The sequence below is a fragment of the Ixodes scapularis genome, unplaced genomic scaffold (assembly GCF_016920785.2).
Source record: "Ixodes scapularis isolate PalLabHiFi unplaced genomic scaffold, ASM1692078v2 PGA_scaffold2__306_contigs__length_199485367, whole genome shotgun sequence".
Lineage (NCBI taxonomy): Eukaryota > Metazoa > Arthropoda > Arachnida > Ixodida > Ixodidae > Ixodes > Ixodes scapularis.
In genome coordinates, this window is record NW_024609857.1 from 108045113 (window position 1) to 108117201 (window position 72089).

Sequence of the window (72089 nt, forward strand, 5' to 3'; positions counted from 1 at the left end):
AGACGTTAATAAAGTATCTTCTCCAAAGCTTTAGAGAAAACAGGCAGTATAGAAATAGGCCTATAGTTACCTAACTCGTTTTTGTCACCTTTTTTATATATAACAGTTACTTTTGCAATTTGCATTCTTTTGGGAAACACTCGTTTCCAAAGATAGATTAAAAATATAACTTAACACTGATGCAATTAAGTCAACTACATACTTGCGGTGTTTGTGGAGACTAACATAGAGGACGAAAACAGGACGACACGTTTCTCCAACTGGCAGCATACATTTATTTTGACGCCCGTCACCGAACGCGACAGTCACCGCGCGGAGTTGGAAGGGTTGAGGAGGACAGAGAAGGAAGGGAGGGTGGGGGTGGAGAGAGGATGGAGATGGAGGGAAAGAGAAACATGTTTTTAGCCGGCAGCGCACGCCGAAGTCAAAAAAAGGGGGGGGGGGGGGTAATAAGGGAAGTGACCTTGAGGAGGGAAGGGCGACCCTACTTGACTGGGCGAATTTGTAAGCCGTCGGCATCACAGCTCCCGCTGTTTTTTACGTATATGTTCCGCTTCCGTACAAGAGTATCGCCAATGCTCAAAATTTGTTTACTCCATGCATGAGGGAGAAGCGACAATCACTCTCGTAGGGCAGGCAGAGCGCCTCACGACATTAGATGGTGGCGCTGCGCGTGCAGCGTAGTGCTTCTCATAAATCCCCCCGATGCGCGCGTGATCGCTGCTTCGGCAATAAGTACGTCATCTTTCTGTATCCGGCATCTTTAAAACAGCGCTTTTGTTATAAAAAAGGCACTATATTTTAGATGTATATGCGGCACATAGTGTCGTATTGTCAAAGGAAAATTGCATAATTTTAACTTTTTCGATACTTAGAAAAATTCTGACCGCATTGCAAAAAAACTAGCACAAATAGTTTCGCACTATTTTTTTATAAAGAAACTTAGCAAAGCGTGAAATATCATGTACAAGAAGTTTCAACTTACAAACCTAAATCTAAGACATGTTAAACAAAATTGCTAAAACTGCATAATTATACTCGATGACACTTTTGTCATTATATTTTAGTAAAATACAAGCGAATGAAGAATCGATTTTACTAACTCTAATAAAATAGCTGTCGTGCTTCACAGATATCAATACCTAGGTCGTAAGTAGTTGTATTTTTATCTCTTGGGGTCTTCAAATTTTTGACTACGCGCAAATTTTCAGAAGCGTTTTCCACCTCCTCTCACAAGCACACTTCTTTGGCAAAAACATTATAATGCCTTGCAAACGTAAGGTTCGTCCTGTTGTCTGGATTGTCGTTCTACCTAAAAATACGCAATTTAAAACAAAAGATGATTATGACAGCCCTGTGACCGCCCTTATCTGAACACACCCAGCAACGAATAAAAATTATTTTGGGAGTGAATAAATTTAAGTTTTCCACATTAGACGTCAAAATACTTACACACATCCAACGAAAGGTCCTTACTATTGTAGTCTTTTGTCACTTGCATATGTCTATTTATCGTTCGGATATTTTAGATAATAAAATTTCAAATTAAGTTACTTTCTTAATAAAGATGATCATTGGAGTTACAACCGTAGTTAGTTTGCCAAGTTGTGTATGGTGCTGAATGGGAAAATAATTTACGAATAAATTATAAAATTCGACAACTTCTTTCTTGGAATTTGTATTTGGAATGACCAGAACCAAACATCATAAAATATCTGGAGTGCAATCATAGCTTAAATACCTTGAAATACGGTTATAAGAAATGAACAACTAGTTCTTATCTAAGCTCCGCCGCGGTTAAACATGTTACTTTTTGTGTATTTACTTCTGTAAATAAACCATAAATTAAACTATTTGAACAGTAATAGAAGAGTTTAATATTACAAACAAATTTATGTTGATGTCTTGCAAAACAAATGCAACACATATTCTTACTATTGATAACACGCCGAGAGCTTAGCGCCTGATTTCTACATCTTACCTCTACGTGCATCGAAATGCTGAGATATCTGTGTGATCTAGATTATAAGCAATCTTTAAAAAAATCACACCGGTTTGTGACTGGAACCAGTAACGGTTGACTAACATAACACAAAGCTGCTCTAAAATTTTGCTCACTTGACCAGCTAAAGGTAAGTTTAACTCCACAATCCCTAGATTCGGCAACGTAACATGATATTACCAACTGGAATGTAGAATAAGTATGTGTAACACGCGCAGTCCTCGGTGCATATCCTATTCGTAAAGTGTCATAACAAATAACTTGCAGTTTTGTACACGGTACTAAAAAATTAATCGATTACAATTACTATTACTCTTGGCTAAAAGTATTCGATTAGATTATTTGATTACTCGACAGCAAAAGTAATTGCATATTACTTTAAGAAGTAACCGTTAATTTTCCGATTACTTTATTGTGTGAAGACTTAAATATTTATAGTTCATAACAATGAACTACTTCCAACCTACATTTCACATTTTCAGAAGTACTGAAAAAGAAAAGACGGGTTCCCTCTTCGTGGTCGTTGCACCTTCTTGGAATCTCTGGTTCCAAATAAAAGGTATTTTGTTTTCTTGCTTTATATATTTTCTTGTACTGGACACCGAAATGCTCTTATTCTCTTTCGCAAACACACGCCCTTTCCGAGATATTATTCACATGTGGATGAACTGGCATGTTATACAAAAGAGCAGCAGCTCCAGGATTTGTAACGGATCATGCGTAGTACCCATTAGCGGAAGAGATCGCCTCGACCATTTCTCAACTCGAAACCTTGCTTGTCACAAAGACCACGTAGGGAAAATACGGGATCTTGACGTGTATTTGAACTGGCTTTGTTATATTTTGCATCCGCTTTAGATATTCCTGGGTTCTGGTTTTCCTACGGGCTGCTATTAGGTACCGTAAGCAGGATTGTTTTTTGTTTGTTTTTTTGTTTTTTTTTTATTTTCGGTGTGTGTGTGCGTGAAGGGGATAGTTTGGACGAATGACTTACAAAGCTACATTCTGCTCCCTCAAACTTCGCCCTGAATGGCCTTTGTCATGCACTGGGGCTTTCCTGGGGCTTCCCACTCCCAGTCCCAGCACAAAAAAAACGGACATCTTACAGAAATTGTAAATACAAAGGGGTTGACCTCGTTTCGTACAGCTCCACGTAAATCTTTATTTTTTCCGTTAAAAAAAATATGCAAATTTTATTTTTGTCATTTCAGAAAAAAAAATATTTGTGGGGGGGGGCGTGGAAAATTAGTAACGGTTAGAAGTAATTTTATTCCTTCAAAAAGTAATCAAATTACTCTTCTGATTACTGCCTAATAAAAGTAATCAACTGACTTCAAAATTACTCCAAAAAGTAATGGATTACAAGTAATTTGATTACTTGTAATGCGTACGGTACAAGTCTGCAAATAAGAACATGTAAAAGCACGATTTAAGCAGGCCACCTGTAAGAAGTCTGCGCCTGTTAATCAGTTTTATCCATCAATAGTATATTGGAAGCAGTCTCCCACCTAGAAACACACAATAGTCTAATTGGTAGTGAAGCTCACTGAGAAAACATTGTGTTTTATTCTGCCTGCCTTAACATAGGTATTCGTATTTGGCCACGTCATGGATGTTCACTCCACTTACGGTGAAATGTTATACTTGCAAATTACCAGCACTATATCATTAGAGCAAACGCACAGCACTTGTCCTCTTTCGTCAGGTATTGGTAATTTACCATGATTCTAAAAATGTACTCATATTCATATTTTGTGCATCATTACTAGAGGGTGTGGAACGGGTCACCTCTAAATATTTCCAAGCACGACCTTTTGTTGTGGCACATTCGATTTTCAAGACGGGGTGGGTAAACCATGGTATTTAACTGAATATGAAGAAACGTATTATAATTCTTTATTTTCTCATTCAAAAATATCCATCCTTCCAGCTCTCATTGTTTTTAAAATTTAAAATGTGCAAACATAGTTTTTGCAATAAGGTAAAGTTAACAAGAAAACGGCAGTTTAAAAACAAAATTCCAAAAGCACCTCAAAGTGTTCAGCAACTCGCTAAAATGTAACAATATTTTAAAAGGGATTTCTTCGAAATCTTATTTGTTGCAGTGTACAGAAGGTTGCAACACGGCATCGCCACCATTCTTTCGGAAACCTTAGAATATATATATATGTATATATATATATTTTTTTTTTTGGGGGGGGGGAGGAGGGAGGGAAACGGAGAGACACGAGCTTTTAAAAGACCCTTAGACCCTGCCGCATTAACTACATGGTTTATATGTTCGGCAGCGTGTTATAAATTATAATTTAGCGCTTTTGATTTTATTTAACACGATACATTATTTCAATCGCTACTAATGTCTTAAGCTTCGTCACTTACCAGAAAAGTCAGAAGTTGGAGCAGGGTGTTGGACATACGTACGCTCATCAGCGAGCGAAGTATAGCAGCAATATAAAAAGCTCGAGGAACGACGAAGAAACCTTTTAGTGGCCTATTGATCTCACACAACATTCTTAGTTTACTGGAGTCCCCACTCAAGGTATTCATCGGTTCAACGATTCAATCATTCGACGATGGTCGTTAAAGCGCAACATATACATTTGTCCAAGAACAAATGTGTTGCCAAAGGCCGTTGGCAACACTGCCTTCGCAAGGGTTGCTCTAGAAATGAGGCAGTATCCTGTTATACAGACGTAAAATATGCAGTTTATATTCATCTGCAAATAAACTCATGTTGCAGAAACATTCCCGGATACAAAGGGGTTGTCTTTTTTTGTCACCCGACATAATGTATAAAGGTAAAATTCCTCAACGAAAAAACGTATTTCTAATTTCTCATAAAAATATAGTTATTATAGGAAAGACGACGTCTTCAAGCGTATAAACGACGTTCGAAAGTCGCAATATTGATTAAGGTTCTCAGTTTAGTTCAAAAGTATTGATAAAACATTGACAACTGTTGCTTATGTTTCAGGCCCTTGGTGAATGCACAGCAACATTTTCATTGAATTCATTTCTCCGCAAAATGACGATGGGACATTACATGAGGAGAATCTGGGGAAATATAATACAACACTAAAATACAAAAAAAACGCAAAATAAATACTGATGAGAATTGCCTGCAGTGAAAACCTAGTAGGACAGTGGTGTTTACCAGAAGTTTAAGCTGAATAACTGGAGAAAAGTGGATAGGTCTGAAATAAATAATATTTTGTAGGTTTTTAAAATATGGTAATAGTCTGAGAAAAATGAGGCGTTAAAGACGGGTGTTTTGTTGTTATACGTTTGATGGAACGACCGTGATTGTGGCGAGATGATATCCTGTTAGGAGGCACAAGGAGGCTGTCATGTGGACGTGTTTTCTTTTTTTCTTTTTTGATGTAACAGGCAGATTTGAGAGGTTAGTTTGCGATCAGATAGTAATTGCCACTGTAGGGTATCGTTAAGTTTGGTTACACTGACGTGGTAGGAATATTTTGTAATAATTCAAACTGCACGGTTTTGAATTGCTAAAAGTAATGGGCGACAGAGGCTTGTGAAGGATGTCTTATGGATGAGACATATTTTAATTCAGGAAGACGGAGGTTATATAGGCCAGTTTCTTTTTAGTTGAGAAGGCGCTGATTTGTGCTTGCGTTTTAATTATCAAAGGGTGCGTCATAATTCAGTTGTAACGATGTCAATGTGGTGAATCCATGAAAGCGAGAAAACCACGTGAACGCCAATGTACTTATACGATGATATGGTGTCAATCACAACGCAGCTTAGAAAGAATGAATCAATAATAATATTTTTTTCGAATGAATAATATACGTTATTTTGTCGTGGCTAAGAGTCGAAAGTCATTCACCGCACCACGTGCTAATTCGTGCCAGGTCATTATGTGTGTCCGCAAGGTAATCGACGCAGCCGTTGGCAAACCGCCTGATTTTTTAACTGAAATGTCATATGTCATTACTGTTATTCAAGCGATTAAATAAATGCTTAAAAACGAACAAATAAAACATAAGAGACGTACACGGACGGCCACGCTCTTTCAAAACGTCATTGCAATTTTAAAGAGTATGGTCGTCCGCGGACATCTTTTATGTTTTCATTCTTTCGCTTCTAAGCATTCATTTTAACAACGCGCTAGAATTACCTAGTAGAAAAATAAATAAAAACGACGATAAATAATAATATCAGCAGTTCTTGAAGCTCTATTGTTTTGCTCCTCATACAATATTCAAATAATTACCGGGAGTAGACGTGCCAATGTAAAATGACCTTCAGTCTTTGGTTACAAGCATGATGTGCCAATATTCATATGCGAATAGCAACCCAGAAAATCTAACTGAAGAACGTGACAATGTGGAACACTTTGTTATAGAAAAATACGAACAGAAAGTGACTATTTCGCACAAGGGGCACTAAATACGTCTCAGCTTCAAAAGACAAGCACACGAATGATATTCCTAACTAAGGAGTAGACGTAGAATAATAATAATACCCCTAGAGAGTTTCACAGCTCAACTAATCTGCCGGAATGAAATACATAAACATGATTCGAGAGTCGTTAGATCTAACTCTTTTCATAATGCATCAGTAACTTTACGAGTGGCGGATATCTTTAAGCTTTTGCTAGAGATTGAGCCACCAGCTGCACCTTTGGCAGTGGAACAAACACAGCACTTATTTAAAGATTTATTTTTTTCGTGCTTTTCAGCACGAAAAAGTCAAAATTGAGTTTGTGTTTTCGACAGCTGTTCTAGTAAAATAATTAAGTGTGGTGAAAAACACACTTTAGCGTCTACAAATATTTGTTGAAATATTCAAAATTATATTTTGTGCATGTGTGATAGTACAATAGAGCTGTGTCTAAATTCGAAATGATGTTTATAAAAAATGTGTAGTGAGCGCTTGAGCCTTTGTAGTTTTTGTAGCTGTTAAATCAAGGTGTTTAGCAGCTAGAAATTTCGAATCTTCAACGCCATTAAAAGTTTATATTCAATTATTTTTAATGCTCGCTTAGATTTGCAGTACGTCTTTTTATGGCTAGTACACTAATTAATAAATTTAATTACGCTGGTATCTAACTCAGAATGTGGATCGGATGCAATATAAAACAGAAAAATATTTCAACAGTGCGCATGCATTTTCATAAAGAAAATAAAGACTATAATGCTCAATTAAACTCTTGTGGGAATAAAGTTACTTGATGCTTTATTAAATTTAGTTAATACGTAGGAATTATGTCCCACATTGGTTTATTTGCCTTTAAGACCTGAGTACTGCGCATAATACTAGGGATTCTGACCTAGAACATTTATTCTAGTAGGTTGGTCGAAGAAAATATTTTCAAAGGTTTTCTAGTTTTGTCTTATGTAGACTAAATTCAAATTGTTCTTTTTGTTTTGCGGTTTAAGAAATAACGATAAATCTTGACTCTGATTTGTTTCAGTGTTTTGGTGGGATGAATGGGCAGCTTTGCTTGCGAAACAATATTTGCCTCCTCGCCATTCGCGCTTTTAACGCTATCATATTTAGCGACCGAGTTGATATTGACAAATTGATCGAACGCCTTGACTAATCTACTACAATCTAGCAAATTCATGTGCGTTTATGAATGACATTCCGGCTACCTCACCATTTCCAAGGAACGCCATAGACGTTATATTCAAATCCACAAAAAAAATATTCTTTTTATTTATTTCCTTTTCGAATTACACTAAGTCGTGCTTCAACCACTTCTACTGTAATTCAAGCGCAGCCGGGTAACTGTCCGTATTGAAGAGGTTTGCTTCGGAAAAAAGCGTGTTGGTCCAAGTGATGGATGAAGGAAGAATAAACATTTAACACTGGGACCACACAACAACATCTTTAATCTTCCATGATAGATGTGGTTGTGTTCTCCCAGTATTATTTGTTTATTCTTTCTTCATCCATGACTTCAAGAGGTTTATTCCCAGTTATAAATCGTTTTTGAGGGTCTTGGTCTTTCTATTCATGTTCGGGGTTAATGTTGTTCGCTTGTATAGTGTCACATGTTCCACAAAGCATATACCTTTTCTCTTTGTAACTGTAGAGGATTAGCCCGAATTCGCCAGGTTTGCCGTAGCTTTTTCGTTCGTTGAGGAGGCATCCCTTTGTTCTGTTCTGGCTTTTCCTTTGTGCGTCCTGGTGTATTGTGTTCTAGCAAAGTGCAAGCTGTGCTTTTGGTTGCCTTGGGCTTTTGCGTATATAAGGATGTGGTACTGATTAAATATTTTAGCCGCGTTTCAGATGTCTCTTTTTCTCTGTTTCTGTCCCTTCTACGTTTAACATTTGTTTTCATACCTTAGTCTCGGCCTAAGTAGCAACATGCTATAATGACTGTGTGAGCAGGCCGGGATTACGCCAGGACACACTGGCTGGAATCACATCAAAACATTGAACCTGGTCACGTCAGACCAAGCCTGGATACACAAGAATATCAGAACTGCGCCTGAATTTCCGCTTTGGTGCATACGCCAGAAACACCAGTCCCGGTCACGCCAGCATACACCAACACACCTGGCCAAGGTCTAAATTTCAGCTCTGCTGTACACACAAAGAACACCAGGCCCTGTCACATCTGTACACAGCAGAACACCAGGACCCGCGTCGAAATGTTTGCCTTGAAGTAAACATAAATAAAACACCAGTCCCGGTGAGAGACAGAGCTGATGCGATGCTAATACCAGATTGTCTCCATCCAAAGCTCGCAAATTGTTTCATGAACAGGTATTGTCTCTCAATCAAATCAGTGTCGCAATCTCTACGGTTGCAAAGTTCACAGGAAAGCGGGGCCGCTATTGTGAAAACACTTTTTAGTGAACACAAAAAGGATTTCAAAAGTTCGAGCAGTAGTTTTTTAGATTTTGTTAAGAAACATCGTCTTCAATTTACCCTCATGTCAACATATTAGAAACCTTAAGGATCTGTTTTCAATTATTAGTTTTATTTGTAAAGTGTTCTGAGTCGCCAAAAAGTTTGAGAAATTCAACCCTTACCAAAATTTCACATAGGATGTTTTCTTTTTCCTGTTAATGATGGCGCGTCTTGTGTTTGTAAAACAATTCCTAACGGGCTTGATCGGCATCATTAGTACAATCGCCAGATCGAAGTTTAATATACACCACAAGTTCTAAACCAAAGATATATTAATTGTTTTTTTTAGAAGCGTCTAGATGGATGCAGGTGTTTATTGGAATAAATTAAGGCAGTGTCACGTGGGTATGCGCTTGTTGTATATTTTGAAGAGTACCAATCCTACTTAGTCCGGCATATTGAAGTTATGTGAAGTAAGGACGCGTTGGCTGCCTTTTAAAAGTTTTAGGAGATGCGGTTCAATCCTCTTCAAGATATATAGGTTTCTGTATCCTGGATGTGGATGATCTATTTGCATGCCCGAGGCACACTCTGAGTTATTATAATAATATTGATGGACGGCACATAAAATAAAACAGTGACCGTTGTATTGAAATAATAAAATATGCTTTATTGTGCAAACCCCCCGCACATGGTTACATTTAATTTCTTGGAAAACTCGCTTTTCAAAAAAAATATTTTTTTTTTCATTTCAAGAACGACTACAAAAACCACCACCTATCCAATGCAAGTTGGCACATCATTTGCAGCTGTCGTCATACATGATGTATTTCTCTCCTGCACCGCAAAGAAGGTCGAAAACAAAATCACAACAGACGGATTGATGACCAAGTTCGCTCTTAGGAACAAGAAGGGAACAAGCAGCATCTGCAAGGAAAGTATTGATTCAGAAAATCCCGATTAATTTAATAAATAATTTAGTGCAACAACAAACTGTGAATAATAAAGCGACTTATAAAAGCTATTGAAAAATGAAAACTGAGCCAAAATTTATCCACTTTTTTTTGTTCCTCTCTGCGACCATGTGGTGACCAAGAGAGGCTGCAATACACAACAGACTCCTAAAATTGGCACTGCCTGCAAAAATACTAAAAGAGAAGCAAAGGATTTGACCGTATAGCGTGTTTAAAAATATTGTGAAACGAGTTAACTGACAAAAGAAGTATAGATTAATTTATAGTCTTTTTTCTCCCGTAAATCTAAACTATGCGTTAGAAAACTACAAAGGACTTCATATGAGTACGCGTTCTCCTTGAAACAAACTGTAAATCTTACCGTCTACATAGACGTTTCGGAGAAGAACACATTTCTTGCAGTCCAAGTAAGCGACGTATAACAGGACAGAGCTATTTCCTAAGCATAAAAAAACACCATTTTAAAAATACTTCAACAATCAGAAAAATATATCGTAGTACATGTAAATCTATTAAAAGTGTTCACACTCGTACAGAAACTCATAGATACAAGGAACATTCTGTTCAGCAAACATCATTTCCAAATGCTTAGGCCGAAAAATAATTTTTTCGTAAAAATTTCTAAGGATCATTATCTCCGTCGAAACGATACGTTGTGTTCAGCATCCGACGAGGATGTTAGGTAAATTAAGAGCGATATCTCTTAATTTTCTAACGCGCCTTTCAATTCATTTTTAAATTAAAATTGGAAATAAAGATAAACGCAAAAGTGTGCTGCCCAAAATGCATACTGATATCAGCATGCGTTCTGATCTTAAAATTAAATTTACGTCCAATATGTTCCCATGAGGTTTAGGGTTATTTGAGCATACACAAGGTAATCACATGTTAGTTGACACCGAAATACAGAGTAACCCGGAATTTTCGCTTACCTTCAACAGGTCGGATATACAGAACGTTTTTGGCTGTATATCCCTCGGTTGAGTCAAGAGTCACCAGTGTTTTTCTGGACAAAGACAAGGCGCAGAAGAAAAAAACATTATTTTATCTGCACCAGATAAAAATTAAGAAAACTCTGTCGTAGTTCTAACGCAACCGTTATCAGTCAGTCAGATCTGACAATTAAAGTTAATATAAATTTGCAAACTTTAGCAAATATGCATCTTGAGAGCGAAGTTCACAAGAAGGCCACTACAATGTATTATGTTAAAATTAACCACCTCAAATCTTTCACGCGTTGGAGTCATTCCGCTAATTTACGTATATATAAAAGCAAAGCGACAAAAATATCGTGCGAACGCAACACAACTACACACTTTTAGTTTTATTTAGGGATATCATTTAGAATTCTTTGCTAAGCAATATGTCTGCTTTACTAAAATTAATTTTTGGCGACCCTCACTAATTGAGCATTTTAAATAATTGGATTATTTGCCAAACGTGTTTCTCCTAAAACGTGTTATCAACCGATTACAAATTGGTTCTGTTTGTGTAAGCATTATAACTTTAATTAGCTTAGAAAGAAACTTACATTTATTGCCTAATTTCAGTGTTGATTTGATGTACTTTGCACTCTTGATATTGGATAGGACGATTAGAGTTAAACATTGAAAGGCGAGATGCCATATCAGTATAGTTCGAAATTCGAAGCTTCCAAAGCATTCAACGTATTTTTATGTATGAAAACTATATTACTATTCGATATTTTCAACTATTAGTATTGGTAAAACAGGGCACGGAACACGGAGCGCTGCTTTACCATGTCGAATGACCAACCAGCTTAAATTACTACTTTAATATGACTATTGGTAATATTATTCCAGCAAAAACGGAAGCATTAAATGTGGAATTGAATCGACTAGGGCATAGTTATTAGAAGTTAAACAGGTCGAGTTGTACAAGAATAGAGCATACAATTTTCCAAGTATATACCTTTAGCTGCATCGAGCAAGTAATTTTTGGTAGTTGAATCAGTATAGAACAGTGGTAAAATTTTACATTGTCGATATAGAAATAGGTGATGAATACTAAGGAAAAGAGTGATTTTCTTAAAAGTTTAATTTAGATATCTCACATCGGTTATTTTTAGTTTACTCTATAATGAGACACACACACGGCCTCCACGCTTTGCGTAGCAATGCCTCGAGTGCATTAAAAAGGCTATGGAGCATTCACAACAAAAAAACAGCTCGCATAAACTGACATAGCAGAGACTGCTCTATTTTACTGAGAATGCATGGCAGTGATTTAACAATACCAAAAACATTCTGGAAAGCCGTACTCGGTTATTTTATATCTTGAATATGTCATTATACAAGTACAGCACTGGAAGTTATCCTAGTCCAAAAGCGCATCCCCAACCCACTCGTATCTGCGCACAATCATTTGCTTGCGCACAGCCTCTTGCTTCCACGGGCCAACCTTGAGACATGGTTCATGTCGAAATTTACGATGCATGAAAGTTCCTCAGATCCCCTGTATTTATTTTAAGAACTCGTACTTACACAGTTTCATTTCCAATTTTAAATACAGTTGGGAATGCACCGTTTACTTCTGGACGGGTTTCAAAATCGCTCACGCACTTCTCCGTGCCCCCAAGAACTGGATCAAACTCGTAGTTTCGGTACACAACATACCAGGACTCGGCTAGTGGGAAGCACTAAATGAAATCAGGAAGCAAAAAGCAAACGTAAGTTTGTATATTAGTCCAATAAGTTGTAATAAGCATATAGCACCAGAGCTATTGCTTCGTTCAAAGAAAAAATCTAAATGCACGTGATGCATATAGTGAACAAATCGTCTCAAGGAGTTACGTTCACTACTAGCAGCACCTTTGAAACCATCGTAAATTTATTGACATGTCTTACAAGCGGTAGCGGCATTTTTATATTTTGAATTGCAATCTTTAATCATATCCCCAACAAATAAATAAGTGACCATATTATTATTTATACGAAAGAGAATATTGAGCTGAATCTAGGCCGAGTAACTTAACTTTCCACTGGAAAATATCGGCGTTTTAGTTCTGTATCGTGTAACAAACACGGGTGCCCTTCACCAACTATTGTGCGACAATATCGTTATCTAAAGCTTCGCTTAAGCGTTTATGCTCGCTGGTGCGAGTAGTCTAATGCTTGGCAACTGCGAAATCAAGGGCGCGTCCGTTGTGGCGCTTACACAGGCTCAAAAAAAGACACATAAATTATGTTCATAGATCTCTTAAGAAATTCAGGGCATGGCTTGTTATCTTCTGATATTTTGCGTCGTCGTTCGTTCTTCAACGTTCTTCTCAGCTAATGTCGGGTCCTCGTAATCTGCAGAGCAATATTAATATCATCGAGACGGGCAACGTCGTGCGTTTTTGATCTGTCAGTTCTACTATATAGGGAGCGCACGGAATGCGTATGGTTGGGGTGGGGGAGGGGGTGGGTACTTTGCCTATAGAAAGAAGACTCTCGTCACAAACAAATTACCTGATTTACTTTTAAGTTGTACTCAGGTGTATTCACAAGAGACATCCTAAAATTATGCCACATAATATGACATGTCTTGAATGCTCTATTCGAAATAGAGAGCACGTGATAGGTTGTCGGAGCTATTATTATTTTTCGTCAAATAAAATATTTTCTAATAAATTTCACCAATCTGGCGAATTTACTTTTTAAACAGTCTAAACAACGCTTTTACAATGAGCATTAACAAGCGTGTACAGCGTTAAGAAAACATTAATAGCTAATTCATGCAAACCTCTGATTCGTCCTGATACTTGCCAAGCGCTGGATTTCTTTCAGGGTACGTGACCGTCGCGTAACAGGAATGCAAGCCCACAAGAGTGAGTACCGCATAAAATACGACGAACATTATTGCAGCAGTTGAGAGAGTTCTACTTCGGTGATGTGTTGGGATGTTCGCTCTACCGGGCTTTATATACACGCTGTCAAATGCCATGAAGAATTTGTTTTTGTCCTAGAGTGTACACGTTTAACAAACTACAACAACGCAATGTTTCAAAGGAAGCAGGTGCATTACTTTCCTTTTGGAAAGTTATTTTATTGGCGCAGTGTTCATATAAAATATGAAAATGTGAGCTCATGAAGTATGCACACAGTTAAGCTGGGCCGGCCAGCGCCCAGTTCGACAATGCGACTTCAATTAAAATAATGTATGCGCTGCGTTCGTGTATTACCAATAATTATTATGCGTAATAAAAAAAAACACGAAGCAATAAAAAACTTGGGTCAAGTTTGTTATGAGGAAAATTTGTCACTATATTTTTAGTTTTTCATATTTCCACTTGGACGCATCGAAAACCCGATTTTGTAACGTAGAAAATGTTCCTGGGCTGGCACAGCCACCCTCGCGCAAGTGTAACAAAAACACTACGTCTCCTTTTTTCCCAGTCACGTCAAATCATCAAAATTTTGTCCATAATTTCTAAATCACCAAATTATCCAGAATTTCGTTGATTCTGCACACAAGCGTCTTGCATGCATTCTAGGCTTAAAGCTTATGGAAGCGGTGATTAAAACTTGCAGTTTTATGCTGTAAGAATGCACAATTCAAGCTGAAAGACTTCCTGAGAAACTACAAAGCCGCATTAAGTATCTTTTTAAATTCGTGAGGTTATCTTGGCTAAATTTTATATTTTCTGCGTCGAATATTTTATTGTTGCTTTCGTTTAAATTGTGAAGTCTTTTGGAAGTGGAAATTTCTGTTATAGTTGTTTATTCCCAAGAAGAGACGCAGGCAGGCCTAGGGAAGCGAAGACGATCAGAGGAAGGAGGCGAGGCTGGCGGTGTGGACGACGTCCAGGCGGCTCCGTGAGCTGACGGTGGATGGTCGTCCAGGTCAAGTAGGACTCCGGGCCACCCCAACGTATCAACGGCAGGAGGATCTCATGTTGCAAGTCCGCCCTCTTCCCCGGTCAAGTCTAGATGGCATGGGGAAAAACATTCACCTGTTCTTCCGGACCAAGTCAATTGGGACAGGAGAGAGGGATGTCACTGTAGTTCATTTACTATGATGAGAGGACTGAATAAAGGGGGCGATGTGGGTTAGTTGGTTCATACTGACAAAAAGGCAAACAGCGCACAGTGAATGGGGTCTAAAGGAAGTGCAAACAGGACAAGCGCTGACTCTCAACTGAACTTTACTCACATGAAAACAAAACAAAGAAAAGAGCAACCCTGCCCACGTCACATGATACATTCACTACGTGTCCAAAAAGCAAGCTCTTTACTACTTAAGCCCAGTGACGTTTGACTTACGCAGTTGGCGCCTGCTTTGATAATTGCATGCGGCTCTAAAATTTCTCGATTCACTCTGTCCCTTCCATTTCCAATGATACCAGTCTTACTGAAGATAGGTTTGCACCCACATCCATGGCAATGCAGTGGCTGATGCCCCCTACAGCTCCCACCACTGATCGCAACGACAAGTCATGCTCCCGCAGTCTGTGATTAGCACATCTGCCCGTCTGACCGACGTAGGTTTCTCCACATGTTAGTGGAATTGTGTACACAACTGCCACCTTGCAAACAACATACTGATTTTCATGCTTCGCCGAGCAAGCGTGTCCTTAGTCCTTCTTATCGCCAACTCTCGCGCATAGTTGCGTCAGCTTACACGGAGCGGAAAACATTAATGGCACATCGTACTTTTAATGAGCGTTGCGGATAATTTGCTAAAAAAACTGAAGGCGGAACCCCGTGCCCAGAGGGAAAGGCCAAATAAGAGACCGCTCGTAATACCGTATCTCCATAAAATTTCACTCAACTTGAAAAAAGTTGCCTTGAGGTACGATGTGCCATTGGTGTTTTCCGCTCTGTGTAAGCTGGCGCAGCTATGCGCGAAAGTTGGCGATAAGAAGGACAAAGGAAACGCTTGCTCGCTGGAGCATGAAAATCAATATGTTGTTTGCAAGGTGGGAGTTGTGTACACTATTCCACTAACATGTGGAAAAGCCTACGTCGGTCAGACGGGCAGATGTGTTAATCACAAACTGCGGGAGCAATACTTCCCGTTGCGATCAGGGGTGGGAGCTGTAGGGGGGCATCTGCCATTGCATTGCCATGAATGTGGGTGCAAACCTATCTTCAGTAAGACTGGTATCATTGGCAATGAAAGGGACAAAGTGAACAGAAAAATTTTAGAGGCGCATGCAATTATCGAAGCAGGTGCCAACTGCGTAAGCCAAACGTCACTGGGCTTAAGTGGTAAAGAGATTGTTTTTTTGGACACGTGGTGAATGTATCATGTAACGTGGGCGGGGTCGCTGTTTTTTTTTCATGTGATTAAAGTTCAGTTGAGAGTCAGCGCTTGTCCTGTTTGCACTTCCTATGGTCCCCGTTTACTGTGCGCTGTTTGTCTTTCCGTCATGAGAGGACTGCCCGGGGGTGATTGCCCATTCCTTGCGCCTGCGCCGGAGCAGCAATTCTTGGCGCGAAGACACACCAAAAAGAACGTTCTTACGTAACAGTTATATTTTGTCTTTTGTGTATTGTTACATTTGAACCATATATTTATTTGTTTATTTTAGCATTTTTTAACGGAGAAAAAAGTAGATTTGTAGCCTTTGAAACGTATCGAAATAAACTAACGAGGAAGCTAAGAACTGCTAAGCGCGACTATAACAACATACTTTTTGATCCATTGGAAATATTGAATCATGATATATTGTGGAAGAAATTGAGATCTTTAATAAATCATGAGCCACCCCAAAAGGTACCTCGTGAAGTAACCGTAAGCGGCGCTCAAGTGACAGACGTCACCATGGCAAACGCGTTTAATAATCTCTTTGTAAATGTTGGTACGTCAACGTGTGTGTCATCTTTCTGTATAAAAAGCCCTAGAGTTCATAAAATTCTCGCGGACGAAAACAATTATTTCCTTCCCCACTGATGAGGCGGAAGTTTCCTCAACTATCACAAATCTTAAATATACTAAAAGTATTGATGCCGATAACATGCAGATAAAACCAATAAAATACGTTAGTGATTAGATTCCACCGTACCTGGCACATATATATAACCTTGCGCTTGAAACCGGATTTTTTCCACTTAAAATGCAGGTCTATATCGCTAGTGTCCTACATACAGACGGTGATATGTTCGACATAAGCAACTGTAGGCCCATTTCAATACTTCCTGTCTTTCCAAACCACTTACGAAACATCTACATCAAAGACTCCTAACTCATCTTGATATCCGAGATTGTGATTCATATCTGAATCACAATTTGGATTTCGTAAGCATCAATCCACCGAAATAGCATTGCTCAGTCAAAAAAGAGCTGATTGTAAAAGCATTCGACGAAAAGAAGACAGCATTGGATGTTTTTCTCGATTACTCAAAAGCATTTGATTCCATTAGTCATGACATTTTACTTGCCAAATTCCCATTTTATGGAATAATAGGCATAGCGTTTGATATTTTGAAATCCTACTTATTTAATGAAAATCAGTACGTGTCTTTTCCAAATTTTTAATCAGATAGGTTAGCCATAGCTTCGGGACTTCCCCAGGGCAGCATATTAGGGCCCTTTTATTTATTTTGTACATCAACGACATCGTAAACGTGGCTCAAAACACTTATGTAAAACTGGTAATTTACGTGGACGATACCAGTATTTTGATTCCCATGACCATATCCGCACTTCCATTTCCGCACTGCAAAAAGTGTTAAAACAAATTACTGCCTGGACGCTCAACAACTAATTAAAGTTAAGCTGAAGTAAGACCAAGGCTATTCTGTTTAAACCTAGAAATAAAAGGGTACACGACCCATTTTGTCTTAAAATCGATAATGAACAAATTCAATTTCAAAACTGTATTAAAATACTGGTTGTGTTGTTTTCACAAGACATGAGCTGGAATGCTCATATAACTATATCCAAGCAAAGCTATCAAAGAGCGTTGGCCTTATAACAAAGTTTGAAACAATACTTCCTACTCGTGTTAAATTAATCATTTATAATTAGTTAGTTTGTTCCCATTTAAATTACCTTAACGTTATTTGGTGCACCACAACCAAAACAAACCCGACAAAGTTGAACCTTTTACAAAAAAGGGCTGTACGTGCAATATCTTCTGTTCCCTCTCTCCATCCCACTGCATCATTGTTTAAGGTCCTAACAGAAATAACAATTCATCAAATATATGCTTTCAAACTTTTAACAACGTGGAGCTGTTCAGCAAAACAACTGTCATTACTTTCACTTAGGTAACCTAAACCTTGCATTATCCTGCGCATCCTTAGGCAAAATCAGCCCTAGGTAAACCGTGTACCCAACACAAATTATCTTAATAATGAGTCGCTTCATTTCAATTTGTTTATCATACTAAGCGCTCTGTAAAAAAGAGTAAAAATTTAGAGGCACTCTCACATAAAGGGTAAGTAAATTTGATTTTTTCTTTATAACTGTTTGAATACTGGCGTTGTTTTATCCTGTGAGCTTTCTTTATGTATTTGCTGACCGCTCTCGTAGTTTTTTCTCGGGTATTTTTTTTGCCTAGAGTGTTTATTATACCTAACATTAATATAAAATGTGTCTACATTTATGGAATATTTAGTTTTCTTTTATTTCTAGTTTTTTTACCTTTTTTTCTGTCCCGAACTGCACGGGGGCTGGAACCTTCGTCAAGCAGCTACCCAGCAGCTTTTGTCCTAAGTCCCCTGTTGTCATGTAAGGAGATGTGACAACAAATAAAACTTGATCTGCTATTATTTGATTTGAGTTCCGGCTCTAGTTCGTTTCTCTCGTGTCTGAGCAAAACGAATTCTGGAGAGTGTTAGACTTGGGTGCAGATATCACTTTGACCAGAAGGAGCGTAATTCACACTAGAAACTAGGAAGCCTCGGGGCCCATTCTTCTCCGCGGTGCCTTTGGTCAGTCGGTGACTGGGGACCTGATGTAGGTGCCTTTGCATGCTGGCTGTGACCAGTACGACACGGTGACAAATGAGCTGGCAGAGGGAATTGACACGCTTATAACACCCGACGTCTATGAAGAATTCTTGAGGCTCAAAGGTGAGTTCAAGGGTGATTCCGGAGGTTTGGACCCGGATGCGCCGGAGGCGCGCTTGAAAAGGAAAATAGAGTTCGAAGAAGCTGATATAGAGGCTGATGTTCAGCTCGTGAACGCGCCGTCCGTCATAAACGAAGGTGCAGGCGTAAAAGAATTTCGCCAAGAGGACGAGACACACATCATGATTGTCCGCGGGGGGCTCCTATATCACCGCGACGGCTTTGATACCGACCTTGCCAGCAGGTGCTGCTGCCAACGTTCAGGCGTCACAAGGTACTCGAGCTGGCGCTCGTATCCACTTGGGAAGGGCTGTTTTCACAAAAGAAGAGTAAGCAAAGAATGAAAAAAAAAAATAAAGACGTTTACAAATTTCTGTAACGCAGAATTAGGGCGCAGCTCTTGAGGAGGAGGCGGGGAGGGTACGGAGGCGAGGGTATGCCCAACACAACCTATAGGAGAAGGCCAGCACACGCCTCCAATGACGTCACGGCAGCAGGCTGACGAGCGCCGCGCTATAGGGCTGAGCTGAAGACTTCGCGCGTTGCTCTTACATCGTAGAAAGGCGGGGTTCCGCACTATTTATTTTTTATGAGCTAACATAAGAGCTGTGAACGCCGAGTGATTTAACGAACAAATTTTCGAACGCAGGAAAATTATTATAACCTACAATTATTGTAGTGAAATACATGAATGTGATATCTTGAGACAGATGTGTTATCTTTTTAAACGATAAACTGGGTGATGTAATTATCTCTGAACGACATGGGAGTTGTATAAAAAAAAGAATCCCTATGAAATGGCAATAATCGAAGTAGTAGGACCAGATAAAATAAACTATAGTAACAATTGGATTAATGATGCAGAGGCATTCATTCTATTTTATTTTATTTACCTCAAAGGCCCCCAAAGGCGCATTATATCAGGGGAGATTCAAAAATAAAAGACAAAAAATTAGTTAAACATTAAAAATAGACACCAACAAGACAACTGTCGCACACAAAAAAGAAAAACGCTTATTACCATGTTATTGTTATGATGCAGGTTTACAAATCAAGGTTCAGTTACATAAATTGATGCACCTCTTTTTAATTGAAATGGGATGTCTCTCAGTTACAATATGGTCAGGTAGTTTGTACCAGTCAGTGTTGCAAAGTACTAAGGAAGAAAAGAGGAAAGTGTAAGTATGGCACTGAAATGATTCAATCTTGCACGAATTATCTAATATGGACGATATAAAATTGGCAGCCCAGCACTAAGTAATTGAAAATCGGAATCTGAGTAATATACATCTTGAAAACAACACAATCGGGCTATTTTTCGTCTTCTTTCTAGATTAGGAAGATTTATGCTAGCTATTAAGGCGGAGACACTAGTTTCGGATAAATGATCACTGAATATAAATCTGGCTGCTTTGTTCTGAAGGTTCGAGCCTCGAGATTAGGTAACTTAGGTGTGGATTCCAAATTATGCTTGCATATTGTAATGTTGGGAGGATGAATATTTTGTATGCGAGTAGTTTTGTCTTAATGGGAGCTGGATCCCTAGTGAAAAATCTCCTTTTTATGAGACATTTCTGTGTCAAATAAACACATATGAATCATATAAGAACACATAAGAGCCCTATAAGAACCATATAAGAACTATATGATGTATATAAGAACACAGAAGATACTCGTAAAAAGTTGCTTATATGGTTCTTATTTATATTATATAGTTATCATATATGTCTTCTAGGGTTATTATATATCTTATGATTCATGTGTTTATTGAACACAAGAAATTTCTCATACAAATGGCTTTTTCACAAACCAAGTGTTTTAGTGCGCTATTTGTTATTTCTCAATCCATGATGAATATGTAAAATACACGCCCAAAATACTTGTACGACAATGAGTGTTCTAGTGGTTGTGAAAGTAACGAGTACTGGGTTAGTGTTTTAGTGGAGGATTTAATTACGGACATTTCTTTGCATTTACATGTGTTAATGCTCATCTGCCATAGGGAACACCATGATGGTATTCTAACTAAATCATCTTAGACAATATTGTGATCACTATAGGTTATAATTTTCGGGTAAATAACTCAAGCATCAGCGAAGAGCCTAATTGTCGACTTAATTGATGATGGTAGGTCATTGACATATATTAGAAACAATAGATGCCCGAGTACACTACTCTTAAGGACACCTGATGCAACAGCAACGGGACCCAAATTGCCAGACAAGTACAAAAGTAATAACATTCTAAAATTGTGATCTGCTGGTTGGAAAAATGTATTGCACAGATTTTGACAAATTTTTCTTAGACCTGCGATAAACCTGTATATGTTCAGCAATTCAATGAACTCTGTCTGTTCAAATATGGTACTTGTTTTGCAGCAAGCAACCTATCTGGTTACTACATCAAAAAATCACCTGTGACCTATTTTTTGGCAATGTCATAATGTTAAAACTTTATACTTGCAAAAAATTACCGTAATACCCGGGCGCTGCCCTATACGCTGATGTACTCCGACGGTACCGAGTCTGTGAAGCGACACAGATAGGGCGGCTAAAAACAAGATTTGTACACAAACAAAATTGGGCATGGAAGCTTCATATTCAAAGTTGCTTGCATTTACATTACAGAAAAAAGACGTAAATAACAAATTGGTCATCTTTGAACACTGCGAAACGAGCCTCCTGGTATCCATAAGTTCTGAAAATATTCGTCTTGAAAAAACATTTATACACATGCATCTTAGATGCTGTAGATTTTGTGACACCGAGACACACAATATCTGTGCAGCATGTTGGCATTTACGCTACGCTGTAGCACCACAAGATAACCAAAATACTGCCACAAGGACACCGAATATCTGCACACACACACACAGATTGACCGTTTTCAGACAACAGTGGCCTTTGCATGAGGATGAAGCGCAAGCATGTTGCTGGCCGTACAGGGAATGATTTGTTTAGCCCTGACCCATTAGCTTTTTTTTGTAGCTGTTGCGCTGACACTTATGATATTGTTGTCATCTTGCAACAAAGGTTTCTCAGTTGAATGTTTTCACTGCAGTCTAACACATGCTTCAGCTCGAACTCACATTGGGTTCATCATCACAGGTGTCAGACATACTCTTGCTTGGTCTGAGCTCGCTTCCTGACATCCCTGATGGTTGGCAGCGAGTGTCTTTGATTGCAGAGTTTCAGCTTTACATTTCTTTTTTTTTAGCATTCTTAGCATTAATGCGAACATTCATCTTGCTGCAAACATGTCAAAAGAAAATGCTTGTGCATTTTCTTGTGCTACACGTGTTTTAAAATGAGCTGACTCGTATGTTAATATTCACAAACGTTGAAGTCGGAAGTCTTTTTTTTTGGCGAGTAGTTTCATTATGAGATATGTAACAAGTCGGAACTGGCTGGGCATCACCAATTGGTGAACAACATAGTTCTGTTCTACAGCATTTACACCAGGAAAACGCAAGCCCTTCTATAACGAGTTTCATTGTGAGAGCACAGTCTTCCGGTGCGAGAAACTGTAGCCAACTTGTTTCGTGCTGTCGATGCGGCCTTCAATTTTTGGCGCCGTAGGTTTTTCAAGGTGGTGTAGAGTGCAGCGCTGGCCACTTAGCCCAGGGCCGGGAGGCTGTGTCTAATTTTTTACAGCCCAGGGTCACATTGCAGGTATACCACGTTGCAGGTAGGGCGCCAAGTATCTGCTCGCTTAGGAAGATCATTGTAGTTTCCATCCTTGCTAGCTGTAGTGATCGTTGACAGCGTGCTCCTCAGCAGTATTTTGTTTTCATCTTCGTAAATGAGCCTTGTAGACACGTGATATTAGAAGCAAGCCAGTTGTCTATACATTCCGAAGCACTCTTCCAAGCTGTCAGTTTTAAGCTTGCCCCATGGAGGCCGTACAGTAGCCCCAGTTCATCAAAGCAGTATCCGGGATGTGTATTTGACCGCTTCTGCAGGAAATAAAACAAAAAAGGAGGAAATCATATTAATCCAAAGAAAGGTAATGTAATCGAAAATTGTTATAAAAATGCAAAAAAAAAGAGAAAAATAATGCTCTTCTTTAAAGTGCAGCTCAAGTGGTTCCGCATTTGAGAGAAAACACTTGCAGTGTTTCGATTTGGTATTTTGGATCACAAACATCAAAATCATTCTTGAATTTGATGTGCCGAATGCGCTATAATAATAATAATAATAATAAAAATGCTTATTGCACAAGCACATAAAACCAGGTACAGAAAATAATAAGAATGATAATATTTAATAATTCTAATATTATGCTCCATAGAGCTTCCTGGTGTGTGGTGGGGTTCTTTGGAGAGCCTGAAGTGGCTCCAGCTAAATTGTTAGAATATGTCTCTAGTGTATGGATAAGTAAACTGGTCAATGAACCATATTCCGGCTTGCGTGCACTCCAAACTACAGCTCAAAGACCCGCTAAAATATAGGTCTTACTAGCCAGTTGTAGCGGATCATTTCTGAGCTTCGATGAGGATACGCAGAAGCGACACAGTGTACTTGTTCTTGTTGTTGTTGTTTTTGTTTGATGTGCTGGTTGAAACCGTGAAAACCTATAACTTGCATGCCTTGCGAAGACATTCCGACCTTAACTCATAAATCAAGTCATTTTTATTTAGTTCTGCACCTACAAGTAGCGCCAGCATTTGAATATGTTGCTTCCACGTCACAACCAAACCACACCCAAGTATACATTCGGCGAAAAGAAAATACAAAGAACGAAACCACGATGATAAAAATTCAAAAGTTCTCCCCCTGCCATGCCGTCAAGGAGCAAGATCTTTCCATCGATTCGCTGTAGAATCCACGCTTCCGTAGTCATCCTTGCAGACACACAAATATGGACACTTTCACATTCAGTTTTCTGTCAAACCGCGAATAAACATTTGTACAGTATGAGAGCACCAACAATCATAAAGCAACATTCACACACGACGCTGACGAGGCCGCGGTTGCGTTGTTTTAGAGCGCAGTTCTTAGGGGCCCGTTTCCAGCCTGAGCGGCGTCGCCGTTGGCGTCGCCGTCGGCGTCGGCGTCGGCGTAACCGCGCCCCTCCCTCTCCTCCTCCTCCCCCTCCTCCTCCCCTCCTCCTCCTCTTCCTCCCCCTCCTTCTCCTCCTCCCCTCATTGTGTAGTATGGTCCGGGTGGGTCACGTGACCTCGGCGGGAGGGGGTCACATGACCCGTTTCCAGCCTGTGCGGCGTCGGCGTTGGCGTCGGCGTCGGCGTCGCCCCTCCTCCTCCTCCCCCTCCACTCCTCCTCCTCCCCCCTCCCCCCGCCAAGGTCACGTGACCCCGGGGGGTGACTCCCCTCCTCCCGCCGAAGTCACGTGACGGCCCGCCCAAGGTCATGTGATCCCGTCCCCTCGAGGTCACGTGACCCCCCGGACCTCTGCCCTCCTCCTCCTCCCCCTCCTCCTCCTCCCCCTCCTCCTCCTCCCCTCATTGTCTAGTATGGTTCGGGGGGGTCACGTGACCTCGGGGGGAGGGGGTCACCTGACTTCAGCGGGGGGTCACGTGGCCTCGGGAGGGTCGGCGTCGCCCCTCCTCCTCCTCCCCCTCCGCTCCTCCTCCTCCCCCCTCCCCCCGCCAAGGTCACGTGACCCCGGGGGGTGACTCCCCTCCCCCCGCCGAAGTCACGTGACGGCCCGCCCAAGGTCGTGATCCCGTCCCCTCGAGGTCACGTGACCCCCCGGACCTCTGCCCTCCTCCTCCTCCCCCTCCTCCTCCTCCCCCTCCTCCTCCTCCCCTCATTGTCTAGTATGGTTCGGGGGGGGGGTCACGTGACCTCGGGGGGAGGGGGTCACCTGACTTCAGCGGGGGGTCACGTGGCCTCGGGAGGGTCACGTGACTACCCCCTCCCCTCCCCCCCCCCCCCGAGATCACGTGGCCCCCGCGAGGGGAAGAGGAGAACGCAGGGGAGCAGGGAGGATGAGCAGGGCGGACAAATCCGAATTTTCATTTCTCAGAAAAATTATTTTAAAACACTCTTATCTCTTATCCCTCGGCCGGCTTCGGCTTTCCTGCTGCACGGTTGAAAAACCCTGCAGCAGAAAAATAATAGAACAAAGAGAAGCTAAAAGCTGCTAAAGTGCGTTCATTTCTTAAAAGTAGCGCACGGTGCGTCGATGCACAAGGCACGTGCAACGTGCAGACTTTGGAAAGATCATGGCGGCACAGTGCACATTCAAACTAGATTTCAGATGCCATGTTACACTGGCCATGTTCTTCCCAGAATTGGTGCACGGCACGTGTCTCGAGCATTTCCACAACAATCAATGCAGCCACTTTTGTCAGGATGGAGGGGCTTTAGCAGCTGCTGCTAAACGTGCTGCACGAGCAGAGGGTCAGCACCGCCGGCGCCGTGATCCAGCATGAGTGATATCACAAAGACGACGACGACGAGACGTAATCAGGCAGTTCTTTTTTCACAAAATGAGCGAGTCAGATGAAGCAGCTGCTGCTAAACGCACTGCCCGAGCAGAGGCTCAGCGCCGCCGGCGCCAAGATCCTGCAGTGCGTGCCGCCGAAGCTGAAGCTAAACGGCGCCGTCGACAAGACCCGGAAGTGCGCGACGCCGAGGCAGAGGCTCATCGCCGCCGCCGAGAGCAGCCAGAAGTGAGCGCTGCTGAAGCTCAATCTAAGCGCCGCCGTCGAGAGGACCCTGAAGTGCGCGACGCCGAAGCAGAAGCTCATCGCCGCCGTCGAGAGCAGCCAGAAGTAAGCGCTGCTGAAGCTGAATCTAAGCGCCACCGTCGAGACCACCCGGAGGTGCGCGACGCCGAGGCAGAGGCTCATCGCCGCCGCCGAGAGCAGCCAGAAGTGAGCGCTGCTGAAGCTCAATCTAAGCGCCGCCGTCGAGAGGACCCTGAAGTGCGCGACGCCGAAGCAGAAGCTCATCGCCGCCGTCGAGAGCAGCCAGGAGTGAGCGCCGCCGAAGCGGAAGCCAGAAGCCGCTATCGAGAGGACCCGGAAGTGCGCGACGCCGAAGCAGAAGCTCATCGCCGCCGTCGAGAGCAGCCAGGAGTGAGCGCCGCCGAAGCGGAAGCCAGAAGCCGCTATCGAGAGGACCCGGAAGTGCGCGACGCCGAAGCAGAAGCTCATCGCCGTCGCCGAGAGCACCCAGAAGTAAGCGCTGCTGAAGCTGAATCTAAGCGCCGCCGTCGAGAGGACCCGGAAGTGCGCGAAGCCGAGGCAGAGGCTCATCGCCGCCGCCGAGAGCAGCCAGGAGTGAGCGCCGCCGAAGCGGAAGCCAGAAGCCGCTATCGAGAGGACCCGGAAGTGCGCGACGCCGAGGCAGAGGCTCATCGCCGCCGCCGAGAGCAGCCAGAAGTGAGCGCTGCTGAAGCTCAATCTAAGCGCCGCCGTCGAGAGGACCCGGAAGTGCGCGACGCCGAGGCCGAGGCTCATCGCCGCCGCCGAGAGCAGCCAGGAGTGAGCGCCGCCGAAGCGGAAGCCAGAAGCCGCTATCGAGAGGACCCGGAAGTGCGCGACGCCGAAGCAGAGGCTCATCGCCGCCGCCGAGAGCAGCCAGGAGTGAGCGCCGCCTAAGCGGAAGCCAAGCAAAAGGCAAGGATCGCTAAGCCTGACGGTGCAACAAAAATTTTCCAACGGCTGTTTAGAGACAACCCGTTTGGGAGCGTATGTTCAGTCTGTGATCGGCTCTGGTTCCAAAACGACTTGCAACCGCTACCGGACAGATGTCACGAGACCCTAGAGCAATCATTTCCAAACTCGGACCTAACCCAATTCAAACTGTGCTCGACCTGCATACAATCAGTGCACAAGGGTCATATTCCTCATCTTTCCTCAAGTAACGGTTATGTATATCCCCCGAAGCCAGCCCACCTCCCACAATTGAACGCGGTGAGTGAGAGACTCATATCTCCACGAATTCCTTTCATGCAACTGCGACGGCTGATGCACGGTGCAGGTCAACACGGCATTAAGGGACCAGTAGTGAACGTCTGTGTTGATGTGGACGACATGGTGACAATGTTGCCTCGTGCCATCGAACAAGACCGAGCCCTCAATGTACATTTGAAGCGGCGCATGCTTGTGAAGACGACCTACCTGGCAGGGGCAGTAAAAAAATGTGATCTGCTGCCGTGGCTTAAGCTGCTGTGTGATAGCACGCTGTACAAGCATTATAATATAAAGTGCGATTTTGCCCGTTTGGGGGATATCGTAGAAGTGGACGAACACGACGAGATCGAGTTGCTCCCGCAATGCTCAGACCTCAACGATCCGATCCAAGTGGCTACAGCCATGACTCTGGCTCAGCACACTCTCGTATGGGACGAAGACAAGTTTCTAGCGATTGCGCCAGGTGAGGGAAAAAGGCCCGTGAGCATACTTTATGACGAACACTCAGAGGAGCTTTCGTTCCCACAGATCGATCTCGGTGAGCCGCGCCGAGTAGATGCCAGCGCAAAACCGACAGTCTTCACACACGCCATGAGTGAGATCCGCAGATCAGACCGTCGAGGGGCCACCCCGCAGCACGTGCTGTACATGGCCATGAAAGTGTTTAGGCACCGAGTAGCCGGTGACATGTGTGTGGCCTTCCGTAACATAAAGGCACTGGAAACACTAACGAAGCAACAGTTGCTCGACAAGGATTTTGTGCAGCAAGCGGTCGAGCACGACATGGCTTTCATGCATGGTATTCCCAACACCGTGCAGTACTGGACAAAACGCAAGAAAGACCTCTTTGCTATGATACGGCAGTTGGGTAAGCCGACCGCGTTCCTCACTCTTTCTGCCTCGGAAATGCACTGGCCCGACCTTTTGCAGTTGCTTCAACGCCTTCGGTTGAAGCCCGGCGAGATCGAAGTACCACTGGAGCAAATGAACAGCATTTATCGAGCACAGCTAGTAAATGACGATCCCGTGGTCTGTGCCATATATTTCGACCGATTGGTGCGTGTCATTCTCAACATTCTCCGCAACACCCGTGTATCGCCTTTTAGGCCGTACATAGTCGTCGACTACTTTAAGCGGATCGAATTTCAGCACCGCGGGTCGGCACACGCGCACATTCTCCTTTGGCTTCATAACGCGCCCAACGAGGAGCTCTCGATGCTCATGCCCCAGACTCTTGAAATAGCCAACGTTCTGCTTTCCATCGACAACGGATGCTTGAAGCGGGAGCGGACTCAGGTGCACCAACACACGCATACCTGCTACAAGCACAACACCACCAGATGCCGCTTTAACGCGCCTTTAATGCCCATCGATGAATGTATGGTCGTAGTGCCTTTCCCCACTGTGGACAATGAAGCGCAGAAGAAGAAAATCGAGAGCCTCCTAAACAAGTACGAGGCCATGCATCAGGCCCTGGAAACGACAAATTATGACTCCATGGAGCAGTTTTGGGAACATCACGGTGTCGCGGACAAGGCGGAGTACATTTCTGTTCTCCGAGCAGGCACTCCTCGTGCCACCATCATGCTACCCCGTACCGTGCATCAAAAGTGGGTGAATTACTTTAACCCATGGGTTGCATCAATTCTCGATTCTAACATGGATCTTCAGATCGTCCTCGACACGTACGCGTGTGCTGCCTACGTGGTGGAATATGTAAACAAGGCCAACCGAGGTATGTTGAACCTCAATCGAGCAGTGCAAGAAATTGTCAAGGAGAAGGGGGATATGGCCTATTCTCAGGCACTGAGACACCTAGGTGTGAAAATGTTGAATGCCATTGAACTGTCCGCACAGGAGGCCGCATGGTGTTTGCTCAACCAGGATATGTCGGAGGCGAGTCGCAAAGTTGTCTTCGTGAACTCTGCATGGCCCGAGGAAAGGACGCGCATTCGGAAGTCTAACGCTCAGATGGCGCAGGAAGGCTTAGTAGAATCAAGCACTGATGTATGGAAACGGACGATGATCGAGCGCTACGAAGACCGCATTCCCGAATTGGAACCTGTTACTCTAGCAGAGTTCGCTACCGAGTACAACATATATACCTACAAAAAGAGGAATCAGCGACGGATACTTCGCTACCGCGGTTACTCCGTAGACGATTCAGTCAACTTCAAGCGAGAACATGTCCTGCTTTTCTATCCATTCCGCAAAGAAGTTGACATCTTAGACCAAAACTGTTTCGAGCGTCTGTATGAGCAAAACATCGACGTCATTCTAGAGAACAAGGCACGGTACCACAGTGACGTAGACATTGAGCAAATTCGTGCCGTTTGTAATTCCATGCTCCAGTCAAATGACGGGGAACATTGTGCCACTTCTGACCTCCCAGATGTGAGACTGCACCCGATGGCCATGGAAAACGACGACTCCGATCTCCTAGACATCGGTATGGTCCAATCCAATGCCCCGTTTAAGCAGTGCCCCGCCGTGTGCACGCGCCAAGACGTCATGAGCAGAGATCAGTACCTGGACACAATGCGCAAAACGAATGAGGAGCAGTACGAGATCGTCCGAGAAGTCGTGCATAGACTCACTATACCGGACTCTCCGCCACTACAAATCTTCTTCACGGGAGTGGCTGGATGTGGGAAGACATTTGTACTGCGTCTCATCATGGACGTCTACAACAGATATTGCAACCCTGCTGGTTCAGATAATGTAAACGCCTATGTTGCCTGTGCTACAACTGGAAAAGCGGCGGTCGCGCTTGGTGGAATAACTGTACATGCAGCGTTCAGACTTACCATCAATAGGGATGGCGGACTCCGGGACAACGAGTTGAACACGTTCCGCTATGCGTTCAGGAACGTCAGGTGCGTGATTATCGATGAGGTTAGCATGATGTCCGCCGACATCCTTCAGAAAGTGGACTCGCGACTCCGCATCATCACTTGCAAATATCTAGAGCCTTTCGGCGGGTTAGACATCATCCTCTGCGGAGACCTGCGCCAGCTTCCCCCCGTTCGTGCCGCCGAGGTTTTCAAGCGCGTCAAGACGAACAGTGTGTTTAACACGGAAATCGCATGGCACCATTTGTCATACTTTGTCCTCACGAAGGTCGTAAGGCAAAGCGATCTCAGGTTTTCCACCATACTTACCAAAATTGGAGACGGTGCAGAATTGGATTCCTAAGAAATCGCATTGATCCAGAGTCGGTTCGTCACGCAACAACAAGCAGAAACGTGTTGTCCCGGTGGCATCCGCTTGTACTACTCCAACAAGGAATCGGACTACTACAATACGAACACGGCCATTGCAACCGAAGATAATTGTGTGGCATGTCCGGCACGGGACACAATCGTTGGATTCAGGTCTATGCAGGAGAAGACAGAGGCAATGCGCAAGGCCGAAACGCTGCCCAAGGCCGAACTCGGAAACCTGCCAGCTAATATAATGCTATGCATTGGAAAACCATATATGCTCACACTCAATGTCGATGTTTCCGATGGTCTGGTCAATGGCTCTGTTGGAATACTGCAGTACATACAATACGATACGCTCCGAGAGCCGGAACGCATCTGGCTGCATTTCGGTGAGCTTGTTTCCAAAATTGCGATTGGAACCGTGGCGGCCGCAAAATCCCGGCAGTTACGGGCACTCGACAGAAATATTCAGCAAAATTGGACACCTATCGAAAGACGCACAGTCACTTGCGTCATTGATAAGAAGTCAAGGATATCCCTGAGGAGATGCCAGCTACCCGTTGTGCAAGCAAGTGCTATCACCATTCACAAATCACAGGGAGGCACGTATGAAAACGTGGTGTACTCGTATGCCAAAAGTCATCCACAGAAATTGGTATACGTGGCACTGAGTCGTGCTACAGACATCAACGGGCTCTACCTCACCAATGTGGACAATGACTTTACGTTCTACCACGGCAAGCCCAATCCCGACAGGGTACTACTTGATGAGTTTCGTCGGCTGCAGTCACACAAACTCCAAACTGTCACTGCTAAGTGCTACGCAATGTTGGGGAACTTTGTGGCGCCAAGTTCGACAACGGCTTGGTAGTGGTGGCTCTGTATATCTCGCCTACAGCACTCACCAAAGATATCGTGCATTTTCTGCGACTTGCGTTAAGCACACGTGGGTCCACACCCATGTTAGTAGTGGGGGACTTTAATGCAGACTTAAAGAAGGATAAGAACTTCATACCACTTATGCAGGAAAACCTCCCATTTCTCTCCCTCGTAACAGCTCACACCGCTGTGACGACCTCTCGAAACACGTGCATAGACCTCGTCTTTCAAAATCAGCCTTTGGTCCATCACCTGGAACACATATCCTGCCACTTCTCAGATCACAAGGCTTCCTTCATAACAATCAAGGACTGGGATAAGAGTGCTATTTAAAGCACCAGTATAGGAGGAGCTTGCTCTATATTTGTATATATTGTGGGGATTTTGGACGCCGAACTTTGGCGACGATATGGACTGCACGCTAGGAAGAAAGGAGGAGGAGAAGAACGAAAGCTGGGAAATTGTTCCCTCCGACGGTCTTGCGTACATTGAGAGGTGTTAGGCGGGCCACTCGGAGGAGCATCTACCAGCTTCGTTATCAGTTGGAGCGTGCAAGTCGTACAAGACGAAGAGGAGGAGGAGGACGGTGAGGTTGAGGAGGAGGAGGAGAGGAGATGCCAGATACGTGTTGTGCAAGCAAGTGGTCTCATCAATCGTAAATCACATTGGAGCTTCCAGATCTGACAAGTATATTCCCTTTCTCCGTACAAGCGGTGAGCAAAAATACCACAATATATTACATAGTTCAGTGCGGTATATCGCAAAATTGAGATACCTCAAAAGAGGAGGAGGAGCACAGGAGGAGGAGAAGGGGACGACGAGAGAGTACGGATGAGGAGGAGGGGCATACCCTCCCCTCCGTTCCCTCTCGCCCCCGCCCCCCCCCCCCCCCTTGCTTGGAGCACATTTGGAACTTAGGGAATGTCATAGCTCGGGGCCTGTTCCTTCCTTTGCTACTGGAACTACACACTCTAAGTATCTAGAGCTTGAATATTTTTCATTCGAATTTAACATGGCCGACAGCATTGTTAAGACGTTCGACGAAAACATTGTAAACGTCATTAACACAGTTCAGACCGGCTTCCCTACATTTATTATAGGTGTGTTCCAAGCATGTGACGACTTTCATGACCCTGTTTCATCATCAAGTATTGAAGTTCATCTTGCGTCAGATCTAAACAAATCACAACACCATGTTTGGGGTAAGTCCCTTATCAAGTTTAAGATGGTGTGCCTGCCTGTAGCTTCTCTAAAGTGTCTTTTTTTACGCTTGTTTCACTTATTATAAGTGTTTTCTTTTTTATATTATACTCGGCCGAGCGCCCATCTTCCAGTGTCCATCACACTTTTAGTCTGGTGATCACGTCACCTTGAAACCCTTGTAAGCTCAGAAGTGAAAAGTTTTGCTGCTTACGCACAGCAGACAAAAAAAGGTAGGCAGCATTTTAACTTCTAACTGTCTAAGCGTGGATGTCAAGCATAAACCCTGGGAAGATTTGCCCACTGCTTAACTACATGCTTTTTTTTTTTTTCATGTCCTGGTTGGCTGCTACACTGGAGAGGCTGCTGAACATCATGCCACGGCGGCTGATCATGGCGGTTTAGTTAAATTAATAATGGGGTTTTCATCCAGGACGTAAATTGGAAACTCGCGGAGCAAACTTTAAGGTACATTGGTATAACAATTGCGTACGTTGGCTTTGTACGTTATTAGCGTAAACCTTGGCCGGATATGCAACGCAGTTTCCAATATACACCACGGTTTTTCCCCAATCAATAAAATTTCAACCCTCCAAATTATTTGTCCTGACTCTATATTTCAGAGCACAGCTCTTACGCGACCCTTTCCGGCTTGAGCGGCAAGGAGGAAAGCAGTACGAAGGTGGAGGACGGGGGGAGGAGAGAAGAGGAGGCGGAGGCGAGGGGAGGGGAGGAGCTTGAAGGACGAGGAGGTGATAAAGGAGAGGGAGGGGGAGCAGGAGGGGAGGAGGACTAGCAGGCACGATCACGAGGGAGGAGGAGGAATATACCCTCCACTCCTCCTCCTCAAGAGCTGCGCTCCAATTCGGCGTTACAGGAAGTTGTAAACGGCTTTCACTTTTTTCAAAATGTGCTTGATCTCACTCGAAAGTTGAACTTCCGACCCTCGGCGTCCAAAAACCTACTGTATAAACCGGAATATAGGTCGAATTTATTTTTGAAAATGGGCCTGAAAAAGTCGAAACTCGTCTTATATAACGGTCATTATCGGAAAAACAAAAATAACCTCGCAACACTGGGTGGCTGAAGCCGCCATCTTGTTTTTCTTTGTAATCGCCTCGCACTGGTCCACTTGTCAATTTTTTCTGCGAGTACGCGCGCTGGGCCGAGCAAGCAGCGCTCGTTCTTAGGATTCTAGAAGATTCGCGTTTATTCTTAATAGGGGAGTACCTTTTATCATTTTGCCCCAGTTTTTTGTTCTGGAAAGTGCCTGCTCATTTGCAACCTAAACGCTCGATTCTCAAACATTCTGAGCCGAATTTGGGCGATGCCGACGCACATTAGATAAGGAGCTGCCCGCGACCTTGTCGAGTCAGTCTCGCTTTCGCTTGCTGTCACGACGCCAAATCGGCACCTACTTTTCTGCGGTCTCGACGCTCCTTCTTTATTTTGTTTGGCACAAGTTCGCCGATGAAACCATTATTTTCAGTTTACGTTTTCCGCGCTCTTTTTCATCCGTGAAATTTCTGGTGAAGGTGTGGGGTACCGCAGCCCATAAAGCATACGCCTCCAAGGCTTCGCAGCGCAAGACCAGCCCCTGACTCAAAAAGACCGTCCGTGGATACTACCAACACCCGAGCAAGTCGCCGCGCCAATGATCAAGGAAAAGAGTCTGAGGGTTCTCATACGCGGCGTAAAGGAGAATATATTTTGAGGTCTTATACCCAACACACAGGCGACCGTCGAAAAATTAGTGACGTAGACCACGAATATCGAACGTGTTCCCAGGTTTGAGCCCCCACTACCACTACCAGCCACTACCCGGCGTCGCTGCATCCTCGTCGTCAAGCTGCTACCTGGGCTCCACCACGTCGAACATACGCGAGATCGTCTGGGTCGTTGTCCGAGAGGAGCTCCGAAAGCTGCTCCGTCTGCTAAGCTTCCGGTGTCACTTTCAATCGCCGAGATCATACGCGACAAGGTCCAGAGGGCCTTGCAGGCTGAAACTGCAGAGGTCGACGTGCCAACCCCTGAGGAAAAGACGCTGTTCTACGCCGTATTGACCCGGCGATCACCGCCGCCCGCCCGCCCGTATGTGGCACCTCCACGTAATGAGCATTCAGCGCCACGGTACTCCCGACGTCCCGAAGAACGGGTCCAGTAGGTGGGCCCAGAGGAACCTTCGCCAAGGAAGACGGACGTCTGGAGGACGGCCGATCTCCGACCGCGGTGTCATTACTGCTGGGAAGCCAGCCATGTGTACCGGCGATGCCCCTACCGGCAGCACGCGATTCGTGGGTTCGCACCGAACTCCCTCCACCAAAGTTGCAAAGACCAACCTCGGGACATTGACACCTGTTGGGACGTGCACTGCTCGAATCAAAATTCACGGTGAGACCTGTCCAGTTAAGTTTGTCGTCCTTCAGGACTGGGCGAGAGACGTCATCCTGGTCATGAACTTCCTGCGCGTATACGGTGCCGTGATCGACCTTGGAGCGAACAGGTTTACGCTTCGAAAGTTCGTCCTAGTTCCGAAGGTATCTAAAACAACGGCAGGAGCCGTCCGAGTCATTGCGGACCACGTGAACCTGCCGCCACGATCAAGTGTTCTTGTGCCCGTCGTGACCGTTTCAATCGCCCGTTGGGAGTTCTTCTGAAAGGCAACGTACAACTGCAGGATGAACGCACTGTGGCCCTCCTGACGAACTTTCGATAAGAGGCCCAGCACCTTACAAGAGGTACCGCTGTAAGACATGTCGAGGTGCTCCGGAACGCCGCCAAAATCACCGCCATCTCCGGTAAGCCTTCGCCATCTCAGCCGTAGAATACCCCGCCGCGGCAGCTGGATGTTAATGCCAAGCTACGTGCCAAGGAACGACGAAAGCTCAAAGACCTTTTCACCGAATTCAGCGACAGCTTTAACACGACGACGAATGTGCGGCAGACAACAGTTGCGAAACATCTCATTGTTACCAACGAGGATTCGATCGGTGTGCATCGGCGGCCGTACCGGCTCTCCCCAAAGGAAAGGGAGGTCATTTAACAACAAGTTTAGAAAAGGCTCAACGACAACATCATCCGGCTGTCAAGCAGCCCGTGGGCCTCTTCAGTCGTAATGGTGAAAAAGAAGGACGGAAAGCTTCGATTTCGCGTAGATTACCGGCGGCTGAACTCGGTGAAGAAGATATACGTGTATCCGCTCCCCCGCACTGACGACACATTGGACCGGCTGCGCCACTTCCGATACTTCTTGCCGGTGGACCTGATTGAGTGGCTATTGGCCGATCGAAGTCGATGAACGGGATCGACAGAAGGCTACCTTCGTCACGCCGGATGGGCTGTACGAGGTTTGGGTAATGCCCTTCGGACAGTGCACGTCGCCGGCAACGTTCAAGCGTGTCATGGACACCATACTGGCAGGCCTAAAATAGCAGAGCTGTCTCTGTTTTCCTCGAAGACATCGTGGTAATCTCGGCCAAATTCGACGAGCAGTTGCGACGCCTTCGGGCCGTTCTTCAAGCAATCAGGACCCCCGGACTCACCCTCAAGCCGAGGAGATGCCGGTTCGCCAACGGCGAACAGACGTTCCTAGGTCACGTTGTGACCAACGAAGGTATTCGTCCTAACCCTGAGAGGACTCGCGTCGTAGCGGCATCTACTGCGCCCACCGAGAAGGCCGTCCAAAGATTCCTGGGAATTTGCGGGTACTACCGGCTGCTCGTTCGGGATTTCGCCACGTTTTCTGCGCCGCTCACACACCTCACACGAAAGTCGCCGTGAACTTTGAATGGGGACAAGAACTGTGCTGTTATGGCCTTGGGTAGAAGACGAGGATGAAAAGAGAGAATAAATAGATGGCGTTAAAATAAGAGGGAACCGGGAGTACTCTGTTTTATTAAGGACCAGCGACACATGCTGTCAGAAATACAAGGACCCAGGATCGACCAGGAACGGTGAGCGATGGCTTCGTCGTCGATTGCAGCCACCAGCTCATTTCTCTGCCAACCGCCTGCGGAATTGAATTTCTCAAACCCCGATGACTGGCCCATTGGCAGCGCCAGTTCGAACGCTTTCGGTTCATCAGTGGCCTTGCCACAAAACCTGAGCCAGAGCAGTTCAACGCTCTAATATGCTTCATGGGCGACAAAGCAGACGACATTCTCCTCTCACTGAACTTATCGGAAGCCAAAGTGGCGGAGTATGCGGAAGTGCTTTCGGCCTTTGAGAGAGACTTCGTCCTCTGCAGAAACGTGATCTTTGAGAGAGCGAAATTTCACAAAAGACATCAGCGAGAAGACGAAGGCGTGGAAGAATATATAACAGATTTTCACAGCCTCGCCAAGACTTGCGACTTCGGAGCTCTGCACGAGGAGATGATTCGAGACCGAATTGGCGTTGGAATCCTCAACCATCAGCTGTCGAAGAAATTGCAACTGGATGCAGGACTGCCACTCGAGAAGGCTACCAACCTGGCTCGACAGTCCGAACCTGTCAAGAAACAGCAAGTTACTCTCCACAATTCCCCGAGTAAAAACATTGACAGAGTTTTCAAGGAGGAGGCAAGTCAACGAAAGGGGAAGACATGAAACAAAGCAGTGACTCTATCTCGGTCGGTTTTGTCATGAGTTTACCAGCTCAAGACAAAATCTGCCCGAAGTGCGGTTACACACACCACCAAAAAGACGCACGAAAAACAACATGTAACAAATGCAGAAAACTAGGGCTCTACTCACGAATTTGCAGGAGTTCTGGTGCCCTCAGGGAAGTTACAACGTCGGAAACAGCATTTCTTGGCTCCGTGGCGTCGTTAGATGGACTGCGATGGAAAGTCACGGTCGACATCCAAGACATTCCCGGAGCGTTCAAAGTCGACACCGGTGATAATGTCACCGTCATTCGTGACAGGATGTACAAAGACTTTTTTTAAGGATGTTCCCTAGGGAGCCCCAAACAAATCCTGAAAGGTCCCAATAAGAAGGTATTGGCCGTTCTTGGTATATGGAATGAGACTCTTCATTACGAAGAGAAAACCATCAAGACCGACATTTACGTCGTTGAAGAGCTAGAGCAGTCACTTCGATCTAAGGATGCAAGGGAACAACTGGGTATTATTCAGCGTCTTGATCAAGTTGGCGCCTCAGGGGGCAACACTGTGGACCCAAAACGAGAATACCCGCAGTTGTTTTCTCGGTTGGGCCACGTCAAGATTTCATACAGGATCAACCTGAGACCTGACGCTAAACCAGTGGCACTGAAGACACCTCGAACAGTGGTCATTCTACTTCTCGATAAGACCAAAATGAAGCTCGAGGAAATGGTCAAGAAGGGAATAATTAAGCCCGTAGAAGAGCCAAATAAATGGTGCTCTGGAATGATGACAGTGAGAACACCCAATGGAGACTTTCGAATATGCGTAGATCTGACTGAACTGAACAAATATGACGAAAGAGAAGTTCACTCACTTCCTATAGAAAAACACGTTTTGGACAGCTAGCTGGAGCACGCTATTTTCCGAAAATTCACGCCAAGTCTGGATTTTGGCAGTTTGAGCTTGCAAGAAGCCTCAAGCTTTAACAACCTTCGTCACACCCTTCGGAAGATTCAAGTTTATGAGACTGCCGTTTGGAATATCATCTGCTCCAGAATTAAAAAAAAAAAAAGATGTTGCAAATCCTCAGTGGTCTCGAAGGTGTGGTATGCAACATGGACGATGTGCAAATCTATGTCGACTCTCAACAAAAGCATGATGTCAGACTGCGGTGTGTCTTAGAACGTCCTCAGGATCAAGGAATCACCCTCAATCCGGGCAAGTGTGATTTCAGCGTCCAAAAAATAAAGTTCTTGGGTCACATCATCGACTATGAAGGAACACTCCCAGACAGTGCCAAAGTTAGGGCCGTTGTGGACTTGGAGCCTCCTTCATCTGTTCGTGGGCTCAGAAGTTTTCTAGGCATGGTGAATTATTTGACAAAGTTCATACCCAACATGTCACACATCGCCTACCCACTTAATACGCTATTGAGCTCCATGAGCCGCTGGGTTTGGGATTCGAAACAGCAGAGGAGTTTCAATGAACTCAAGCGCGCGCTGACCACGAGTACCGTGCTGGAGCTGTTTGACCCAGGAAAACACACAGTGATCCCTGCCGATGCTTCATCATACGGCTTGGGAGCTGTGCTTTGTAAGCTTCAGACTACCAACCAGTTGCATACGCGTCAAGAACACTCACAAAGACGCAAAGAAGGTATGCACAGGGTGAGAAGGATGGCCAGGTGGTAGTTTGGGCGTGCGAAAGGTTTCAAGATTTTGTGACTGGTCTTCTCATTGAGATTGAAACTGACCACAAACCGCTTGTGCCGATCTTCACGTCGAAGAACCTAGCGGACATCAGGGTTTAACTTCAAAGAATGAAGATGAGAATGATGAGATTCTCATATGTGATCAAACACTTTTCAGAAAAAGTGCCGATTGCCGCAGACAGATTGTCCCGCCAGCCTCTAAAGGAAACAGGAGACCCCGATCTAGAACAAGAAGTGGCAGCATACGTCAAGAGAGTGACCGCAGACTTTCCTGCGACAAAAAAAAAGACTTAAAAAAAAAACAAAAAAAAACAGGGACACTACGTGCAAACAGCTCGCAGGGTACAGTGGAAAAAGGGTGGCCCAGCGGTAAAGAAGTTTCTGTAAACTGTAAAGAGTACTGGCAACATCGGTCAGAAATTGCACTTCAACATAGACTACACATGAGAGGATGCAGACTCATTATCCCGTTAGCCATGCGCCCTGACATCACCCAGAAAATCCACCAGGGACATGAAGGAATCACCAACTGCAGAGCTCGAGCGAAAGACTCTGTATGGTGGCCATGCGTCACAACGGCGATTGAGAAGATGGTACGAAGTTGCTCAGCATACATCACGGAATCGGCCAACCGACACGAGCCTTTGATGGTATCGACGTTTCCAGAGCACGTGGAGCGAAAGCTCGCGCTGCAGAACCCAGGGATCCTGGGTTCGAGCCCCACCCCTGCCCGTTTCGATCTGGATGAGCATCGTACCGGCGTGCGGTCGTGTATCACTACTGCGTGATGCACGGTAAAGACCCCAGGCTGGCGGTTGTACCGCACTGGCTAAATTTCTCATCTACAGCTGGGAGACTCGTCGCCCCTGTGAGGCAGACCAAGTTCTAGGCTGTATAAACACACACACAATCCAATTATTATTATCGACGTTTCCAGAGCGACCCTGGCAGAAGATCGCGATGGCCCTATTTTATCTGTCAGGAAAGGACTACCTTTTAGTGACCGACTATTACTCGAGGTATCCAGAGATGGCACTTTTGAACTCTATGACTTCGAGCTATCTAATAACACACTTAAAGTCAATTTCCGCACGACATAGAACACCTGAAGTGGTGTTCAGCCACAGCGGACCACAATTTCAACGTTTGGCTGGATGTGAGCTCCATCAGTTCGCCCGAGAGTGGGGCTTCGAACTAAGGACTTCTAGTCGAAGATATCCCCAGAGCAATGGATCTGCTGAAGGCGCTGACGGAATTATTAAGAAAAACCTCAAAAAGAAATCTGACAGCCACATCGCATTACAATCCTACCCTGCAGCACCATTGGGCAATGGATATAGTCCCGCCAAGTTGCTTATGGTTCGCAAGCTGAGAACATACCTACCATCTGCTCCTTCCACTTTGGAATCGAAACTTGGGAACACCCAAGAACTTAAAAAGTGGGAAAGAAGAAGAATAACTCAGCAAAAGTCTAACTACGACATACGACGTGGTGCCCGACAGCGGGAACCTCTAAGAAGAGGTGATATCGTCTGGATCACCGGTCAGCCAAAACGAGGCGTAGTGCAATCTACAGCGGAGTCTCCGAGATCATACTTCGTAGACAACGACACAGAAACCCTTCGCCAAAATAGATTCCACCTAAAACCAATGCCTAGGACCGATCTCACCAAAGAGAGTTCTGTGCCGGACATTGGCCAGGATACTTACACAACAAGAAGTGGACGAGTTGTGAAACCTGTAAATAGACTTGTTTTAAAAGGGAAAGATGTGTTCTTATGGGCTTGGGTAGAAGACGACGATGAGAAGATAGAATAAAAATATGTCGTTAAGATAGGAGGCTACCGGAGTACTCTGTTTCATTACCGACCACCAACACAGAACAACGACACTCATTCGACGAGCGGAAGTGAGGATTAAAATCGTCACCGATTCTTGGCCAAATCGAGCAATCATCCGAAACAGGAGTTCACACAGACGCCAGCAACACAGAACTCGTCGCAGTACTGGTTCAACAAGAAGAGGGTACAGAGCGCGTAATCTCCAACGCAAGTTGGACGTTGTCGAACGCGGACCGATATTACTCGACGACCAAGAACGAATATCATGCCGTCGACGGGTCCATCACGAAATTCCGCCCGTACTTATACAGAAGCCCGTCTCGAGTGGTCACCTACCACCCCTCGCTATGCTGGTTAGCGAGCCTGAAGGACCGATCGGACACCTCGCCCGATGGAGCCTGCGAGTGCATGAGTATGACGGAACCGTGGTCTACAAGTCAGGAAGAAAACCCAGCGACGCCAACTGCCTCTTCAAAACCCCCTTCAAGTCATCTACTGGCTGCGCCAAAGACGACGACTACCCAGGCAGCACACCAATGTTGGTCCGACATTGGCCTAACATTGGCAAAGACCGGCCTCAATATTGAACAATATTGGAAGCACTACCCTTTCCAATATTAGCCCAGTCATTGGTGCCAATGTTGGGCCACTGTTCGACCATAGTTCCAACCAATGTCGGCCCCATCATTGGTGCCAATGTTGGGCCATTGCTAAACCATGGTTCCAGCTAATGGTGGTACTAAATTGGCAAAGACCGGCGTAGTATTGGACAAGACTGGAAGCGCGACCCGATCCAATGTTGGCCGTCATGCTAATTTTTGGCCATCGTTGCACTCGCCCAGCTCTTTGCAAGTGCACTTGCCAAGTTGTTTGCAAAAAGGAAGGTACACAGGCACAAGGAATTGTTTTGAAATCGAAAAGTTTATTACACACAGCTTCCCAGGCAGCACACAGTATTGGGCCAACATTGGATTTGATGTGGCAAAGAAAGGCCCAACAATGGCCCAACTGAATAGTTGGGCCATAGTTTTAAATGTATTAATAAAAAATAGATTAATATATATATATATATATATATATATATATATATTTGTGTACATCGGTGCGCAAAAAATAGTCGCGCTTAGTTCCTCATTTTAAATTATAATGTGGGTTATACGACGTAAAACATACTGTCTTCAAACTTGCCCCGTTTAGAACCACTTTTGAGCTGGACAGCTTCTTCAGAAGTTCAAAAGCTGACCTTCAAAGAGCTGTCCTGTTAAATCGGTATTGACAGCAAGGTAGACGCTATGCGTGTTTAAGGCCAATCATGTCTCCGGTTAGGGTCACGTGACTACAGTCTCGAAGCTGGTAATAAGGCAGAGCACGGAACCTGCCTCAAGCCCAAGGTCACGCATAACATCTACTGCACTATTAACCTTGGGTACAAGTGACAAATACTCTCGTTGCGTTCATTGTTGAGATTCCCCTGAAGATTAGCCTTTGTAAGCGCACCCCACCTCCGTTCTGGCCTGCTTCCTTTATACTCCTCTCTTTTTTCTGTCTCTCTCTAAGCTGAAGGCGTGTTAGACGCTGTGTACTCGCCGGACCAAAGAACCGTACACGTTTTATCGCTGGAATCCGCTCTCTGTGCGCGGGTAACGGCAGAAGCGTGATCACGTGGCTTGACGGATGACGCATTAGCCGTTGACAAACCGAGAATGCCTGCGAAGACCGGACCTAGTTTCGCGTGTGATGCGGCCTGCGGGGTGCGGGCCCGCTGTGGATTTCGCTTCTGTGGTAAATGGTATCTCGTTCGAAAAGTCCTACCGGTGTCGATTTCTTCAAAGAAGCCCAAGACATTCTTGTGAATCGTTTAGTGTTCGGTTAGGCAAATGGCAGCGTGTGCTACATCGTGTTGAATCTTCACGGATCACTTCCGTCTAGTTTTTGTTTTTGAGTGGTTGTTCTGCAGTGCCCGTGTTGATATATACCTCAGATTAAATCTTTCAACTTCGGAATTAAAAACAGCGCGGAAAGACGAGGACCAGACAAAGTAGTGACATGGACGTACCGCTACGTCCGTGTCACTTCTTCGTCTGGTCCTCGTCTTTCTGCGCTGTTTTTAATTCCGAAGTGCGTACCAACTCGCCCAAGCCTCAACTTTAAAATCTTTCAAGTCCGGTATTTTCAACGTAAGTGTGCTGTAACCTACTTGGTGATCATTGACTGTTCTTGTACGGGTAATCTTCCGGATAACCTCTAGAACTAGGCAGTGCCTATCTGCTGGCAGCCGGGAGTATAATTTTCCCGCAATCGTACCGACAGTCGCCTGCCATTATCTGTCTGAAATAATGTCGCAACTGCAGGTAGAATACTGACTTTCTTATTCTTCCTGCGTTTCGCAAAAACACGTTTCGTGGCCATTTTCGTGAATACACGTTTCGTCGACATTCACGTTTCATCGACATTCGTTACGCGAATAGCACGCTGTAGGGGCATTTCGTCGCGCGCGTATTCCCGAGGAGCAACGTTTCCTCGACATGCGTTACGCGAATTGCACTCTGTGGGGGCATTTCAACGCGCGTGTATTCCTGAGGCGCGTGCTCACCGAGCCAGGCCACCCTTTCGCGCCTCTTCATGCTCAGTCTGCAGGGGTTCATTCCAAAAAAAAAAAAAAACATGTTTTTTTTTTTTTTTATGAAACATCACGTGTTGATGAAACGATCTGTCTATGAAATGTCGTTCGATGAACTGATTGCACCGCCAATGAGGGGCGACTACCGGTAGAATTTCGGGGAAAAAATTCTGCCAGCTGCCGGGAGAGTGGACACTACCCAAGAATTACCCCGGTTGTTGTTTGCTTTGCAATCTTCTTAGTTGTATCACAGCTGAGTAGTACCTCTTCGCATATTACAAAATGCTGAGTTTGTGCTTGTCTACAGAATAATTAACGGGGCTTGATAATCGAGTCCCACGCCCACATTTCCGCAGAGCGAGAGCGTCCGGCCAGATCCAGGCGAGCTATACTCTCGCGTCGCGATTGCTACGTCGTTGCTCTGCCTACACTAATGGCATGTGCACTGGCAGTCGAAGCAGCCCTCACGAGACTTCATTCGGGTCGAATAGACGGCTTTATAGCGCCATAGACTCTCGTAAAACTGAGAGTATAAGTCACTTCGGTTGCGGCGTAAGCGGCGGCTTTATGTTTGTTGACACCTGCGTCGACAATGACGAAATATGCACAGAAACATTATATATAAAAAATAGAGCACGCAGAAAGAAATACAAACATGGCAGGCGCACGGACAAAGTAGAAGACACTAACGCTACGTAATGCATATGCACACAAAATACACTGGAAAAGACAAAAATAATTAAACTTAAAAAAAAACGGAATTAAGCTGTCAACGCCGAGGTAATGGAATGCGAAGTGAGAGTAGCCGGCAAAAAACTGTCCAATATTGGACAGTCCAATATTGTACAATATATTGGACAGTCCAATATTGTACAGGTTATGCCGGCGTACATCCAATATTGGAAAGCTATTGGCTTTGACAGTCCAATATTGGACAGCTTATGCCGGCATTTGGCCAATATTAGAAAGTCAGTGGGTCCGACTGTCCAATATTTGACAACTTATGCCGGCGTATATCGAATATTGGAAAGCTATTCCTTGACAGCCCAATGTTGACCAGCCTATGCCAACGTATCACCAATATTGGAAAACCACTGGCTTTAATAGTCATCTTGTAAACCCTGAGATGGGGAACGATAAAAAAACGGACGAACACAACAAAATCTGCTTACAATTTTAATAGTCCATTATTGTCCCATGTGATTCCAATACTGGGAAACATACGGCTCAGTCGGGCCATTGTTGGGCCATTCTTTGGCACATCAAATCCAATGTTGGCCCAATACTGTGTGCTGCCTGGGTACGACGGTCACTTTCTTTGCGGGGTGAGCGTTAACGGCATGGCAGCACTCCAGCGGGACGATTCTGAGCTGCGCGCACTGATCCACCATTTGGAGGGACGAGCGGGTACGATTTCCCGTGCTTTTTCACGTCTCCTGCCAAGATTTGCCATACGGAGACTCTACGAAGATAACGTCGGGGGCAGAAAGTTCTTTAGAAATTTCTTCCAAAGTTCTCCACAAAGAGAACTTCGGGGACAGCAGCTCGACGTGGCTCCTGGTAATTCCTGCTAGCCTTCGAGAATAGATATTTTAAGCCTGCCACGACGACCTGACAGCTGGTAACCTTGGCTGCAGCAGGACGTTCGCAAGAATCCGAGAGAAATACTACTGGCCGATACTCCCAAAGACTGTCCACCTTTACGCACGATCGTGCCACAAGTGCCAGCGACAGAAGAAGCCGCCGACGAAGCCGGCAAACCTCCGGCAGCCGAACGCGCCTCCGACTGCCCCGTTCCAGCAGATTGAAATTAATTTACTTGGACCTTTCCCGTCCCAGACGTAGGGAAACCGTTGAATAATCGTGACCACTGATTAGTTTACCCGGAATGCCGAGCCTAAGCAGACCCGTCGGGAACCGCTGTAGAGGTAGCCAAGCTCTTCGTCGAGTCCATCGCCCTCCGACACGCGCTCCCCTGGTCCTGATAACGGACCGAGGCTCATCGTTCATGGCGCAACTGACAAAAGAGATACTGCGCCTGAGCCACGCCGCCCACCGTCGAACAACGGAATACCACCCGCAGGTCAACGGGCTGACGGAGCGATTAAACACGACCATCGCCGACATGATCTCTATGTACGTGGACGTGAAACACAAGACATGGGAAGAGTTGTTGCCCTACTTCACGTTCGCATACAACTCGGCGGTTCAAGAAACCACTGGGATTACACCTTTTCAGCTGGTGCGTGGCAGGAAGGTGACGACGATGCTGAACGCCATGCTGCCCCACGACCCGACGGACGACGGCACCGACAACGCCCGTCTCCTCACACAACGTGCAGAAGAGGTACGCCAGCTAGCCCGCCTTCGCATAAAGGACCAACAACGTGTCGACGCTGGCCGGTACAGCGCTCGTCGCCGCGATGTGGAGTTCCAGTTCGGAGACAGGGTGTGGGTTTGAACTCCCGTTCGCCTCCGTGGCCTTAGTCAGAAACTGTTTAAACGCTACTTCGGATTCTACAAGGTCATTCGCCGCCTTGGGAACCTGAACTACGAGGTGCTCCCCGACAGAACCCGACATTCAGGACGCCGTCAGCCACTACCCGAAGTGGTCCACGCGTAGTTCGACTCACGCCGTTCTACGCACGTTAGGACTGTGATGTTGCATGTTTATTTCGTCTCACCTTAATTTTTTTTTAATTCAGCCAGTTTTGTTTTTCTTTCGCGCTACATCTGTACAATGCGATTTTAAAGGGGGGGGGGGGGGGGAGATAGTGCTGCGCGCAGGGCCGAGCAAACAGCGCTCGGTCATAGAGTAATATAGTAAACGTAAAGAGAGGATACAGGAGCCGATTCGCGGCCCAGATAGTGCGTTTCATACCCTCCGCTACGTGGCGCTTTTCTACAATTTGGTTAAAATTAATTAAAACTCTTTTTGTGAAAAGTATCTATTTTTTTAAATGGCAATGCTTTAAAATTGCTTAAAGTACTTAAAACGACTAAATAGATTAAATCAAATACGTCACAAAAACCACGTGATGAATGGCGCCTGCCATGTCCTGCCTGCCTGCACGCCGTCGCCTCTGCATCATTCTGCATGGCCTCTCTTCGTCCCTGCGTCGTTCATCTGTGCCGTGCGTGCCGTTCATCTGTGCTTTCTGCTGCATCATGTTCGGTCGACTTTGCATCAATCAGGGTGACGCATGACCGCCTGCGTGCTCGCATGCTGGGAGTGAATTCGTGGAGCCGATCGGTTCGAGCTTCTCGCGCTGTTGTTTCTGCCGGGCTGTCTGGCTGCACTTGAACGTGTGTGCATGTTGATTTTCGATAAGATTGTTTTAAAAAAAGAATTTAACTTACGACCTTGCACACGACATTGTCCATGGGTTAACAGATGACGGTCTTGAACGAACCTCTAACATTGCAGATAGAGCCTTGGTTGTTATGCTGTCTGAAATTTCCAGGAGGTGCGTTTGAACACACTGTTGTGCACACTCCAACATCGTCTTCTGTTTAACGCAGTCTCCTCATTTCTCTCATTCGGGAGCTTAAAGGGGCGGTGCAATGATATTCAATTGGAATGTTTTTCACTTTACACGAGCTTACTGGCAGTAGTGGGACTCAAGGATACTCGCAAGCAACGCCACTGACCAAGAAACTCCTCTGTTGCGCTGTAATTTCGAGGACAAAACCCAGTGTTTTTATTCAATCTCTCCTTCGAAAAACCTGATGACATAGCTGGACGGTAGCAGTACCGCCCAGTGACGATATTTGAATACGGCTCATAGATTGGACCCGAGCATGGCGTGGACACTCGATTTGGGCTCGTGATAATCGATAGCTCGAGAAACATTCGGGTAGTGACCTGTGTCAAATCGCTGCAATGACGACAACAGCCGAACCATAACAATGTCTGGAACTCAGCGCGTGTCCTGTGCCTTGCCAACCCCAGCGCATGACTATGGTCAACATTGGCGGCATATAATCGGCTCCAGATCACGGGGCCGCTTGTTCTGGCTGCGAGTTGAGGGGGTGAACTGTGCTCGTTTTGCTTTATTTTTTTCTGCGACTTCGATTGCGTGTGGTGAAAACGAACGGGTATTTTTTACGGATCATTAACGTCAGGGATTCGTTCTAAGCGGTATTTGCGCAAAATACAAATATCAGTGCATCGCCCCTTTAAGACTGTTGGCTTCACAGTAAAGGCTGTGGCCTGTGGTTAGGGGGCTTCAAACGTAAGCTTGGTGTGTGTGGTGATAAGCCATTTTTTGAAGTTGACAACGAACACGTTTACTTTGTCTTTGATGTTCCGCACCTTCCCAAAACAACCAAGAGCAATCTCCAAGCCCACAAACTTTGCATTGGAAATGAGGTCATTGAGCGGTATTCTATTGTTGAACTTCATTTTTCTATCCATGAGATTAGCTTGCAATTGACTCCAAAACTTACTGAGAGACACATTTATTCAAAAACCTTTCTGTAACATGGAAGAAAATTGTGCCCCACAGGTGCTGAGTGCCTCAATCTTTCTTGTAATCATATCTCTTGTTTAAGCAAAGGAACTTCCTGAGGCAGCCATGGCTACAGCCTATTTCTGTGACAGGATGTACATACTTTTTGATTGTATAAATAGATAAAAAATTCAAGAAGACAGGGCAGAAGTTGCGTCATGCCATTCTGAAGGGAGAATCTCAATATACTTGATTTTCTCCACCAGTAACTCGGATGGATTTCAGCATGGCAGTTCCAAAGTAGGAGGCAGCCATAAGCCATCATTGGGTGGCAAGTTACTATAAAAAGTGTCCTCATGATCTGGGATGAGCTTTCAAGCAGCCATGACTTTAAGTTCTTACTTACACGACGCCTGCAGCAAGACACACTTGAGAACGTTTTTGGAGCTATATACGACAAATGCTGGGCTGCAACACAAACCCAAATGTGCATCAGTTCACCTCAGGACTAAAACACCTCTGGATAAAGAAACTGTTCGAAACTGTCGGACAATGAAAACGTAGACGATGACAAGGCTGACCTTCTAAAAGAGTTGCAAATATCTTCGCACCATGAAAGTTTAATTTCAGACATTGTGGAATGTCTTCCAATTGATAACTTCCCGCCACTAGAGGATATTTCTGAGCTGGCATCAGACATCAGGTCTAACATAATTGATTACTCGTCCACGTTTTTATTACGTTTGGGGCTATTTTATCAAGCTTTTGCTTGAGCAGACAACTTACAGCTGTGGCTGTTCTCAGCTGCTATCGGATGAGTCTAATAACTTGACCAGGCCTCACCAGTACTGTCTTGTTCCTAAAGCATACCACGTGCCTGGAAAATTCTTCGGGAACTTAGTAGTACCATCACAGGCTGCCTTTCATTTCATTCAGCAACTAGAAAATCACTTTCTTCCCATAATAGAGAGTGTGACACATGTTCGAGGAGTGTGTGCCGCCTTGTATAGCGCACTTTGAGGTCTGGGTGGTTTTCGCCTTTGCCCAGAGGAGTACCACAAAGGGTTTTTAAAATTGTTTTGCAGAATACGCTTGTGTTGACATGTTTGATTTCTTAACCGGAATTCGGACAAAGTTCGGTTGCACTCTTCAGTGGCTAGTAAGAACGAGACAGGTTTAACTGTTAATAGCGTATTAACAGAGGCGGTTGCCAAACCAAAAACAAAAAAGTTATTAAGTGGGCGGTGCAGCTTGCTCTCCAAATATTTGTTTCCCCTTTTTCCAGCGAATGTGTATCACGGCTCCCTAACAAAAATATTTGTCCACTTTCTAAAAAAATTTAATAGAAAATAGTGTATAGAGGCTAACAATATCTGAAAGAAAATCTATCCACTTTTGTATCCACTCTCCATAGTTCTTTAGCCGTTTTTTTCTGAAGCCATATTTCTTTTCTGAACAATTTCGGGGAATATTTAGGGACGTTGAATCTTGTCAGATTTCGAATAGAGTTCTCATTGTTTGGTAATGGCTCGCCCGCAGTGAGTTTGAGGCTATGCAAATTGGTGTTTTTTTTTATATTTGCCGGAAATCGGGAATTTGTACTATCCGGCGTGTGCTTCGCACTGTTATTATATTCTTATGACTGGTAATGATAGCGATGTCTTATTTATTTTTGCACTTACTTCCCGCACCCGAGTCGGCGTGAAAGTGAATGTATCATACAGCATGTTCTACGTGGAAGGGTTTTGTTAACTTGGTTCCGCTAAGAATCTATCACGAAGTGTACGAATGCCGAAGTCCTTCATATTCATTTATTTTTGTGAGTATCGATCTCTTTCGTATAGAACATACAGAGCTTCTGAAGTAAATCATGTGTACATGAATGTGATCCAATAAATTGTGTTCGAACCACTTACTGTTGTTGACCCCAAAATGCTCCACCAGCCAGGAGTATGCGGTGATTGTGTAACTCCAATGCTTTACAATATAAAAAGAACAAGAAATATATATACTTCTGCTTTGTGAAGTAAGTTGAAATATTGTTTGACACATTTTGCACGGTCTCTATCGTAAAAAAATAAAGCAAAAATGTGTCAGTATTAAAAAAAAAAAAAAAAAAAGCGGCTTTGGGAGTCAAGATGTTTCCGAGAGATGAGCGAGGCGGGGAGGAGAGAGAGAAGGGTATTGGAGAACCGAAGCAAAAACGCCCAAACCGACCGAAACTAACTTGACCGGAAACGGAATCAGATTATACTTAATACCGCCCGCTAGGAGCGCTACCTGTCACTGGTCTATCTGGGCCGCTGGGGCCTATGGCAGTGTCCGCTCTTTACCTTGTGTATATTACTCTATGGCTCGGTCACGGAATTCTAATAGATCCGTGATTATTCTTACCCGGGGTGTAGCTTTTATTATTTAGCCCCAGTTTCTTGTTCTCGAAAGTGGCATGTTCATTCTCACGCCAAACGTTCGATGCTCGAACCTTCTGGGCCAAATTTCGTGATGCCGGCGCAAACTAGATAAGGAGCTGCGCAAGACATCCTTGAGTCAGTCTCGCTCTCGCTTGGTGTTTCACCTCCGATTCGCCGCCCCTTTTGCTGCTGTTTCGACGCAATTTTTTTTTTTTGGTTGGCGCAAGTTTGAAGATTACACCTTTGCATTTGCCGAGGTCTTTTTCATAGGTGTCGATATCCACGACGGCGCATACATTCAAAATTGATTTCAAATAAATTATACTCTCATGACCCAGATAGTCCAATCCTACAAGCGGTGAGTGCATACTGCAGTGATATAAAAGGAATATTTTTATAGCCTATAACAGCAAGTCACTTTGAACGTTCTTGTTCAAACGCAAATATGTAAAAAATGCAATCGTTAGCTCTGTCGAGCTTCAATTTAGTTCCTAGGAAGCAATAAACAATACATATTTATAGCAAACAACTGAACCCTCAAAATATATTCGGTCTTAATAGCCTTATGTTCTTGCGGTGGTGAAACAAAAAATTTATTATAAAGGTACCTCAACTTTTTAAAAAAAGAACTTGATGTGTTCCAGCACGGCAACGCTGCACTGATCTTGTAATGTGTTAGTTTCTGTAAGCATCAGTACCATTCTGGTACACCTGGATTGTATTGAATAACCCTCTACCGTGCACACTAATCTGGTTTTTATACCCGTCAATTTCAAATCATCGCTTAATTAGTGTCGGGGAGAGCATTTTTGATTCTACACAAACTCGTTCATATCATGGCGAGAATCATTAGAATATGTGCGTAACACTGGATGAGTAACCTACGCGTGTGACCTCTGCTCCATCGTGAGGCTCGAGGGTCATCTCAGCAGGCGTAGGTTCTCCGTTTGTGGGTGACGCATAAAAATCTTTTTGATGCCACGCTTTAAGCATGTTGCAAGTTGATTTTAGCTCGCTTTGTTAAAGAAAACCTGACAAATCAACCTTGTTCTCAAATATTGATTAGAATCTACTTTCGTACAATAAAAAAATGTTCTATAATGAACCGAGATGTTTGTACTTATTTTACAGTAACTAAGATGTTTGAACATATTTATGGTGCAAGGTGAAGAAAATATAAAATTCACAACAAAATAGAGAGATAAACTCTAAATCAAGCAATAATATATTCTAATATAATCTCGATTATTAGATAAGGGTAGCAGAAAAAGTGACGATTATCTCAGCAGCTGTCAGAACAAACACTCATATTGTTCTTGATCTCATTCCGGTTTAGACTAGGCTCGGGTTGTCAAAATGGGCGAAACTCACTTGAATTTGAGCATCAGTTCAGAAGTGTTTTCGTTCAGTCAAATAGTTTATCTACTGAATTAATCATTCTATACCTAGATGCCTCAATTAAATATCTGCTGATGAAACGAAACGACCAGGTATTAACGCTACTTCAGCGCCTTAGTTTTGGTTTTTTGACCCAACATTCCTTTGAAGCAAATAAACGGTCTTTTCTTACCACATCGTGCAAAGAAACAATATATATGGTTACATGCTGCTAATAAATATTGTCACAGATGAAGGAGACGTGACTATAAATAATGAACTGAAAATAAACGCTTAATCGGCGAGCTTGTGCGAGAAACAAAAAGAAAGAACAGACGTCGGGTAATCTGCAGCGAAGGTCGACTGCGGCTGCAGCGAGCGACGATGCGTCGGCGGGACAGAGCTGGCTATCGCGAGAAAGATTCAGTGAACGAATTGGCAATACCGCGCTTGGCTCCGTATCTATTAAACTCGTAATCTCTAAGATTCGTCCTAGAAGTTTCGGAAGTTAGCTAGGACGTGGCTGACTAGGCAAGGTGATTCTGACCTCCTTGTCTTTTACACTCGGGGTAAGATTAATTGTGAATCTTTTAGATGAACGGAGAAGCGTTCTTTCTGGGTCATGCACGTGGCAATATGCAGTGTCATTAGAGCTTTTCGTTGCAGTTTTTTTACTTGAGAGACATGTGTCTGGATTAGGGTGACTTTTAGCAGTACACATCCTTCAGCTATTTTCTAGACGCAGCTTTTTTTTCGACATGTGAAACAGCTAATGTTGCGGCATTTGACACCACCACTTTAAGTGATAAAGAATATTATTCTCCCCTTTGCGATAACCATGCAGTGAACAGTTATATTTTTTTTAGTGTTTAGGCACGGCCAGGATTTTTCCTTATCGAAATAGCGATAACAAAAGTTTCCCTTTCCGAATATATTCACTTTTTTAATAATATTTACAAAAATACTTAGTGCGGTTTCCTAATTTAAAAGGAGTTTGGAATGTTGCATCACTTTATATATTAAAAAAAATCTACAGCTTCGACGGCGCATTATATTAAGTTTAAAGTTGCCTTCCTTGTGGTTCTCAGATATTTTGTATAGAGGATGCATACAAGATGTTTATGTGCAGATTCAAAAATGTTTGCTTAATTTGTTGAGCAATAAATTCCTGATGAATTCGTGTTTACGTTTGTGACTGGTGGACGAACGACATCCCCCGAAATCTGAGCCATCGCATGCTAGCGCCATCTCTTGGCGGATTATGGCAACGCTCCCATAGAAGCAATGTATTAAATATAGAAATACGGCAATATTTGCTCAACATCACATTTTTTCAGATTTGCCATGCTACCCGTCCAATCTCTGACACGATCCAATCATTCCGCAAAAAAGTCAAGATTACAGCGCATAAACTGCAGGTTCCTCATTCGAGTAAATTATTTGATGCATAGCCACTATGGGTGGTATCAGGTTTGATCGGTTTTTAAAATATATCATTAGGTAAGTGAAATAAATTTTAATTTTATATTATAAATACAACCCTCCCCCAATCATCTGACAAAGTTTCGTGATTTGTATGATGTTTTGTAATGCGTAGAAAAAACATCCTTCTGGGGCACCTCTCCCAAACGTGCCACACAGTGATTTTCAAACCTCCCTAATTTAAAAATACAGAAAGATACGAGATTTGCCATATAACTGCGACAAGGAAAAAACATCCAGGAAGCGTAGTGTACGCTCTGTCTTTTCTCAAACTTATTTGCTCGGGTTCCTGGGACCAGTTTGTCGAACCAGGCGCATAATCGATCAGCCAGCTGTTCAGAATCGTTTCCTGCATTCTGCTGCTGGGATCACTAAACTTCCAAACAAAGAAAGCAACTATTTGTTTTTTCATTTAGACATTTTATCATGGCTAAGAAAAGGTATAGAAATATTGTTATTAATCATTAAGAAATTATTGACCTTGGCGAAGCTACATTTAAGGCGAATAAAGTGGGAATATTGAGTGATTATTTGGCAAGGAAGCTGACTGTACACTCTAAGAAAAAGTGAGCACCCCCCTCGTCATCGTGCGTTTTGACGGCTGTAACTACCCCACAGGCTTACTTAACTGCCCACTGGGCTCGAGCCATTGAGAGTTAGCACCCTGTTGGCAGGTGACAAGCATGGGGTAGTCACGTTTTATAAACTCTTCAATTGAACATTCCAGTGCATGCAGTCATTCAATAGTAAAAGTCACTTCAAAAATCTCAAAAAGTACTTGAAACTTGTTTTCTTTGTGCGTTGGTTATCATTTATTGAAATTTAAACCGGTCGAAACAAGCGTGTGGCTCAGTTCGCCTAAACTGGCAGAAAACAAACAAGTACAGGCAACCTTGGTAGGCACCTGCTAAAACCCGAGGCAGATAAAAAGTATCACGGTTGTTCTTTTTGGTTCCGTCGCGGGTTTTACCATGTACAGCAGTAAACAGCTGGCAGCTGGCGTCGTGCTCGAGGAATTTAACCAAATCTCTCGAAAAGCACAGGAAGCTACGCACAGGCGTGAGTTGACTTGAATGTTCGCCGGACGAGATACTCTCGTCGTCTTTTATTGTGCGGTTCAGTAAAGAGCGTGCTCTCAATAAAGGTGTGATCGGTCAGTTCTGCGTGCAGATCAGCTGCAACTGGCCTCCTCGGTTCCGCCGAACTTGCGCGCCTGTCGTACCCATTTTTTTTGCTTTCAAGTGCAGTGAAGTATGAAGCATTGAACACCACGACTGAGGCCGGACATGACGAACGTACACAGATATCTGGGATCATGTCCGTGTATTTCACTATTTTTCTGCCTCGAGGTACAGGATTCGCCTTCTCTGGTTCATTTGGCACATTTCATCGAGCATACTCGATAAAAAAATGCTTCAAACAAGGCCGGTTCAGACACTAGCGTTTGACAGCGTTGCGTCGAGAACCGAAAGCCACTCACCGGCACGTCTGTGCTTCGTATCAAGCGTGGAATCCAATTCAAGGAATCATCTTGGCACGCGATATAAGCAGCAGGGATGTCCTGATTTCTTGCAACGCAGTCAGACGCACGCAGTCAAACATTACTGTCTCAACCAGGATTTAGAAAATTTATCATACGTATTTCGCGTTCGTTGCAGGTGAAGGCACGGGCCCGAAAGCAGCAATTCTGCACTGTCCCCTTGGCGCGAGCGCGAGCGCATAGAACGGATATTTAGCGAAAAGAAGAAAACTGAAATAACGCTCCGGGGAGGACTAGTGCCACTAAATAAGCTACGCTTCAGAGTAACCACACTTGGCCATATTGTGTCGTAAGATCATGGTTGTCAGTTATCTGAAGCTTTATCTGAAATCACAGGAAACGCTTTTCCGCCCTCCACAAATGTTTAAACAGTTCATGACTGAGCAAAGCAATATTACATGAGCTTCCTAAAACCGAATCTAATGCTGAGGAAGTTGCACTTTTGAATCATGACGATCGGCAGTTGCGTCTGCTCTGCATACGAGCCAAAATGGCGGCGCTCACAACAATGTTGGGGAACGGAGTGCCGATACTCTAAGCGCAGCTAATTTAGTGGCTCTAGGGAGGACCAGAGCCTTGGGAGGACCGGCGGACGGGCTTCGCTAAAATCACCTGCGCGTGCTCAGTGTACTCAACGTGTACCCAACCACCGCTAAAGTCAGTCTAGATATGTAAAAAGAGAAAAGAAAATGCATCAGTGTGTTCAGAAAGTTGTGATTGCAGAAATTGGTTTCGATAATTAATACAATTAATTAAACAGGCTTCTGTATACTTGAAGTGTAGGCAAGCGAGAAAACGAAACTGTTCAAAATGTGACGTGAAGCAACTATTCAAATTTATTTATAACGTGCAGTTCACTTTTGCAATGGCCCTACATTAGAGATACGAGCGCTTTCCTAAGGGCAGTAGAGGAAAAGAATATATACGGCTAAATCTTGCACAATCTTTTCGTATTTATGCAAAATATGACAGTGGTCACCATCCTAATCGGTCACATAAAATACAGCAGTATATAAGCTGGTGGTGTCGACTGAGGTGTGTATAGGAATGTCGACTGAGGTGTGTATAGGAATGTAGAGCGTCAATATGTGATGTTGTATCTTGTGCTGTTTCTGAATGTGTTGATGTATTAAATGCTGTGATGTCTGTATGTCGCGTATGAGTGAAGTGGGATATGTACATACGGCATTGTCTGGCGAGGCGCTGAAAACAAGAATTGCTGGTTTCTTTTTTTCTTTAGTTTGAGCGCTGTCCGTTAGGTGGCGCGTGTCGCCGCCCAATTCAAGGAGTCGCGCGTTTATGTGTCTACTTATTTGAGTGAAAAACGTGGAGGCCTTCCGCTTCTCGCGGCGTTCCATGGCTCCACGTAGCAGCCACAAAGGGTTCGGTCTGGTTCGGTTCTCGGCCTCTCGTCCAAATGGGATCAGTCCCATAGCCAGTTGAATGGGTGTTCCGTGCGGTGAATAGCGCCAAGTGCGTGCACAGACGCGGTGAGGATTACCAGGGACTTGAAAGTGGATAACGAATGCTAACAGGTGAGCAGGAGCGTTAAACGATCGGAACCGACGCCGCTTAAATCGGTGATGCTTCGCCTCGCCGCTGTCAACCGAAAACGCCGGATCACTTGCGGCGAGCACAGCAAGCAGATGCTCTGTTCAATAAAGACATCATTCCATTTGTCGCTATTTTGTTTCCTTCTTTGAATGTTTTCTGGCCGCGAAGTAAATGCAGCCGGCCTCGCGAAAGCAATCGCGGACAAACCCCCTGGAATGCGCCCCCCCCCCCCCCCTCCCCTTCCCTCACATCGTCGCCCCTACTGTATTAGGTGCGGTGCCGGTGCTTTGAGGCGCGTTTCGGAGTGCTTTGCGCGCACGGAAGGCAGCGAACGGGCGTACGCACTTGAGAATCGTATTTTAGCAAAAAGCAGTCCAGCTCGCTAGGCCTTACTCGTATTGCTCCACTGTCGCTTGCCAGCCGCCATGTTGCTTTTGGGGGGTGCTCACTGTGAGCACATGCTGATTGCGTGCCGTGTGACTGCGCATGGGGTTGTTAGTATAACGAAGGGGGGGGTAGCGATATCTGTGACGGCTTCTGACTACCCCAAGTGTAGTACCCTAGGACAACCCTTTTGTTGAGAGTGTCCTTGATGGTCTCTTCATGACACGTCAAGCACATAAATTCAAAATATCAAGTAAAAAACATGTCGGTCGATCCAGCGAGGAGAACATTGGAAAATGAGAACTACGTAACGTCCTCGCTCGAACGCCATTCCCATCGAGGAGGTTTATTTTCAAGGATATGCAGTTGTACCATGATTGATTTGATAGACTTAAATTTTATCATTTTTCCCAGTTAAAGACCCGAATGTTCTAAACAAGTTCCTTGTGGATGAGCGGAGGCCCAAATTTGAAAAGTTGGACGAAGCCGTCAAAACGGAAAAACCAGGTCTAGTTTGAAGCGGTTTTTCTCAAGACAGATTTATTTCCAAGTATTTGCCAAAGCACCAGCATGTAGTAGAGGGATGAAAATGATATATTTCACCCAAAATTGGTGCATGAGCCGTGCTCCAAAAGTTCCCTGTGAAGGCGCGGGTGCTCAAACTTTAAAAATGGGACGAAACCGTCGAAACGGAAAAACCAGGTCCACTTCGGAGCGGTATTTCTCAAGACAGATTTATTTCCAAGTATTTGCCATGGCACGAGCATGCAGTAGAGGGATGAAAATTATATATTTCGCCCAGAATGGGTGCATGAGCCGTGCTCCAAAAGTTCCCTGTGAAGGCGCGTGTGCTCAAATTTGAAAAGTAGGGCGAAACCGACAGTACTGAAAAACCAGGTCCACTTTGAAGCGGTCTTTTTTTTCCAAAATAGAGTTATTTTCAAGTATTTGCCATGATACCAGCATGTAGTAGAGGGATAAAAATTATATATTTCGCGTCGTCTACCACTTGAGTATAGAGAGACCAAGGTTCGAGGAGATATCATAGAAACAACATCGGAGCGGATGAACACTGAAACCTTTCAGACTCGCCAAACTGCTTGGCCCATGGACAACACGACAACGCCCAACGAGCCTTCAAAGCAATTCTAAAAGCGCAATGTGCATCGTGCATCGTGTATGCGGACGCGAAGTGATAAGCTAAGCTATGTTTTTTCTTTAATACTAACTTTGATCTCCCCTTTCCTAACAAAGGAGCCAGACCCTCAGTCTTTGTTCAATAAAACGATGGCCGGAAGCGTACTGCTGTAGAAAATTATGTTAGCCCTGGAATAAAGAGCATTGAGAAAGAAACGGGTATTACTCTGTCTCAGTCACAAATGAACAGAAAGGTACTTCACGAACCTCGGAACCAAACCAACACAGAGAGTGCGCCACGTGATCAGACGGTATTGCGCAGCAGTGCGAAAAATGTAAAGTCATGTGGCACGCTCACCGGGCTGGGTTGGCTGGGATGAATCGTAACGTTTGCTGCGGTTCGTTGAAGAGAAAAATTAGATATAGCTATAAATAAGAAATTATAAACCAAATCGTGTAGGAGATTCTCATGGAACTCGCAGCATTTTGCACCGTCTTTTATGGCGTAAACGCTTCTTCGGTAAAGAGGTCTGGAACTGTTATGGAACCTCTATGAATCTTTGTCGACTTTCGTGAGGTCCTTTATATGGCTTCTTCCGTGAGTGCTTTTTTGGAATTTTGAAGATGCTCCGGAAGGGTACTGCGGGGGGATCACGTAGTGGTCGACGGTCACGCGTGACCCCACGGATCATGGCCACTTGACCGTGCGACCAGCAGGTTTGTTATTTCTAGTGTGGCTACGTGGTGGACGAAAACCGATGGGCCATGGTCACGTGACCCCCACCCACAAACAAACGACGCTTACGCATGAACATGTGGCCAGCAAAAGTGCTCTATTATCAGTATTGTCAGGTTGCTTCCGACTCAGTCACGCGACCATGTGTGGCCATCAAAGGTGCGCTAATTCTTATATGGTCACGTGGTGGACGGGACCCCACTGACTATGGTCACGTGACCTCAGTGAGGATGGACAGGTGATCCCTTATGATCATGATCACGTGTTCGTGCGACCACCGAAGGTGCGATATCTTACGTGGTTGCAACCACCACCCCCTCGACAGACCGACCGACGTGAAAACTGAGAAAGGTTTTTTAACTTTATGATGTGTGAGGGCAGACATTAACATAAGCTCACGACGTTTTTGTTAGAGTATTTGAAGGCCTTGAGGAACACAGGCTCTAATCATTGTAGTGAGGTCATGCTATATGATCAAATTTTAACGACTGTGTCTGTTTAAAGCAGTTAACGGAATAGGACCGAAGAATTGCATACTTCAGGAATATATCGCATATTTACTCGAATTAGTTTTTATACTGGACCTCGGCGTTTGGACAAAATAAAAGATTCGGGAGTTTCGCTCGTTTCAGCTGAATTTACTGTGGAGTTATAAAGTCGTTCCTAAATCCTCCGATTTCCTCTTCTTACTAGCAGGAACCAATCTCGCTCGGTGGCCGCTGTGTCAGCGGAGTAGTACTCACACATTAGAATAAGAACGGCGTTGCATTGCACTTTCGGAACTACCTTTCTGACAGGAGTATCAGAAAGTTACGCTGGAATTATGCGGAAGTGAAAAAGGCAATATCATTCATGTTGTTGACAGAACAACATTTGTATTTTTCCACACGTACGTGTTTTTGATTATATACAACGCACATGCGCAGCAGCCTGTTTCTTGAAATGTGAATAATCTTCACAATCTCGGTGCAGCAGTCCTCACTACTGCTCTTATGTCATGCTCCAAAAACGTGGTGGCGTGTGCAAATTTCTGATAAGTACTAAGAACTCCTGATATGGTCATAACGCCGTACTGAGCTGAATTGTGGGAGCTTGTCACGTGGGCCTGAAAGCTCCTATATAAACGCATGCACCCCGAGATGGTTCCTTTGTTGAACTTGCACGTTGCCTGTTCGTCGATCACTACTCGCAACAGCCATCCACCTCTTCATGTCCTACTTCGCGGTGGAGAGAGTTATCGCCAAAACGGTGAGTAAGGTTTCATGTTATTTTGTACTATTGTATAATAGGACAGGACAAATTCTAATTTCTTTTTATATGCTATATTATAATGTACCGCAGATGTTGGTTTTAGCTTTTAAGGCCAGCTTTCGATTAATGCTCATATCCACCTATTTCCAGCTAGTAATTTCAACGTCGTTGAAATTTTAGTTTCATCGCATAGCCATGCTCTGTCTTTTGTGTTCGTAAAAACTTGGATGACGCTTAAGCTTCGCCTTTAAGAGTGGAACGCAATAGCGTTATCGGGCCCCGTTCGCATCGCCTTCTCATTCGCTTCTCATGCTCTTGAGTCACGCAACAACATAGTGCTCACGACACAACAGTCCTCGTTCCCAAGCCGCACAAGCGTGCGTTGCGTGGCCTAGTCAGTACCCTGCCTGGCTCGCCACCGGAACGGTCGTAGGTTTGAATCCCGCCCGGAATTCTTCAATTTTTTTCTTTAAGGCGAATGAAGGACTTTATAAAATGAAATTATTTGAGACACGCGGCGACCTTTAATTCGCATTGCATTTCATGTTTTAATCACTTTCATTCCACGCGTGACGTCACGTTTCACGTGAGCTTTGTGGGTTGTTTGAAATTCCCGCGCGAGGTCATGTGCCGTGACGTCATACCCTATCGAACAATCCTGGATTTTCCCGTCACGCCACCGACGCCGGCTTTCTGCGACACGAGCTCGTTAACGCTCTCGCATTAAAAGCCCGTATTTCGCGTGCGTGTTCACCGTGGTTCGGCTCTTTGTAACAGTGAAGAGGGTAACACAAATAAATGGAGCACAAATAAAACGACCTTGTGCCTCGCCGGAAATCAAACACGGAACAGGCATTCAAGGGCGGCCCAACTTTAATGGTACCACGTTCACTGGAAGATGAAGTGAAAAATATGTCAGAAGTCTTAGAAGCATATCAGATAAAAAAAAAAAAGATGTTCCTGATAATTTTGTTAGCCAGCTCCTGCGCTCTATCTCCGCATGAAAAGATTGATTTTATCGACACGTGACGTGACCAACAATGACGCTTGCGTCGTTGTTGGTCACATTGCGAATATTTGTGGCATTTGCTGTCTCTGTCTTTCTTCAGTCAAGTTCCGTTGTTTGTTCAGCGCTTGCCCTATTTTCCTCTCTTCATCTTTATTTCTTTTATGCGATGTTGTAATTTTTACAAATATGCACAACCAATTCGCCTGCATCGCTTCTTTAATTCTAGGGCAGTTTCAATGCCGGTCGCACAACCACTTTGTAATTGTCACTCTTAGTTACGTCATGGCGTGATCTGGTTACATGGTCACATGACCTACAGAAAATCATTGCCATAAACACCTAGGCAGAAGTGCAGAGGTCTCTGGCGGCACCAGAAGATCAGGAAACCAAGCAATAGGCTCTCTACGACAAACAAATAGTTAAATTGAGTCAATTGCGATTTCATGGGGAAAGAGTAAATATACCGTGGTACTGTTCTAAAGTCGGTAAACGCAGAATGCGTTGAGTGTCTTAGCCTTTCATGGAAATTCCAGAAAAACAAAAGCCAAGCAAGTATCAAATCCCCAAAAGCAAAAGAACTCAGAAAGCCACAGAAATCCGACGGGAGAAACAGTCTGACAAACACAAAGCGTTCTGCATCTATCGACTGTATACGTAGTATTAAGGACCATATAAATTTCAATCTTCTCCACGAGTGCACAAGGAAAACACCAAACATATGGCTTTATTCAGTGTTTGGATAAAGCCAAATGTAGGAACAGAGTGTCAATAAAATATCACGAAAAGCCAACGTTTATTATACAATGCAATTCTGCATTTAACAGTTCGATCGACAGAATAAATTGGAGCCTCAGGATTTTATTCAAGGTCACTTTTTGTTACATTATAGGTGCTGTGATTATAACGAACTTTCCACTGACCTGCCCACATGAATCCAGTTTTATATATTATCTCATTAGACTGCAGAGAGTGTTAACGTTTGGCGTCCGGGTGATTGTACACTTTTATAATCAAGGTTGCACTTTATTTTGCAGAGAAAGGGGTGCCTCCTCAAGTGGACAGGACACTCCAAGTGGAACTGCACCTTTGAACCACGTCGAAACCTGACTGCTCGCTGCTTGGCAAGCTTCGAGACGCTGTCGAGACCCACAGATGCTCGCCTCGAAGCAGCGCGGGACAGTTTCGTCCTCGCCATTCGCCAGAAACTGAGCAACACGAAGACATCCAGTGGTCTGGTTAAGGTTCCTTTTGAACTCGACGTATTTCGCTGGGTGTTTGCTAGCAAGGGTGAAAGCCTTGGGGAGGGCTGGTCTCTTCATAGTCACGAGTCTGACTTTGAACGGCTTAATTTGCCGGATGGATGGAGGGAAGTGTTCCGTAAGTCGGGTGAAGGTGCTCAGATTGCTTTACCTATAAAGATGAAGCCAGTATTGCGTTTTTCACGTAAACTTCAAGGAAGTGACGGCGAGGTTCTCTCGTACCCCCATGAAAAAGTGCATATTTACATTTCCACGCAGGCGCGAACTCGAAAGAGTCTTGATGTATGAACGGCTTAACATATTTCCTCGTGAAGAGAGCCAGTTATGGACATACTTCGAGATAATGTAGCGGTCACATTTGTGGGGGCGAGCGTATTACTCAAGTGCAAACTTGAGGCAGTTGTTAGAGCATTAACCTGCGAGCCTAATCTCGGGATTAGTTATATAATCCAAAGCTATGTAAGAGTCGCCAACGAAGGACAAATCAATGAGAAATTTCTCTCACAGTACCGAAGAACACTATTCACGGTCCACAAGTTAAAGGGCAGAAAAAGGTATAGTTTTCTTTCAAGGGACACGACATTTCAAGTCGACCTTTCCGAATTAGTTGGTGAAGCATTCTTTGCAAGCTCTGAAGAGCTAGGTAGTGGCAGCCAAGGCAGCAGCACTCCCCATCACGACAGGTTCGAGCAAATTTCAACCATTCATCTGGACAATGAATCGGAGAGTACGACTCAAGTCGGTGGGAGTTCTCTGCCTGTTCAGACCTGTCTTGCTCTAAGCGACCTTGAACGGAAAAACGTGGAACTACGTAGCACAGTTTCCAGTTTGAAAAGCGAGGTGGCCCAGCTAGAGGAAGCGCTGAGAAAACAAGACCAAAATACTGTTAATTTTGGTAACTATACACACAGTGGCGTTCTTATTGGCCAAGGCAGCCGTAGGAATGACTACCGGCTTCTTTCCAAACTTTCGACACAGCTTTACGACCAGCCAGAAGCCTTGGTTTTACAGTACGGAGTACACCTGAGCTCTGTGCTTGTTCAAGACAACCATGAACAGTTGCATGAACTGAATTACGAGGACGACAGCGTTACAAAAAATGCGCGTAGAAGTCTACCACATTCCTCGTTCTTCGAGATGACCAACGCAGAGAAAAAGCGTATCGAGGATTTAGTGTATGTTCTAGATGAACACACAGTAAGCAACACTGCGTGGAATGAACTGAAACGAGTTCTTCCTAGTCTTCCTACATTAAAAACAATCTCCGAGTAAAGAGACTATCTGGACGAAGAGTTTCAACTTTCCCGGACACCTGGAACTGCACCTGGGGCCCAAGTGTCCTTCAAGCGGGAGCTTTGTCGGTACATTAAGTCCGCTGCCGAGAAGTCCCATGCCAACTTAGAAGAATTCTGTAGATCTAATCCTTCGGTTATCGTTAAAATCAAAGGGGACGGATGCAACGTGACAAGAAAGGGCACGTGGACCACGCTGAGCTTTTCAACACCAGATGGCGATGACAGGCACAGCCCAAAGAATCACTGCCTTATTGGTATTATTCAGACAAAAGAAAACTACTTCGCCCTTCGAGAAGGATTTAGAGATATGATCAAAGAAGTCAATGATGTGTCCAAGCAGAGAGGTATTCTTGTAGACGACAAATTCGTGTCCGTGGATCTCTGCTTCGGTGCGGATCTGAAGTTTATTTTGCTTCTCCAAGGCATGCAGTCGGCGGCTTCAACCCATCCGTGTCCAATCTGCAAGGCCAGTAAGGAAGAACGCTCAAATCCCAGCATCCCATCAGGCTTTTTTAATTCATCTGCGATGACTCGTACCCAAGATGGAATGAAAAAAGACTGCGACAATATGACAAACTCTGTTCGTTATCCGCCGCTGCTCATGATAGAGCCCTCCCGTGTGGTACCTGACATCATGCACATGGGATTGAGAATAGTTGATAGGCTTGTTGAGAACCTCATTCTTGAAATGCAAGACAAAGATTCTTCAATAGAAGTATGCAACACATCAGCGAAAGAGGACCATGTCGCTAAGCTTATTGCGATTATCCACGATTGTGGCGTCAGTATCCATCTTTTTTCTTCAAATGATTCGAAACATCAGGGGAGGAGCTTCAGTTCGCTGACAGGAACTGACGTTGACGTACTGCTAGAAAAGCTGCCTGGTCGTCTTCGAGATGTCCTTCATCACGACACAGCCGAAGATGTTGTTTTGCTCTGGAACATCTTAAGAGAAGTACTTAATGTTTACAAGAATGATACATCCGGCTCTGACGTCTCGGCGCGAACAAAACTTTTTCTCGACGTTTTCGTGCGGCTGGGCGCAAACCGCAAAGGATATGGTCGAGACCGTGTGACTCCCTACATTCACATATTTTGTGCGCACTCGGCGCAAAAGCATGTACAACTGCACTGCCTGGGCCATTATTCCAGTCAGGGGCTTGAGAAGAAGAACGACACGCTGAAAAAACTGCACCACACTAAAACTGACAAGTGGGACGCCGCATGGGACGTCTTAAAAATAGTGAAGCGGGGAGAATTGCAGACTCAAAGGCCGCCAGTAAGAAACTACACAAAAAGATCTCGCGAGTACTGGTCTCTGGGTGGTATTCAAGAAAGTCGAAAGAAAAGACCACGTAGGAGCGTTGTTCCGCGAAATGACAATCCTAGTGGGACTTTGAATCTAGATGCGATGCGCCCCGGTGAAATTAGAACAGAGTTGGCACATCGTGGTACAAATACATCAACCAGGGACTTCCAGAAATTAAAACAAATGCTCAGGGACTCTGAGCGCTGATCAACCGCTATCTGTGATGCGGTTTTGTGACTGGAATGAGTAGTCTGTTGCCAAAATAACCTACGCGACTATTATTCCTACGTTCAGAAAACAAAGCCGGGCAATCCTCTTGTAGCGTAGGAACTCGCTTGTTGCAGAGATCTTAATTGTGTTTCATATTTTTATCTTGCGTTCATAGTCTTGTGATTTCTACGAGCGGTCATAAGTTCTCGTAGGTATCTTTGTTTCTAGTTCATCACTCGTTTCGTGACGTGTAATGCAAGTGCTGATCAGTGAGAGTGTATCATCCTTTTCTTATTTTTAACACACGGACGGCCTTCTCACGATGCTGGGACTGTGCGTGGCACTGAAACTGATGCGTGATATTGTAGATTACAGTGTGTATATATATGACGCGACAAGCTAGATTTGAAACGCGGGTGACTGGCTTTTTTTTTTATGAATTTATGAAAAAAGTGCTAACTTTTATTTTGACTTCACTTGTCGCAATCTACATGTTTCTGTTGCGTCAGTCGGTTGTACAAACTTTAATAGCACGTAACGACAAAAAATTCGAGCCTGTGTTCCTTTGCAGCAGACAGAGCAGTCGGTTTCTTTTTTTTTCTTTTCTATTGTAGTAGAACACACCTCGACGCTATACCTGAATGCGTTAATGTATACATGTACGCGTCTTCATAAGCTTCGCAGCATGGAACTTTTTTGTGATACTGCTATTTTTCCTTGTTCTGCAGTACGTCAGAGAGCTTCTCGTACGGTTCGAGCTTTTAGCCTTGATCAAAAATATTGCGTAAGCTTTGTTCACTCTACTGCTTTGTTGTTTTCTTCTGTCCTCGTATGATGTACTCATTGGGTACTATGCTCTTTTTCAGCGTAAAATTAACGGATCGGACGCTAGGAACCATCCAGCCATTCCAGCGCTGAGAGTACACCGTAGCTTTAACCTCAGTGTCCCCACCAGAAGCTCACTTGATAATCACTTAATTCTGGATGGGCTGAGATGGTCCGCAGCGTCCACTGCTGTTCATTTGGGGTGCAAGAAAGCATAGAACACTTAGGCTAACTGATGACTCGGGTGTGTTGAAAGCATTTTGGTTGTGAGCCTGGGTACGTGAGGTATATCGGACCCTGTATCCCCTTTTTTTCAATCGCTAGTAATAGACCGATCGCACCAGCCAGTTTGACTACGCCACCGCTGCCGCAATGCATCGAGGGAACTGTAGTCTTTCTGCACGTGCGACAACCCCGCTGGAGCTTTGCGCGAGGGAAGCACGAGACGGCACGTGCACTCGCAGGCACGGCCGTCTGCCTTCTGTGAACTAAAGTTATGGTGGCGTCACGCATGCGCCGAACGCTTAGTGAAATCGGTCTATTGTGTCAATATAATACCCCTAATTGAATGTAACCATTTATTTATTTTGTACGCAAATGTGATTTTGCGGTGTTTCTATGAAGCATAATAAATACTGTTTGGCACTCTTTCGTATTGATTTTTTATCCTTCCGCCTCGATGCCTGTAGAGCAGAAGTCATGATGCTGCGGCTCGCAAGCTGCATGCGGCTCGTCACAAACCAAAATTCGCCTCACGTGATCTAGAGACGCCCACATTAAAAGGGTTGGGACCAAGCATTGAGCTTACTCATGAAAACATTACAGCGAGGAACAGGAAAAAAAACAAAAAAACTGGGCGTATAAAATTACCGTAGTTTTCGTTGTCGATAAGCATTTCAGAATGCAATTGTCAGACGGGGGCAAATAAGGTGGAAATGTAACCTGGAATTTTATAATTTCACTTTGTGTAGGAACCTTGCCCAAACTTGGTGTGAGAGAAACGTAATGCAAAACAGCTGCCTATAATTAAATATCGAGCTCTATGTTTTACGCACCCATACAGTTGAAAAACTAGTAAGTCGCATCTAGTGGAATGTATAATCTAGATTCTCTGCTTCACGAAAGCGTTTGCTTGAAATAAAATGAAACTAGGCACCGGTTACATTATAAAAGCTTCGCAGCGTGAAACCATAGCTCCTATATTTAGTCAAGCTATAAGTTATAAGGGGAGCCTAATGACAAACGTTGAAAGCATGTGGAGAGGACGATGTTCTCCCAATACCACCCCCTCCCTTGCCTTCTTGCGGCTTCCTAAAATATAACAATTTTACTTGCGCCATCAGTTTGGCCACGCCCGCTCTATAGGCTCAACATTCACCGCAACGCCTACAACAGGTACCAAGTCCTCTGGATCTCTTGATTGTCTTTACAATTTTATTTTAAACTTTTAAGATGAAAATGCATTTTCACGGAGCCCCTGCAGTAAAACTCCTGCGCAGGCATAGTACCCGACGAACGTAACATTGCTGGAATATTACCTATATTTAAATAAGGCGATGGTCACTGTATCGACAATTACAGATACAGACAATCACACTCACGCTTCTGCTGCCGCCGACGCTCTAGACGGGCACGCTGTTGTTCTTCGTCGGTTTCCCGACCCGGGAAACCAGCTACTCGATTTCCCGACCCGTCGGCCGCTGCGCGTTCGGCGGTTTCTCGTCGCTTTCGCGCCCATTCGCGCTTTTGCTCTCGTTGTCGCTCTTTGAGGGCACCTTCTTCTTCTTCAGAGTGAACTACGCGCGTCTTGCTCATAGCAAGTTCAAAGTGCAACTGCTGATAACGTCGCTAATGCGATGACTACTGGTGAATATTAGAAGACGACAGCGCAGCATGAGCACGAGCGACCGCGCTGCCAACAATGGGTCTGTATATTCGTATGGGGAGAAATTCTCGATCTACACGCTCTGTCCGCGCACGCAAAACATTTCAGAACCTAGCCATATACAGCTTCGCTGTAAAACATTTAACAAAATGATCATGCTAAGAGGCAAGTACAAAATCGTTCAAATGGTGACGGTACATTGAAATTGGTGCTGAGATGTCAAGATAGGGAGGAGCAAAGGCTTTATATAATGACTGAATCCGAGAGAGAGGTGAGGTATTACATAGCGAGCGAACGTCAAAACAAACGAAGTGTCTGGTTACTCGAAAAGGCAATCTCGAGTCCTCGGCCACATATTTGTGCGAACTTCTCCCCGCCATTTAAATATTAATACCCCAAGGCCAACTGTAGGTAATAAATAAACAAAAATAATAATGCCCCAAGGGCGAACTGTAGGTAATAAATAAACAAAAATGAACAATAAACAAATGTATTTCATGCATTTCCTGACTTTCTCACGGAAAGCGTAGCCACAACTTTATTTATTCTTGAGCGCTGAAAACGTCTGCCGCAGAAGAGGTATGTAGCACTAATGTAAAAAGTGATGACATGTGAATAAGCCCAATAGTGACACATAAAAAACAAAGATACAGTTTAGAATATTCCTTCGACGGCAGACGAACGTTTTGTGATAATCGGAATTAACGTGCTTTGATAAGTAAGCCCTTGGGAACAAGAACACAATGTAAGGGTTACAATAGCTCAACAACAGAAGAAAAAACTCAGTTTGTTGAGTGCCAGCCTGGTGGAAAGAAACTGTTAACCAGTCCACCGCGCAACTTTTTGCGATCTGATATGGTGTCAATTATTGTCGGAAAGATCGTTTGAGTTCTGGATGGCACGAGGAAGTGCTGAGGTTTTAAAAGGATGGATGCTGAACGAAATATTCGCAGGAAGCTTTCGCTGCTTTTTACGAAAAGAATCCGGTGGTTCTTAAAAGAATAGAAAGAAAGAGAGGCAGAGAGAGAGAGAGAGACAGACAGAGAGAGGGGGGGGGGAGCAACGCTATAAAAATATCAGGACGGACTTAGCCTTGCCGTTGGAGCTGGCATTGTCCCGCTCGGCAGTGGTTCCAAAAGAGGTGAACTGGACTGACCGAAGTTCTGAAGGAACCGATGAAGTAAGCAAAAGAGCAAGATTAGTCGACGAGTCTGGAGAGGATGAATGAACTTACATTGCCTAAGATCTGACACGCTAATAAATCGAGAATGAGACTATATGAATAGCGCGGTACAGTTTTAGACGGGTTCCGAATGCGTAATTCTGTACGTTTGGTGATATCATTAAGTATTGTAGACTAAGAAAAAGAAGGTGCAAGCTTCCGGAGACTAAATAGACACGGAAGAAACTAAGAAAGAGGAAGGAGAGAGCGCTCGCACTGAAAGGATCGAGATGACGGTAGGGTACAGTTCAACAATACCTCAAAAATAAATAATTCATTATTTCCTTCTATTTTAACACAGTTCGCATAATTAAACCGGCTTTTTATTTTTATCGTCACCGCGGAGATCCTTCCTCCATTTACTTAATAAAGGCTTCTAAATATATTAGGCGTATTCCGGTTTCTGGGGCGGACGTGAGTACTATAAGTATGCTTCTGTGTTTTCGGACAAATTCGATAAGATCAAAAAAATACTTCCGGTGAAATATTTTAATATTTATATTTACCCAAAAAACTCCGATTTTTCAGGACCGCCAACTGCTATGAATCCTACTGGTCTTAATATTTTCCAGGGATCTTCGAACAAGTTTTGCTCTACTTCTCTATATCTAATATTTATTTATTTATTTGAAAAACTGCAGGCCTTTTTCAGGCCCTCGCAGTATCAACTTTCGTTTGTATGATCACAAAGAACATCCGTTTAGCTTCTATTTTAAAAAAGGGGAATCGTCGAACACGTTTCTCATTGAAAAGGATACTTTTACTAAATTCACAAACTGCTGTTTTCAACCTTTCGTTCACTTCACCGAAAAAGCCGAAAAACTCTGTACGATGAAAGAAAGCTCCAAAGAACTCCGAATTTATGGTAAAAAAATAAGCACTAAACAACACTTCGCGATTTTAAGCAGAAATAAACTCCGAAAACGCAGAATCCTAATTATAAGCTGGATTTCGTATATGTTGGTGCAGCTTTTAGATTTCGTTATAACTTATAGGTAGGGTTCCGTATTTTTGTGTATTCTTTTTTAAATTTAAGGGTGTCTTTGGGTGTTCATTTTTTCAAAGTTCTCTGTTTTCGGTATCTATTTCTCGTGTCGACCAGAAATCAGGGTTTATCAGGGCTTACATCGTAAAAGCTATTGCACATCTATCGCGTTTTTACGACACACAATGCTATTCGCGCCTGTTATCACTAAGTGGCCCATGTAGAAACAATAATTGCAGCAGAAGGAAGCAGCCTCGCGGAAAAGGGCGGTTTGTTTTCGCGGTCAACAGAAATAAAGCAATTTTTCCAGTTAACCTGGGGTTTCATTTAATTCAAAAATTTCAGTTCGGAGTTTTTCAGTTTTACCAATTTCAAGAAAAATCCCAAGAAAAAAGGAAGCCAGACATCAGCACAGCGAGTGGTCATACCAAAGAGAATATTTCGCTCCTGATGACTTCAGCGGAGGCAGTGTAGCGATACGATGGTTGTGGAGTTCATGGAAGCCTAACTTAGGCAACACAAAATATGGATCCTTTTTGTTGTAGTTTACTCGACACACTCGCCAATCTGCAAACAACTTTCCAAAAATATCGCATATGTATTGTCGGGTAGTTTTTCGAATACTTGTTCGGAATTCTTCCGCAGATCTGACTTTTTTGCTTCCATATCGCTAGATATGAAAACGCGGAATGATAGTGTTATCGACTTCTTGCAACCGGGAGGCGCTGATACGGCGTGCTCGTCCGCTCTTTGCGCCCGTCTTGCGTTTGTTTGCCTCAAAATGCGCTCACAGGCTGCTTTTACACTCTCCCCCACCACACGCACACACACACGCGCGCGCGTTCACACGCACACGCGCACGCACGGACGCACGCACACACTGACACACACAAACAACCCGTCTCGTCGAATTAACCACCAACACTGGCGCGGGTTTTACTGCCGCGTCAGCACGCTCTCTGCGTGTTCTTTGTGCTGTCCATCTATTGATCTTCCCCCTTTCTGTAGTGGGTGATTTCAGATAAGATCGACCAAAGGATGGCTAGTCGACATTTTCAGATCAACTGCTGTTTTTATATGTTATTGTCTAGTGTCTGGTATGAACAAATCCAAACTTAGTTTTGACTAGAAAAAATACTTGGGGACAGGAAAAATCGTAAGGCATGAGGTGGTGGACAGTTGCATTAACGCGCACTGATGGAGGGGGCCCGTTTGAGAGTGAATAACTAAAGCGATAACATTAGGAAAACTCTAATACGTTTTAGGCGCAAACTATGGGTATAGCTTGCTTGTAATATAAAGTAATCATATTTATTTAAAATTTATTTATTTTTCTAAAAATTGACAAACATGCCTGCTCGAACGACAAATGGCAAACTTTGGAGGTCTGTATCTCAGGAAATAATTTAATCATTATGATATAATTTGCAGATATTATTCTACTAATATATAGCTAATATTTAAAAAATAACTAAGGTATCTGTGTGATACAATAGTTAGGATATATTTAGTCAAACATGGAAAAAAAATCAAACAAAGAAAATTCCGATGCGAATAAAAAAAAAACACCACCCTCGATTTTTTTTTAAATTTAGGTAACCTGTTATACTCTATTTCGGCATTCATTTCCATTAAAAACATGTTGCATCATTTTATTGAGAAAGAAGATACAACTCCCCAAAGTAGGGTCCTTTTTCAAAGCCTACACTTAGCAGTGTTTTATACAAGAACTGATTCTGAGTTCCAGTTTCATGAAACCAACACACATCTTTTATATATTTTTATTCAGATGAGGCCAATGATAACTAAAGAAATCGTTCACACACTTAAATTAAGGAGAAACTACTGTGTACAAAGAGGTATCATATTACGGACTAGTGATCCGAGAAAAGATCATGCAGCCATCGGCCACTAGGAACTTTGTTTACTTTATTCTCCTGCGACACTATATGCTATTCCCTCTTCCGCTCTACCTTCATCTCTCTCTCTCTCTGATATATATCCCTGATATATATCCAGAACAAAAACATGTTCAAGCATTCCCTTTCTGCGTGGTAGTGTTCTGTGACTAGCAAAAATCATTTCCTCGCTAAGCTCACGATTATGGCAAAATAGTTGCCGGAAACCGCCGACGACACTCGTCGCTAGTTCTGGCAAAACGGCCGATACAATCTTTTTTTCGCATTTCCCCGCTCGCTGTCAAGGACAAGGGGGTTCGCTTCAACCAGCAAAACATGGCCGCCGACGCCTGTTTACTGAGCAGTCATGCCTGTCGCCATCTCACTCGCTGGCGTCACGGGCGATAATATCAGGCACAAAGGGGCACACCAACCGGCAGCATTATCCCCAAATACTCGAGCCTCGCGTAAATACATAGAGTGTAAACGCTGTCGCCATGTTATCGTAGTAAGACCGCCCCCCCCCCTCCCCTCCCCCAACGGGGGACTGCAGTACGCGACGGCGTACTAACACAACGGCGACGATATCGACATCGCGGGCTCCGAATTTTCCCATAGTTCTACTCCACGTGCATTTCTCGAAACGCTTGATATTGTGTACGCCCGCCTGGAAGGATTTCAGGCGCGTAGTTAAGATAAGGCGGTTCTCCGCGGCAAAAGAAAGCAATTTCACAAAAGCTTAAAAGCGGCGGCGACGCGTGTGCGGTGAACGCTTGTAGTTTTGGTGTAGACAGGGTGTGTGTGTTCTCGTTGTTGACACCAGCCGGCGATAAGGCACTGCAGGCGGTAGCTCAGTACAGCAAGGGCTAATCCGAGTGACCATCAACGTAACCCCACCGCCAACCCCTCGCGAAACGGTCGCCGACATGGCTCAGGCTGTGTCATGAACCACGTGGTAGAAGCTCGGGTGCTTTCATATCAGCGCGTGGAGGGACGACAGTGCGATTCCGGAGAGTCTTTTTCGAAGGCCGCTGACCACAATTTTTTGTCTGGAGACTTTCCCTCTTTCTCCCTTTGACGTGGATCAAGCTTTGCCGACAGCCTCAGTTGTG

General features: G+C 44.4%; 3 protein-coding genes and 1 long non-coding RNA gene across 4 annotated transcripts; all 4 read left to right on the forward strand.

Annotated features, from left to right (window-relative positions):
- Nucleotides 1-25097: 25097 nt before the first annotated feature.
- LOC121046461 (vicilin-like seed storage protein At2g18540) lies at nucleotides 25098-26052 on the forward strand (the record flags this gene model as incomplete). The annotated part of the gene is made up of 2 exons (XM_040500705.2): nucleotides 25098-25413; nucleotides 25663-26052. Coding segments are annotated over exons 1-2 (522 nt in total), but the record flags the coding sequence as incomplete, so codon positions are not given.
- Nucleotides 26053-26766: 714 nt separating this feature from the next.
- On the forward strand, nucleotides 26767-31130 carry LOC120839509. Its single transcript, XM_040209789.2, has 3 exons — nucleotides 26767-29835; nucleotides 29926-30307; nucleotides 30976-31130. Exons 1-3 carry the CDS (start codon nucleotides 26767-26769, stop codon nucleotides 31128-31130), a joined length of 3606 nt encoding a protein of 1201 aa, XP_040065723.2.
- A 178-nt stretch (nucleotides 31131-31308) lies between these two features.
- LOC121046460 lies at nucleotides 31309-31981 on the forward strand. The gene is made up of 2 exons (XR_005798173.2): nucleotides 31309-31510; nucleotides 31898-31981. It is a non-coding gene; the product is annotated as an uncharacterized LOC121046460 (long non-coding RNA).
- A 30969-nt stretch (nucleotides 31982-62950) lies between these two features.
- On the forward strand, nucleotides 62951-64159 carry LOC115320631. Its single transcript, XM_029980784.2, has one exon. It carries the CDS (start codon nucleotides 62951-62953, stop codon nucleotides 64157-64159), a length of 1209 nt encoding a protein of 402 aa, XP_029836644.2.
- Nucleotides 64160-72089: the final 7930 nt, after the last annotated feature.

Bases quoted from the DNA above. Each gene is read 5' to 3' on its own strand.
- LOC120839509 (XM_040209789.2), top strand. From the start codon at position 26,767: ATGCACGGTGCAGGTCAACACGGCATTAAGGGACCAGTAGTGAACGTC. The intron at 29,836-29,925 runs GTAAGGCAAAGC...GCATTGATCCAG, and splicing joins ACTTTGTCCTCACGAAGGTC to AGTCGGTTCGTCACGCAACA. The intron at 30,308-30,975 runs GTGAGCTTGTTT...CCCTCGTAACAG, and splicing joins ACGCATCTGGCTGCATTTCG to CTCACACCGCTGTGACGACC.
- LOC115320631 (XM_029980784.2), top strand. From the start codon at position 62,951: ATGATCAAAGAAGTCAATGATGTGTCCAAGCAGAGAGGTATTCTTGTA.